We start from the raw sequence: 51,039 nt of genomic DNA, 5'->3' as shown, positions 1-51,039 counted from the left end.
TGCCCTGCAAGTTGGGTCACAGTTTGGTCTTTAATTTTAATTTGGGAGTTTACGTCACTGGGAAAAGTTCAGAAGAGAGTCAGGCACATCCCTTTTGTCTGTATTTATTTATTTGCAAAGGGGGAAGCAGAGACAGTTGTACCTGGATGATGCTTCTGCAATGGGTTCTGATTGCTTGTCACATACAGCACATACCAAATATTTTACCTGATCTATCCTATTGGTAATCTTCCTACCACTGAAGTCGATGGGAGTTTGCCTTCCAGTTTTTGGGCCCTGATTCAACAAGAACGTAAAAGTTCTTCAACCAGAAGTGCACCCACTTTGCAATAGGGTGACCAAATGTCCCGATTTTATAGGGACAGTCCCGATATGCGGGGCTTTGTCTTATAAAGGCACCTGTTAATTCCCGCCCCATCCCGATTTTTTCACACTTGCTATCTGGTCACCCTACTTTGCATACATGTAAATCCCTACAAAAGATACAAAAAAGTGAAGAATCAATCCTATTAATGACTTCAGCAGAGTCACTCTGTATTTACCCCCTGTGGAACTGAGATGAGAATTTGGCCCTTTTGTTTTCTGTGAATACAACTTCCTGCTTCTGATTCCTACCACACCTGAGTCACAGCTGATAGAAAATACAATAGTTCGTTTGTGTGATATACCCCCGCTGACATGTGGAGGTTACAGAAAGGTATTATCTGGTAAGTGATTGACTTCTTATCGACAGGGGACAGGAAAGAATTTCCCACACCTCCAAAATACTACATTCTATAATTAACTAGAGACATTTTGCCTTTAGCCTCTATCTGAAGCATGAAATTTGCAGCGCTGCAGCAGGGTGTGAAAACACACCCTCTCCAGCGCTGCAAATTGCGGCGCTGCAAAGCGCCAGTGTAGTCAAAGCCCCAGCGCTGGGAGCGCGGCTCCCAGCGCTGTCCGTTATTCCCCACAGGGAGGTGGAGTACGGACAGCGCTGGGAGAGCTCTCTCCCAGCGCTGGTGCTTTGACTACACTTAGCGCTTCAAAGCGCTGCCGCGGCAGCGCTGCCGCGGCAGCGCTTTGAAGTGTAAGTGTAGCCAAAGCCCGGCCACTGCTGGAAACAGGACTCCAGACTTGATTGACTAGAAGAAAACAGCCTCCATTTCTAGTGGTTTGGTCCAGTAAGCCGAGTGCTCTGAACCTGGTTCTCCACTTCTTTGTATCTGTGTGCAAAGTGAATGTAAGAGTGGATTAAAACTCTACAAAACTTTACACCTGCTTTGCCCTCATGTAACAACTATGCAGGGGTCAAATTCTCTCAGTTATGCCAGTTTAATTCAGAGTGGGCTTGATTTTTGTTTACACTAAGCACCCTTTACAGTGCTCTGAGAGTGTAAAGTGAGTGTGAATGTAACTGAAACACACTTTAAGGTCCTTCTACACTGCCTTATTGTGAATGAGAAGCTGACCCAATGAATCTATTAAGAATAATATCTAGCTGTTATATAGCACTTTTCATCAGTTGATCCTAAAGTACTTTACAAAGGAGGTCAGTATTATTGTCCCCATTACACAGATGGGAAAATTGAGGCACAAAGAGGAGAAATGACTTTTCCCAAGGCCATCCAGCAGGCTAATAGCAGAGCCAGGAACTAAAACCAAGGTTTCATGAGTCTCAATCTGGTGTTTTAGACCCAAGGCAGTAGAATTAACTCACATTTACTCTGATTTCCTGAGACTAAAATATGGCCCACAAGTATCCCTCCTGCTGTACTCTGACCTCTACACTATACTATTCATAAGCTCCGTGCATCTCTGATATGATAATAGGTTTTGGTGCTAGAAGCATGAGGCCTTCTGGAATGCCCCTGCCAGCCATACATGTACAAGCACTTGATCTGTGACTCTAACACTTCCTGTCCATCCATATGGGCTCTGTTGGAGAAATAGGTTTGGTAACATTATGATAGATTTAGAAAACACAAGGAAACATTAGTATTAAAGCTGGTTAAAACTTATATTGCCAAAAATGTTCCCATAGGAAAATAAGTTCTGTCAAAATTGAAATTTTCCATGAGAAAAATGTCTATTTCCTTTTTTGGTCAATGTTCCTACGGGGAGAACTGAAGTGGAAAATGTTGGTTTTGAAATGTTGAATCATTTTGTTTTGATTGAAAATGTCAACATCCAATTTGAATTGTTTGGAATTTTTTGATTGGTGAAAATTTTCAATATTTTGAATTTTTGTTCCAACTCACAATGGACAGTAACTTTAACAGAGTGAAATTTCCCACAAAAGGAAAATTCTATATTTCTAATTAATATTATTTTCCAGATGAGTGTATGGAACTCTTTGAGCCTATGATAAAATGCACACTAGTGCACAGGGCCAGTACCAAGATCTATGTACCACTTAAGCCCTATTTTGAGGTCTGTGGTGGGAGATACCTTATACTGGCCCTCTGTGACTTTTTTACCCCGCTGCAGACAGAGCTGCAGTTACTAATTCAGGCATGAGGAATATGAACTCATCACTCCTGGAATATGATGTCAAGGATCCCGAATACTGCACATTAAAGCTGCCTTGGATGGAACATTCTTCTGTTAGTCTGTTGCCCAGATCTGGTTCTGATTTCTAAGAAACTAACAAAACAGTTATGAAACAATTACCAGTCTCTCTAACTCACAAAGTAAATTATTTCTTTTCTAGCTATGCAATGGAAGCCTAGCAGAACGGTAGATAGTATATTCCAGTTTTGAAATCAAACTTCCATTAGTGGTTATTGCTTCTTTTAAAGCTACCTCAGTAGGAACACAGAAGGACCTTCTTGCAGAGAAATCTATGGGTATGTCTATACTACAGCCTTACACTGATTAGACCTGTCTCAATATAAGCTAACATGAGGTAAAGCTTCACACTTGGAACGTACACTCAAGTGTGGGCCATCTTCTCCTGTTGTTTCAGCAAGTAGCTCCCCTGAGATTAATGGAGTTACACAAATGCAAATCCAGTCTAAATGTCAAGAAACTGTCCCCATCGTGGTCATGGTACTTAAGTACAACTGCATTTATTTTTGCAGAAAATTTGCATTCCTAGTAGAGTTTCGCTATAACTGGAATTGAGTATTGCATCCTATCGGGCACTGTAGTACAAACGAAGAGTCACTGGTCCTGATTCACCATAGATCAGTTCCTGCAATCCTTATTTGGGCTAAACTCCCCTCAAATTCAGTAAGAGATGGAAGCAGGATTTGGCTCTGCTTTATAAGTAGGCCCTAGTTTATATTAAGTGAGAATCTATTATGATAAAGCAAATTTTCCAAGGAGTCTGAGCCTGGCTTCTATGACTGCACATTTTACAAGTATGTATTTGAATGTATATTTCTGCACACACTAGTATGCTGCAGATATAAATAACAAAATCTGCATATGCAAATGATGTGGGTAAAATTTCAAAAATACCCTAAATCACTAAGGAGCCTAAATATCATTTTCTAATGCACCTGAAGTCCCACTGAAAGTCAACGAGGCTAAGGACTTGTCTACACAGGGACGCTCAGGACTTATATTTTAAAGTGGATTAGTTAACTTGCATTAAACCCCTGTATAGGTGCTCTTATTGAGAATGTAGGTGGCCTTAAGTAAATTAAGCTAAACCAAACTAAAGCCACTTTAATTCTGAATAAGAGCATTCACAGAGGGTTTAATGAGGTTTAACTAATCCACTTGAAAGTCACACCTTTATTCAATTTGGATTCATTTTCCTGAGTTGTCCCTGTGTAGACAAGCTCTGAGCTCCTAAATGGCAGACTTGCTTTTGGAAATTTTACCCTGCAATTAGGTATAGAATTTGCACGTGTTTACAAAGGCAATCTTTTGGTGCATAAGGGAGAGTGCATGCAAAAGTGTGTATGAAAAATTAATGGCCCAGTTTGGAAAATTTGATTTAATTGACACAACAGTAGCAAAATATGCTGAAGAAAAGTTCTGCTGGTGGTAAGTCATTTATTTTTATATTAGTTTGCTCTCAAAGGGGTTTAAAAAATATTCTGCAAATAAATATATAGTAAGAGAAATTATCTTCAGAATGGTTAGTATATAAATCAAGCTATCATCCCTTTAGAGAGAAAGCAGTGTATTTTCATATTCTTGGAAATTCTCATTTCCAGAAAGCTGCACCTATTATGTCCCTGGACAAACTGTGAGATACCAGAATTTACAAAGACGTCACATTCTGTGAACAGCTGACTAGAAGCAAACTATAAAAGAAAATAATCCTTACAAGTTCAAAGGCTGCATAGTCCATTGTAGCATTCTCATGTAATCTTTCTTTTCACCTGATAATGACTCGGCATTAGCGTGTTTGAATAATAATAATAACTTTCCTACCATAGCATTCTTTGTAATATCACATAACATGTGACGTCTGCATGTTGTATAAAGGATGGGATTGCAGTTATGGCACTGGGTTAGGACCATGGAGATCTAAATTCTGTTCCTACCTCTGCCGCAGACTCCCTATGAGACCTTAGTACAGCCTGAAACACTCTGACCTAGCTATGGGCGGTGGGTAATGGAGGCTGGGTGAGGCTTAGCCTCCCAAACCTCTGCTAATTCTCCCTGCCGCAGGCCTGGGACTGAGCCGTGGCAGGGCTCAGAGCTCCTCTGGGCGGCCTGAGCTCAGCCCCTGCTGGCCAGGGCTCCTCCAGATTGAAGAGGCAGGGCAGGAGGCTAGCGTTCTTGAATGGGGGGTGCATGCATCACCCATGGACATAGATCCTCAAAGGTCTTTAGGTGCCTAACCCTCATTTGGAATCAGATGCTTAAATATCTTTGAGGATCTGGACCTCTGGGCCCCAGTTCCCCATTTTACAAATTTCCCATTGGCAGTGGAAGGGATTATAATCTTCCTGAGCTGTGAGTGGGGCTGTGAGGATAAATTCATTCATGTTTGTGAGTTGCTCAGCTCTCAGTGATAGGGACCATGTAAGGACATAGATAGACAGAACTTTTGCTTATCTGCAATGCTAACATTACCTTGTTCATTGTGGGCTAGGTTTTGTTTCACTCAGCTGAATGTAAATCTGGAGTAACTCCACTGCGCCCATAATACTTCGCATTTACACGGAGGTAACTGAGAACAGACTTTGGCTATGTAAAATTGATACAATCCTACACCTGAACTGAAAATACTCTCTTCAGTACCATAGAATTACTTGTATGGAAAACAGAGGGCTTTGGGGTTTGTTTGTTTTTTAATGGGGATGGCACATTCTATAACATTCCAAAGGTTTTAAAGGCCCGACTTGACAAAGCCCTGGCTGGGATGATTTAGTTGGTGTTGGTCCTGCTTTGAGCAGGGGATTGCATTAGATGACCTCCTGAGGTCCCTTCCAACCCTAATATTCTGTGATTCTATGATAACATTACAGAGTTTCTATATAGTTTTGCTAAAGGCTTTTAGGGTAAGTGAAACTGTGACCCATTCCTAGCAGTTAGACTCATGTAGTTTACTGATATGTCACCAGAGTCATCTAAAACCAGCATGATTTAGTGGAACCTGGAGTCAGGAGTTCTAGGTTCTGTCCTCAGTGCGGCTACTGACTCATTGTGTGAATTTGGGTGAATCATTTCCCTCTCTCTGTGCTTCAGTTTCACCAGCTGTAGAATAAGGATGATAATCTGTCTGCCAGCAAGGTGTCTTAAGGCTAAAATCATTAATGTTTGTGCAACACTGTGAAAGCCACTCGATAAACGCAAAGGCCTGGGTTCTCCACTCTAGCTGATCAGCTCAAGAAGGGGGAGGGGCACTGGGAGCCAGCTCTGGCCCCTGGATTGAGCACTGTCTGGCCCCTGCACATGTGAGGGCTGTCGAGAGGCAGCTCTAATTTACACCAATAAAGGATTGAGTAGAGTGGAGCCATGCCTGGCCCACCCGTGGAATGCCCCTGAGCTAGCCTCTCCTCCTCCCTGTGCTCAGCCTTGAGAGCGCATCTCTCATGAATTACACTAGTGGAGAGTTCCCTGCAGAAGATGAATCCTCCATTGGCCTCCTTCAGTTGTTGTAAGGGTGCTTTGTGCCCCCTCTGTGCAGTATAGTGGACCAGAAAATCTGACCCAAAGACTCTTATTTTATTTTAGTATCATGGAATGATTAAAATTGATTTCCCCATTATATTTTTGTTAGCTCTGCAATCATTTTAACTCAAAGCAAAACTGTCCACAAATATTGCTGCTAAGTGCTTTTTTTTCATCATTATGGTTGCAACATCCTGCTGCCATACTGTGGAATGCTTTCAGACATGATTCATCCAAAAAAATAGAAGGGGAGGTCGCAGCTCTCGAGACAAACACCTGTGGTTCACTCCACATAACCATGTCACAGAAGAGACAACAGGTGCATGGAAGCCATTGTGCCAGCCTGTCCACCCTCACTGTGTAAATGTTAGCTAACCTTAAATTATGCAGACCTGCATTCATTTTTCTTTTAGCCCTGGAATCTAGCCAACTTTTAATTGGTGTCATCCAGATGAAACTTATTTACCATCGTCCTGACTTCCTTCTGAGTGTTGGACACTTCATGTATTTTCATTGGGAGAAAAGCAAAAGCGGCTTTAAAATTACATTTGTATGGGAGAAGTTTTTGACCATCCTGTTTAAATAGTACATTTGCTGTATGCCAACGCAAACGTACGCAGGCCCTTTAAATAGAACAAGGTCCTTTAAAATTATTACCTGCAAAAAAGAAAATCAAGCAAACATAAACTTCCGAATATACCTAATGGTGAAATGTAATTGGAAGTTAGCCTGTTTTAAGAAACACAGTAGATTTATTAATTGACTATATTTTGGAAGGTTGCTTCACATTTTCCTGTTGTTGTTGTTGCTTTAAGCCTCATAAAACGTTTTTTTTTAAAGCACAGATCTTGCCAAAGAATTCATGAGAGTCAGGAGAAAATGGTGATGTGTGTAACAGATGATCCACACTGTATATGTAAAGAACTATATATATAAAATGATGGGGTCTAAATTAGCTGTTACCACTCAAGTGAGAGATTGTGTCGTCATTCTGGATAGTTCTCTGAAAACATCCACTCAATGTGCAGCGGCAGTCAAAAAAGCTAACAGTGTTGGGAGTCATTAAGAAAGGGATAGATAATACTGCTTCACCCCATCTCAACTGGAATTGGAAAAGGTTCAGAAAAGGGCAACAAAAATGATTAGGGGTATGGAACGGCTTCCGTATGAGGAGAGATTAATAAGACTGGGACTTTTCAGCTTGAAAAAAGACAACTAAGGGAAGATATGATGGAGGTCTATAAAATCATGACTGGTGTGGAGAAAGTAAATAAGGAAGTGTTATTTACTTCACAAGACTAGGGGTCACCAAATAAAATTAACAGGCAGCAGGTTTAAAACAAACAAAATGAAGTATTTCTTCACACAACACACAGTCAACCTGTGGAACTCTTTGCCAAAGGATGTTGTCAAGGCCAGGACTATAGTAGCATTCAAAAAGGAACTAGATAAGTTCATGGAGGACAGGTCTATCAATGGCTATTAGCCAGGATGAGCAGGGATGGTGTCCCTAGCCTCTGTTTGCCAGAAGCTGGGAGTGGGCAATGGGGGATGGATCACTTGATGATTACCTGCTTTGTTCATTGCCTCTGGGGCACCTGGCATTGGCCACTGTCAGAAGACAGGTTGCTGGGCTGGATGGATCTTTGGTCTGACCCAGTAGGGCCGTTCTTATGTTCTTACAACATATTGCATACACAACGGTTGTCAATGCTGACCAACAGTGACCATACAGTGATTCTGGCTTATGACAGCATTCCCTTGTAGCATGGCATCTTCTAGTTTGGCAAATGTTGACTTTCTAAAAGCAACCACTCTGCATAGTGTCTTTCACCTGAGGATCTTAGCACATAAGTGAAGACTCACAAGACCCTATTGACAGGCTGATTTGTCGTTACTCATTATGCAGATAGGTTTGTGTAGTGGCATGTAAAGGAAGAGACTTTCCAATACTATGCAACCACTCAGTGGTGAACCGCGAATAGAGCCCATGAGACTCCTGTTCTACTAGGCTAACTGCACCTGAGATCTTCTAAATTTGTGCCAGTGTCATGGAAACCAGCTGCTAGTCCTTTACCAGCAACCTGTGTATTATATATGTCTGTGTGTATCTTCAGGAGAGGAATTGTGTCTTCTAAAGTCTCTTACAACACTAAGTGGAATGGATCCCCAATCTTGGGTGGGGCCACTGTGCTACTGAAATATAAATTAATAACAATAAAAAATAAGACAAAGACAGTGTGTTCCTCTATCTTTGCATGGAGCCTAACACACTGTCAGTGAACAGTTAATGCCAATACTAATAATAACCTCATCCTACAGTCCATAAGTCTGAAGTCAATAGGGCTTTACCCTGTGTTAGGACAGTAAATTTGCTCCTTGATACTTTTTCACCTCTTTCATCAGATTAGTGGTCTTGCCTGGTCCATCCTTAGGGTGACATAGCAGAGAGAGCTTGCTACTCTCTGACAGAACAAGCAAAATTACACTCCTGATTTGACAAGCGATGTGTAAGCATATCCATCCATTGGTGCACATATCAGCTATTCCCTCATGAAAAGCCGCTGGAATATGTTTCTAAGCTTGTCATTTACTGGTTAAGTCTGAGCTCAGACTCACACTTCAAATGTTATTCCTGTTTGTGGGGTTTTTTTGGGTGGGGGGTGGTAAGATTTGAAATGAACTCAGGGCAAGTTTTTCAGGGCTCAGCACCCACAAATGGCTAGATTTTCAAAGCTCAGCCCCTATTCTGGCCCTTAAATGAGGATCAGCTTTTTCAAAGTTTTCACCATCCAGTGGCTCCCATTCTGACAGTTAGGGCCAGAATTTTGGAAGAGTTCACCACCCAACATGCTGAGCACTTTTGCAAATCTGGCCACTTCTTTTGGTGCCTAATTGGGAGTTGAGATCTTTTTAACTTCTAGCCCTGGTTGTGCTGAGTTCTTGAGCTTCCGGCCCTCACTCCTTTGCGTTTTGATTTTTCTAGCAGCCAGGTATTTGGGGGTGGGAGAGAGAGAGAGAGAGAGTGAGTGTGTGTGTGTGTGTGAGAGAGAGAGGGATTATGAAGTGTATAAGTAAATGAACCTCTCTAATTGCTGCATTTGTGTGTGTAGCAATTTCTCTAGTGAGTTTAGTTAGGCACTTTCAAGCTTACAGCTCTATTCTTAAAATAAGTCTGGTGGATATTTTTAAGCTCTGATCTGATTCGTAGGAAAATTAACATAAAATGTATATTTTTAAAATCATAAAAATGTGAGCAGGGCACACCAGCCCTGGAACCTTCTCTGGGACCTTAATCCAAAGCCAAACCTCTTTTGACGTTCATAAAACTTCAGGGAAAGATTTAAAACAAAAACAAAAACTTTTCATGCTATTCTGAACATCCTGCTTTTAGCCAGTTCTGGGCACAGAAGTGCCAGCACACTGCACAAATGTTGTTTTTGCAGTATTTCCAGATCAACAAATGCCATCGAGTAGTAGTGAGAAAGAAATCTTACATAATTTCCAGAATAAAAAGGTTTCGGATACGTTTGGATAAGTGTCCTACAGAACTAAATCCTTTTGAGGGACTTCTCTCACTAACAGAACAAAACATGGATCTAATTTAAAACAACTATGCTGAAGTAAAGGCCCCCTATTTTCAAAAGTTTCTAGGGTGGGAACAATGGGCATGTCAGTGAAACTTTAACACCAAATCATGTAGTAATGAAGTGCAATGGATAACTATATGCACTCCCTTAAATAAATGACTTTTATTGCCCTATTTAATCAGTATAATATTTATTTTAGTCATTGCTTAGCAATGCAGCAAACACATTAGCTGCTTTACTCAATGTTTTTTACTGTACATGATAAAACATGTAAGGAAACGTTGTTTTCACTACCTGGATTTAATTAGGTGCCCCTAGCAATCCATGAGAGTTTGTGATCAAGAGTGTGAAACCACTTGGCTTAATACCTGAGAGGGTATGAGCACCCACAATTCCTATTTTCTATTCTATTCAGGTTCTCATACCATGCCCATCACTATGGTATCTTAGCACCTTCTGCTCATTCACTACACAATTCAGAAACACACACAGTTTATATTTAAACGGGTACTTAATTCCCAGGGTCTTCAAGTTCACCTGATTTACCTTAGTTGTATATATTACATTGCATAATATGTTTGATCAAATATATAGGAAACGTGCCTTATTCGCCCATGTCTCTCTATTATTTACAATTCACGGATACACCTATCCCAAGCTCTATGCACTGTGCAGTGCATGGTTGAAAGCTGAGGTTTTCAAAACTACCTCTGAGATTTTGATGTCTGGCTCTCATTGGTTTTAATGAGAATTATGCATGCAATTCCCAGAGATAACTTTGAGAATCTCAACCTAAACACACAAATCATTTTCATGCAGCAAATCTTAAAATCAGAAAGAAAGACTCATAATTATTGTGCCGGGGGTTGACTGAATGTTCACCCTTGCTTTTGCTCTTACTAGTTATATAATGGGGTGTACAGGTCTATTGGCACCCTCTGGAGGGAACCCCCAGACCCTGCTCACTCTGCCCACAAGCCCCAGTACATGCTCAGGAGTTGCTACCAAGCCAGACAATGGGCTGAGGTTTCTGCGATATTTCCCAGCCAGGATTCAGAGGTAGCTTAGGGCAGCATTCCTAGCTGGGAGTGAATTTATATATAACTGCACCAAATTTGCCTCAACACCTTAAAGGAAGGGACACTTAGAGGAGGCAGGAAGGCATTGTGGTGACCAGAAGGCAGGGCAGAGAGTTCTGGGAAACACAGGAGTTACCCTGGTACCATTTATGGCTGGTATTTTCAAAGGAACCTAAGAAAGTTTGTTGCCCAACTCCCACTGACTTTCTATAGGAGTTGGGCACCTAATTCACTTTGGCTCCTTTGAAAATCCCAGCCTCTATTGTGGGGTGTATTTGAATTACTGCTTATAGAACCTGATGGAAGGAATGGGCCACTGGAGATGTTAACCATAGCCATGTCAATCTGGATTAAACCAAAACCCCTATAGAAAATTTTACCCAGAGAAGGAGGTTTCATGTTCAAACCTAAGCCTTCAGTAAACTTTTTTTCTTATTACAAGGCTCATAGACTTTAAGGCCAGACGGAACAATCATGATAATCTAGTCTGACCTCCTGCACATCGCGGGCCACAGAACCTCACCCACCCACCCACCCACCCACTTCTCCAGTAGGCCTGTAACCTCTAGCAGAGTTACTGACATCCTCAAATCTTTATTTAAAGACTCCTAGTTACAGAAAATCCACCATTTACTGTAGTTCAAACCAGCAAGTGACCCCTGCTGCAGAGGAAAGTGACCCCAAGGTCTCTGCCAATCTGACCTGGGGGAAAATTCCTTCCCAACCCCAGTTAGACCCTGAGCATGTGGGTGGGACCCGTCAGCCAGACATCTGGAAAAGAATTCTCTCTCGTAACTCAGAGCTCTCTCCATCTAGTGTCCTATCTCCGGCTGTTGAAAAGCTATTTGCTAATGGCCATTGAGATAGGCCGTATGACTTCGTAGGCAACCTCATTGTTCCAATCCTGGCCATGCAATAGTCTCAATTTACTCTCCAAAACTTGCTCAGGCCCACTCTTCATTGTTGTACCTGTAGCCTTATATAACTTAACTTTTATCTGTTGTCATTGACTAGTTTTGTCTAATCCCCTGCGCTGGCAAAGCCACCAATGCCACTAAAGGGACAGCCCTAATCCTAAAAGAATGGGCGCCATAATATACCATGTCAAATCCTAGCTGTGTCTAATATCTCTAACTAATAACCATTCAATGTGACATTTAAACAAAGGCTTTCCCATGGAATGTACTGGGAAATAACCCCTGGCCTGTGGTTATATTTGGGCAGAAACTGGATGGTGGCCTGTAGCAGAGAGAAATCGGATATCTATCATCTCTGAAGTTAGGTCCTCAATTCCTTGCTCTTTTTGTTTCGGCTTATAATGGAAAAATCACCTGAAGCTATTGTATTCCATGGACAAACACTCTTGGCCCAACAAACAGCCTTTGATGGCAGGAAGAAGTCAACAGTCAGTGCATTAAGAAAACTGCCAACTTAAAATCTAATTCAACATGTCTATTTATTCTGCGATTTAGTCAACTAATTGGCCAGTCAGAATGAAACTTGATGGAAAACCAGATATGAGACAATCTGTATGATATTCGTGCACACAAATGCAACATATCTTGTTACCAAGGCTAAGATTTTGTCATGGATATTTTTAGTAAAAGTCAGGGACAGGTCACAGGCTTCCATGAATTTTTCTTTATTGCCCGTGACCTGTCCCTGACTTTTACTAAAAGTATCCATGATAAAATGGGAAGGGACTGGGCAGCTGTCGGGAGACTGGGAGCTCTGGGGTCCCCACCACCGGTGGGAGCTCAGGGCTCCAGGGTCCCCCTGCCACCAGCAGTGGAGGTAAGCTGCAGGGTCCCCCTGTCCCCTCCCCAGTGGCGGGGAGCTGGGAATCCCCCTGCCACCGCCGCAGTGGGGAACTGTGGGGGTCTGCCTGCCCCAAGTGGCAGGCCAGGGGCTGCAGGGGTCACCCTGCTCCGCTGTGATGGTGGAGAGCTGCAGGGATCCCCTTGTCTCCTGTAGCAGCCGGAGCTGCGAGGTACACCCCTCCCCCTGGCCTGCAGCAGCATCTGGGAGCTGCAGCGTACCCCCCTGCCCATGGCAGCTGAGAGGTTGGGGGCCGGGTGCTCCCTCGCTGGTACCTCATAGCTCCCTACTGCTGCAGGAGGCGGCAGGACCCTGAAGCTCCCAGCAGCCAGGGCTGAAGTCACAGAGGTCTTTGGAAGTCACAGATTCCGTGACTTCTGCAACCTCTGTGACAAAACCGTAGTAGCCTTACTTATTTCTAAAATAAGAGCAAAAGCAATTTAGAAAATCAATAATCTCAAATTTGAAATCTGCCTTGCAGATGGCAGAATATTATTTATGCCGTTGAATGCCCAAAAAGTCAATTTCCATAACATTGGAATTAGACATATAGGCTTTATGGAAAAGTTGTATAGTATTTAATAGAGAATGAGATCCTTCTATAGGTTTTTTTCTAACCTTCCTTTTAGATCTTAAGAGGGAATGATATTTCTGAATTAGAACTCAATTGGATAATTCTATCGATAAATACTGATTAGATCGAGAGTAATTTATATAAAAGCCTGTTATGGCCCTACACCAGCAAAGCATGTAAGCACCTACTTAACTTTAAGTGCATTGAATAGTTCCATTAGGTCCAGTGGGTCTGAGCACGTGCTTAAAGTTATGGAAATACTTGAGTGGTTTGCCTACATGGCATATGTGAGGACCGGATTCAGATTAGGAGTAACACTAGAGTAAGAACTCATGCAATCTGTGCAGTGAAGACAGACTCCACCTCTGTGGAAACCTAATGGTAACATCTCTATTAAATTTACCTACGACTTTTCCATAAGTTGGCAAAATGAGATGTTTAATGACTTGCCAAAGGTCACATTGTCAATCAATGGCTGAGCCAGGATAAGAACCCAGGCGTCCCAAACAGCAATTCTCAGCTCTAACCAATAAAAATATTGCCTTCTAAGGTACTTTGTTCCTAAGCTTTTTTTTTTAAACAAGTCTAGATTGCTATAGGCAAAGCATGCATATGCATACACACACTGGCCCACATATTTGGGGAACATTAGACCATTTATAAAGATATGGGTAGGTTGAGGCAGGGAGAACTGGATAACAATTTTCAAGTCTGGAGCTGTTTGGATCTAGGGTTTTGTGTGGGACTCCTCTCTAGCTGCAATCAAGCTCACCCATAGGAATAGCATTTTTAAAAGCATACCTGCTGACTTTGTATTTGTTTCTTAATTCAAAAGCTTTAGGAAACAAGGAGGAAACAGATTTTATGAGGGACATAATACTAAGCTTCTGCTTTACCTCCTATCTTTATAGCCTGTTTTAATAGACTGAGTCACACTGCTGTCCTGGTGATATTTTGAAGTGAAGAGGTCTGAATCGTATGTTTTTATCCTATGGTCACAACACTACCCAGAGAAGGAGCTTTGCATTTCAAAAATCCACTTCTAGCTGGGATGCTGTTTACCCTGGCCTGAATATGTGATTTAACAAACACCAGCAAAAGGAAATCTAGAGGCCACAGTGGAGGGAAACACTACCAGTGCAGACTAAAGAGGACTTAGTATAAATGAGAATCAGACCCATATGGCTACACAGACACACACACACATGTGTGTCCATCCAGAGAGAGAGAGAGAATGTTCTTCATTTGTGAGTTAAGAAAGCTCTAAATTCTTCTGTAAAATGACTAATAGGGTGATTTTTTTTCTTTTATTTATAAAGAGCTGAAAAAGAGTTACTACCACGACATCTAACAGGGGTGGCCCAAACTGTGGCTTGCGAGCTACATGTAGCTCTGTTACCTTTAAAGTGTGTCTCGCTGAGCCCTCCACACCACCCCCCATTCTCCACCTACTAGAGAGCATGGGGCACGGGAGTTTGGGACCTCTGCCTTGCAGTGGGATGGTGGGGTAGGTAGGGGCTTCTTCCCAATGTGTGTGTGGGGGGGTGTGTCTCGGGGCTTCAGCCCCATGAGATGCACCTGCCGGGGCTCAGGGCTTCAACAAGAGCGGGGCTGAAGCCCCAAATCCTGGCAGGCATACTCCTGGCTCTCAGACTTCTGAAGATTGTCATAGGTGGCTCAGAGGGTCAGTAAGTTTGGCCACCTCTGACATATAATGAAACCTTACAGTGGTACAGCTGTTCTGTAAGCTCTTTAGAACTGATTAATGAGATCAGAGCCTCAGCTGGTGTCACTCAGTGGTGCCTGACTCTAAAGAGGAGGACCTACCTCAATATTTTAATTGTAACAATGTCTCCACTTCTCTGTCTTCAGTCTCTTTTACCACTTTTAAAAACATGCTCTCCTATATTTATTTGGTTTCTTTTCTCTCTTTGAGATTTACTGATGAAAAGCGCTATATCATTCTTGTTATCATCATTATTTTACTATGAATATGCCCAAGCTGCGCTCCCTGAGACAATGGTGCAGTAAATACAAATCTGAGACCAACCAGCTGAGGGTTTCAAAGCACTTTACAAAGGTGAAGTGTGATGGGGTATACAGAAGCCACGCTGAAAAAGAAAGGGTTAATCAGAGCTGGTGGGCACAATCAGCCCCACCTGTTACACCTGTGTGAGTTATCAAGCCTTAGCCTGCAGGGGTCAGTTAAAAGGGGAAATCCTAGCCCACTCCCTAGTTGCTGGGGAGAGAGAGTGGGCTTTTTGAATTAGTTCTGTGCTAGAAGGCTTGGCTGTGGCCTAACCAAAGGCTTTTTAGGGTAGGTAGCTCTGGTGTGGGTTCTTTTGCCCCCTATAACTCATTTGGGGGCCCTGTTTTGGGAGTGGCAGAGGTGTCAGCACAAGAAGAGACTGAGAGAAAGGCCTTGTTATGGGCCCTGGTAGGAAACAGCCTGGGGCATAGCAAAGGGGATGAACAAACTGACTTTAACTGCTTGGCACAGGGTCCCTGTGCTGGCACCTAGAGGGGAGGCTGGGCCTGAGTTCCCTTACTGACCCACCTAGGATGGTGGTGTGAAGACCCCCAGAGTCAAAGGCTGCAGGGCCCCCAAAGCCAGAAAGGTGGGCTGAAGCTCTGGCATGATGCTGTCAGGTTATTGGTGTGTGTTGGACTCCATTTACCCTGAATGGAGAAGGACTAACAGTGAGCTGGACAGATAGCTAAGTCACAGAAAGAAGCAGCCCATGGTAATAAAGGAGCGAGGGTTGGCAGGCCCTACCAAAGGAGAAGCTGCTGCTGTGCCATGCCCAGCCGTGAGGGGATGCATGTGTCTGTGGTGAGTAGACTCTTTTTCACAGGGCAAATGTTGTTGTTGTTATTATTATATTTATTTTTATTTATTATTCTAATGTTACGAGATGGAAACCTGAGGCAGCATGAAGTGACTTGCCCCAGGTTGTACAGAGAGCAAGGGTCAGGAATAGAATCTGGTCTTTTGTCTCCCTGTCACCTGACCACAGCTTTCAGGCTAGATTTTTACAAAGGTGTGCGTGGGAAGCTGGGGCACAACTGCCATTGAATTGCAATGGGATTTGGATAACTGAGGCACTTATGAAAACTTGGTCATTACAGCTGTCATTTTCAAAAGTGACTTAGGAGCTGGTCTCATTTTTAGCAGTAACTTAAAAGCCAGTGGGACTCTGGCTCCTAAGTCACTTGGGTGTTTAAGAAAATTTTACTCTTAGCCTGTCTCATTGAGACTTAAGCTTTTCAGTGCCTAAATCACTTGAGACTAAGAATTTGGGTTGTAACTCACTTAAAGCTCTTGGAAAAATGTATCCCAGACTACAACTGTCCCGGGGGAGAGGGGGGAATCTTTGATAAGGGATGTTTTAAGTCTAGTGTAACAGTTATAAAAGCAATGGTGAAAAGAGAGCTGAACTACGGCTCCATTGTCTAGGTAAACTTCTTGAAAAAAATACTTACAATAAGATTGTAAAATTGCAAGGTCTCTGGGCACTGTACTTTCCTTCTGACAGCTCTTGCATCACTGACCAATACCACACAGCTATTGCTAGGCAAATGATTCTGCACTTACATCATCCAAACACCCACTCTAAGGAAGTGCTACTCACTGCAATGCAACAAAGCTGACAAATAAAGAACTGAGAAATGTCCTTTGCTGAAAATAAAAGAAAGGGTGTGCAGGAGGGAGTCTCTTAGCTGTTCCCAAGGTTTTTGGGAACTATGCCTTCTAAACAAGCTGAGCAAATTAAAAAGCTTAGTAGCCCAGGGACATTTCCTGTCCCTATTTTAAATCAATAGCACCCCTCCCTTTTACCCCAGTGAGAGCCATTTTTGGGCTTTGAGTGGAATTTGTGCCATGGCTTTTAGAGGCAAGAGAACCAGTTCTGATAAGATTAGAAGTAACTTGAACGGTCACCCCAAAACTCCACACTAAGTGACTTGAGGTTTGAAACCGGTCAGCTGCTGTGGGAGACCACCATTTTCAGCTTCCTGCCATGGTTCTGGGTCTCACATGGGAGAGGAAGGAGCAAAACACGTCAGCGTTCAGTTCCCCTAAAGATCTCCAACTCCAGTGGAGAAATGAATTTTTGTTGCATACTACTTTATGCACTTTGGCCCTGATCCAGCAGAGCACTTGAGAAGGTGCTTAACATCAAAGGCATGAGCCGTCCCACTGACCCTGCTAAGGATCACCCAAGTGCACAAAGTTGAGCCTATGCTTAAAAGTGCATTACTGGATCAGGGCTAAGGAGCCACATTTTCACTCCATTATCCAGTCTGCGCAGTTATATGGGTACTGGAGAGAGGTACACAGGGAGTGAGGAGAGGGCACCCTTATCCAAACCCACAAAGTGACTATGTAGCTGCTCCAATGGCTAATGCATCACTAATACAGAGCTGCTATGGGGAGGGGGAAGGCTAGGGAGGTTCAAAGCAACTGTTACTCATCCCTGTTCCAGGATGGCCCAGTGGTTCTGGCACTGGTCTAGAATTTGGGAGCATGTGTTCAAGTCCCTGCTCTGGACCTCCTGTGTGATCTTGAGCAAGTCATGTGTATCTCAGTTCCCCTTCTGTAAAATCAGGATGGTAATAGTTCACTGCCTCTGAGGTGGTCCAGGATTGCTTTAAAAGATTGACGTGCCTTGAGATCTACCGATGAAAAGCACCGTTCAGAAATAGGCTTTTTCTTGTTATCCATGCCCCTGAACCCTCCCAAATCTGACTGCGCACCTGTGTTCCTCCCCATATTCCATTACCAGGGTGCCAAAAGAGCAAGATTTTTTTTTTCCTTTTAAAGTGGACTGTAAGTGTGTTTACATTTATCATGGTATCTTGCAACAATTAAAGGGACTGATTCTGCACTCAAGCCAAAATTCACATGGACTCCAGTTCAGCATTGATATGTAAGGTGGGTCCCTTAACACTAACTTGCTAGCTAACAGACTCCTCTACTGCTGTCTCAGAGTCTAATTTGGTGTAAACACTGACGAATGGGAGTTTGGTTTGAGTTTGTGTACGATCAAGTTGGAGATTGAGGACAAAACTGGCCTTTATAAAAGGAGCATGCTTGTTGTCAGTTGTATGTTTTAGAGTTTGAAATCCATGATTTGAACTGAGGTAAATGTCCCAAAGGTCTGACTCGTAAGAATAGAGTCCATTTGCAAATATGGGTTCTGATTTTGAACAGCTGGACAGATGAGCGTTGTCTGGATTTGGGTTATCACTGATAGCTTCCTGATGACCCAAATTGAGGAAGTGGCAAATAATGAAGAGGGCAGGTCACTGATTCAGAGTCTACTTGCCACAAGCAAGCCATGCATTTTGATATGGCTAAATGGGAATGAAGAATGTAGACCATACTTAGTCTGGGAGTCCCTAGCCTGGGAAGCAGTGACTCTGGGAAAAGATTTGGGGTTTGTAGTGAATAAACAGCTGCAAATGAGCTCCCAGTGAGATTCTGTGAATCTAGTCATCCTCATAAACATTTGTTAATTATATGCAAATGATTTCAGAAACAACAAGTAAGCCAAGTCTGATTATGTTGTTTGGGCCTTAGAAATATTTTGCAAGTTTCTGCATGCCCTAGTTTGGGATGGGACTGGAAGCAGAAGTAGTGAAATACCACAAAGAGGCTGATTTAGTGGTATTTCCTTTGAAAGTGTAATCAGGAAGTTGTGAAAACTTCAGTGACCAACTTTAAGATTTTGAAACCAGTTGTCAAAACAGACCTTCTGATCAGTATCTGGCCACTGGTAGGTGTAACCATGCTATTGAGGATATCTTGTCACCTTCTAGTGGCCGAACCTCCATTAAGGGTCTGAGCCAGCTCACTGATTCTAGTTCATAGCATTACTCATTTGATAACCCATAGTGGGAGGTTGTTTTGCACACAAACCTACATTTCTGAGGTCCAACAATCGCTAGAAATTACACTGCAAGTGACATTGGCCATCCCAAAATTACTTGGCAATAGAATGACTAATAAAATTCATTCAGTGAAAACAAAGGAACATCCCTCGTATAGAACTCTGAAATGACTGAGGATGCTTCATGCTGAACTGAATCCATGTTAAGAAAACTCCTTCAGAGTAAATGGAATTACATCAGCTGAGGATCTGACACTACATGTGGAGTTAGTGCTGAGTGGGTACCCCTACACGGTGAAAAATCACCCCGTGCGTCAGGTCTGCATATCCTGAGCTCTATTTTTGAGCAACGCTTAAATGGTGTATATGCTGAACCTCTGTACTGCGTGAATTCACCTTAAATTGACAGTCATACTCCTGATAATTTTTCAGTGCTTTAATTCAAGCAGCTCCCTGGTGACCTGGTATAACAGAGTTTATCCTCACTGGAGAGCTTATTAATTCATGTACCTGTTTTGTACTATCGTGTCTGTGACCAATGCTAGCTAGAAAGTTAGAGATCGCATATAACTCAGTGTTATGCAAGGCTTAAAACGTACATGCCTGAGAATGTATCTGTAAAATAACTTACTCTTGAAATCGCACCCAATTTGTTGTACAGCATTTGACACTTAAAATTGTACTGAGCTGCACAAGCTGTATTTACCTTTTTTAAAAAAATTAGGTGCTGTTTTATGTTCCGGTTTGCTCTGGCACCTTGGCACAGCTATGACTCCCATTGACTCCAGTAGGCTTTGGATCAGGGCCCATTCTCCTTATACAGTACACACTGTATCAAAACCACTCCACTTCAGTGAAGTTTAAAAGAGCTTGAAGTAAAAATCTCTGCAATCAACATGTCTGTTTGCAGTTCTTGAACATGATGACAAGCGGTGGACGTGCAGGCATGTAATTTGAAGTCTTATTTCTGCGCATTAGCATTTAGTATGACTGTGGGTTAATCAAACAGTTGTAAAACCATGTTTGAAAAGAGGCAGCTGAATGGACTCTTAAAGATTATTTATTACTCACGTTTGGCTCGGCAGCTCTGGGAAAAGGAGGGTAATAAACGAGGCTCACTTCTGTTCACTTAGATACAGTTATATTGCAATCGCTGTAAACTCTTAAATTGTAGTTTTGTCTGCAAGTGTAGCACATACTTTGTGTTCCACCTCTTGTTTTGTTCTTCATGTCAGTATGGCAAAATAGTTTGACTTTAGCATAAACTCGAAACACTAGACTTGTCAAAACCAGTAGGCTGTGTGTTTACTTGGCTATCAAACTATTTTTTATTATTAGTTACAACAGCCTATAGTTCTCCTAGGCCTGGTCTATACACCGTTTTTGTATCAGTATAACTGTTAGCTACATGAGTAACTCTCTAACAATACTCTTATACCAGTCCCACCATTATTGTGGCTGCAGACTTAATGGTATAAAGATGTCTTATACCAGTATGGCTTATTTCCCTTCCCATATGGAAATATCTGTACTGGTATAAAATAGTCTTATAGCAGTGTAAGTAGGGGAGGGAGGTTGTGCTGCTTTAATTATGCTGGTATAGTTAGCGGTACAACCGTCTAGTACAGACAAGGCCTCTTATACTCCATAGTCCTGAATCACCATTGCCTTGTGCCATCACTTACCCCAGTGAAACAGGTGTACAAAGTGGGTGTAAAACTACCAGATCAGACCCATAACCATCTACGTGCACATTGCACTAATATAAATGACTGCACAAGGTGCAGAGCCCTCAGTGAATTATGCCTCAGGTAAGCCCTATAATAGCTTTTAGGAAGACCAAATTAATCCCTAGCCTAAGCAGCACAACACTCGTTGCCTTCACTTTTGTTACCTCTTGTCTTTTGGATTGTAAGATCTTTGGGCTGGTGACTGTCATTTATTTTTGTACAGTGCCTAGAATAATTGAGCCAAAACTGGTTGAATACTACTAACTGGCAGTGTAACCCATATGCTTGTACAGCGTTTGATTTGTATTTAAGTTCAATGAGATCTTCATCGTTTTAAGGCCCAAAGGGACCTTTAAGTTCATCTAGCCTGACCTCCAGTCCATGGTACAGTCCACGTTTTAGAACAAATAAGTCACAGGCCAGATAGCATTCACCCAAGAGTTCTGAAGGAACTCAAATATGAAATTGCAAAACTAATAATTGTCATAGATAAACTATCATTAAATTGACTCCAGTATCGGAGGACCAGAGGACAGCTAATGTGACTCCTACTTTTTTTTTTAAGGCTCAGAGGTGATCCTGGCAATTACAGGCCAGTTAGCTTAACTTCAGTACCAGCCAAGTTGGTTGAAACTATAGTGAACAGAATTATCAGACAGATCAACATGATTTGTTGGAGAAAAGTCAATATGGCTTTTGTAAAGGGAAATCATGCCTCACCAATTTATTGGAATTCTCTGAGAGTCAACAAACGTGTGGACAATGATAATTCAGTGGATATAATGTACTTGGACTTTCAGAAAGCCTTTGGCTCTTAAGCAAAGTAACCAGTCATGGGATAAGAGGAAAGATCCTCTTCATGGATCTGGTTAAAAGATGGAAAACAAAAGTTAGGAATAAATGGTCCATTTTCAGAATGGAGAGGTAAAGAGTGGTGTATCCCAGGGATCTGTACTGGGACCAGTGCTGTTCAACATTCATAAATGATCTGGAAAAAGGGGTAAACTGAGGTGACTAAGTTTGCGGACAATACAAAGTTACTCAAGATAGGCAAGTCCAAATCTGACTGCAAAGAGTTAGAGGGATTTCTCTAAACTGGGTCATTGGGCAACAAAATGACATGAAATTCAGTGTTGATAAATGCGAAATAATGCACATTGGAAACTTAGATCCCATCATTTTGTGTGTATGGGTGGGATTGTATTAGCTGTTACCATTCAAGAAAGATCTTGGAATCATTGTGGATAGTTCTCTTAAAAACATCTGCTCAATGTGCAGGGCAGTCAAAAAAAGCTAACACAATGTTAGACCCATAAGGAAAAGGATAGGTAATAAGATGGGAAAATACCATAATGCCACCATATAAATCCATGATATGCCCATATCTTAAATACTGTATGCAGTCCTGGTCACCCCATCTCAAAAAAGATATTGGATTTGGGGGGCGGGGGGAGTACAGAGAAGAGTCCAAGAAATGATTAGGGTATGGAGCAACTTCTGTATGAAGTGAGATTAAAAAAAACTGGGACTTTTCAGCTTGGTAAAGAGAATATGGGGGATATGATATAGGTTCATAACACCATGAATGGTGTGAAGAAAGTGAATAAGGAAGTGTGGTGTTTAGTTCTTGTGTTATGAGAAGGAGTAGAGTTCACCCAGAGAAACTAATAGGCAGCAGGCTTAAAATAAACATGAGTACTTCTCACACAAAGCACAGTCAACTTGTAGAACTCATTGCCAGGGGATATTGTGAAGGCCAAAACTAAAGGGGTTCAAAAAATGAATTAGGTAAGATCATGGAAGATAGGTCCATCAATGGCTATTAGCAAGAAGGGTCAGGGATGCAATCCCATGCTCTGGGTGTCCCTGGCCTCTGATTGCCAGACACGTGAGTTAAACTGCCAGGTGGTGGTGGTGGTAGTAGTAGTAAACTATTAGAGTAGCACCTGAAGTATCCAACCAGTTTTGGCCCAATTGTTCTAGGCACTATACAAACATAACTTTAATACCTGCTGTCATTTATTAAGCTGACTGGTACCAGAGTCCTTTCTGTTCCCCTTTTCAAAGATATTATATTTGGTATATAGGTACTATGTTTGCCCTTCATCAGCCCTCTGGGACTTCACCCATCCTCGATGAATTCTGAAAGATAATGGCTAATGATTTTGAGATTACTTAAGGAACTAGCTGAAGCACCCTATGATGAATTTCATTAAGTCCTGCCAACTTGATTATATTTAACTTACTAACTATTCTTTAACCTGTTCTTTCCCTATTTTGGTTTGTGTTCCTTCCCCTTTTTGTTAATATTAACTGTATTGTGCATCTGGTCACCATAGTGAGGACTGAAGCAAAAGAGACATTAAACACTGCACCTTCTTGATGTCATCAGTTATTCACTCTCCTTCCCTGCTAAGTAGAGGTCCTGTACTTCCCTTCATATTTCTCTTGATCCTAATGTATTTAAAGAACCTCTTCTTATTGCCTTATGTCCCTTGCTATGTGTAATTCATTTTTATGCCTTAGCCATTCTTATTTTTGTCCCTACGTGCTTGTGCTATTTATTTTTTCTTCTCCTTAGCAATTTGTCCTCATTTCCACTTTTTGTAAGATTCCTCTTATCTTTCCTTTGCATCAGGATAGTTTGCAGTTGTGCCTTTTTAATATTGACTTCTTGGAAAACTACCAGTTTTCCTGAACTCCTTTTTCCATTAGGTCCCATGAGAAGAAAAACTTACTTTTCTGAGTTTAATGTCTGCTCTTTTGAGGACCATGTTCTTACTCCTTCCTTTCCTTAGAGTCATTAAATCATTTCGTGATCACCCAAATTGCCATCCACCTTCAGATTTGCTACCACTTCCTCCCTGTTGGTCAGAAGCAAATCTAATGGTCTAGAAAAAAGTTGTCCTTTGAATGTATTGGGGTTTTATTGGAAAATGTGTGGTTTTTTGCTTTATTCAAGCAAACGTCTATTGGAAAAGGGACTTGTCTTTGTTTGTTCTAGAAATGTCTCATTTACCTCCTTCCTGAGTTGATCTATAATAGACACCCCCTCCATGACCTCTCCCCTATCTTTATACCCTTTTCATCTTTACAAAGATTTTCAACTGGTCTGCTTCACTTCTTCTTCTCCTGGACCTCAGAACAAGTGCATTATACATCAAGAATATATACAACACCTCCCTTTTTTTTTCCCCCTTGCCTTTCCTTCCTGAACAAGCTGTATTCTTCTAGACCAATATTCCAGTCATGAGATTTATCCAACCAGGTCTCCGTGATGCCACAGAGATTAAAAGGCAAGATCAGAATTAGACGAGGGGCTATAAAATGCTTTTTACACACATATACAATAATCCAATGCTCCTAGGCCACCGGCCTAACCTAGGCTCAAGTTCAAGGACACTAATAAGAGGGACTTGAAAACGACTGCAAGCTGGGAAGATGCAGCTAGCTAGGGCTGACCTGCACCAGGGAGTCAGGTGGCTGAGCGAGGAGAACACAGAACAAAGTGCAGCAGGCCTCAAGCACTAGTAGTGCACTGTCTTCATCTTCTGGCCCTGCAAGTTATGCCTGCCCTATGTAGGGGAAAGAACTGTTGCTCAAGAGTTAGATGTCTTTGCCATTTGCGATGTTGTAGGCAGGACACATGGTAACTCAACAGCCTTGGCACTTACACCATTGTCTTTTGAGACACAGTTGCCATTCACAATAATCCAATACAGCATAATGGGTCAGATATTGTGTTTCAAAACAAGCCAGGGGACCGGACAGCTCAGGGGATTGGTAGTACAGTTTAGGGCTTCTTCCACTGTGGTGCTAATGCAGTCCATGCCAACAGGTAGCATCTAAAAATGGTTACCATAGCAGCTGCTTGAGGGCCTGTGTGAAATTACTTTGGTGGGCCTCAGTCAGTTCCCAGTGGCTGGTGTCCATATCATAACCACCACTAATTGCACCCACTGGTGACTCTTTCAGAAGAGAGGCCAGGGACCCAACTTAAACTCCACTAGAGAGAGCCTCCAGAGGTCAGATGGAGAGCATTTGTGGGGTGGGGTGTAGGAGAAGCTTGCCCTGCTGCCACACTCACTGTATCTGTTCTCTTGACAAACAGAGGAGTAGACTTTTCAGGAACGCAGTCCAGTACTGAATCCACAATAAAAACAAATTCAGTGCCAATAAGACAATACCAGAAGCGCTTTTTTGGGGGGGTAGGGCACTACCTGTTCAGATACAGGTATTAACAATTAGATCTCATTCCAGAGAAAACACTTTACCCATTGTTAATTTCAACCTCTTCCTGTTTTTTGGCTTTGGTTCATTATTTGCCTGCAGGTTATTAGCCAAGTCTAAGTTTGAGAGAGGAACTGTGAAGAAAACCCAAGCAATAAGATCTCATCCCAGGGTCAGATCAAACCATGATTCATACTACCCCCATGAGTAACGAACCTGCTGGTCCAGGTCCTCAGCTGATGTAAATCAGTGTAGCTCTACTGAATCCAGTGGAGCTATCCCAACTTACCCCAACTAGAGATCTGGCCCAATGATATTTACTAATATCTTGCTAAATAGAGGATTCTCCGATTGGAGCCAAGCTGACTTACACAGTGACATCAATGGATCTAAATAGATCTACACCAAATGAAGATTGAGCCTAACCTATTATTCATGTTTGTTACTAGAAAATACTTGACACTGTGTATTAGTATACAGAACTGCTCATCTTAAGGTGCTTGTTTCACAAGAATCAGTAGGTCACAGGGAATCCAGACTGCCAGCTTTTATTCCTGGCTGTGTCCCAGACTAACCGGGTGACCTTCAGCAACTTGTACAAACTTCTTGCTAGATTCTGTATGGCCATGCACCCAGCCTAGTCACTGAGACCTGTGCAAAGTGGGTGTAAAAGACTGCTAGCTGCATTCGTTATTCCCCTGCATCTTATGTGGCCCCAAGAGTGCATGGTGAGAGCAAACCACTGCTAAAGAAAAATGGTGTCATTTTACGTCACCCAAGGCAGGGAAGAGCTAGGCCCTTCATACACTTCTTTGGATTTTTTTGTTATGAATTACAAATATTAATGGGGGAACATGACACCAAATGACACGGTGATGGGCATGGATCCTAAGCTGCTGTAAATCTACACTGCTCCACTCATGTCAAGCAGAGGTTCTGCCCCCCATGGTGTCAAGGGAGCTGCACCAATTTACACCCCTGAGGATCTAACCCAACTTAGTGTTTTGCTGCCATCCAGTGATCACTACTGTGAGGTGCACGCAAAGAATGCGCTCTGCTTGTTAAAGCTGGAAGAGAAATATCAGCATAAATCCAGAAGCTAGTCCAAAACCACTGTACTTCCCACTTTAAGAATTGGAAGCTGTTATGCTAGTGATTTAGGGCCAGTCTCTAACTCTATATCCCAATGAAATGGAGGTAAATCCAATTACAATGGGTTAAATGAGAAGAGAATCTGGCCTTCTGTCTTTACAAGGTTTTGTAGGAAGTACATTCCCAGGGTCAAAATGATTAGAAGGAGAGCATAGAAATGTTACATGTAAACGCTTTAATAGGTCTCTGTATTCTGTCTGGGCCGCCTTCTCCCTCATGCATCTGAGCTGGAAAGGTCACCCGAACTAGCCTTCAATGCTGAGCCAGCAAAGCGGGCTGTTAAACTCCAGCTGGGAGAAGTACAATGCAAATCCTGCCTGGGGTGATCCTCTGCTACTGGCTGTTTTGAGCAGAGATGCTAAAACAGAAGGCGTGAAGTAATCCACTATAGAGCGTGACACAGTGGGAGCCTCATCTCATGGGTTCTGATGTAACAGTGGGGTTTGTAGAGGCTTTTTTTTTTGGTAATGGAACAATAATTAGTAACTAACGTTTTGCATTCTCCAGCACATTCCGTTAGAGGATCTCCAAGCATTTTTTAAACCAAGTTTAATTCTTTAAATCTTGCTCGCATACACTTAGCAGACAAATTTAGCCTCAGTGCCACTGCGAGGAAGATATTCTCCCCCCCCCCATTTTACAGAAGGAGAGACTGAGGCACAGAAGTGAAATGATGCACATGAGGCCACATAGTGGCAGAATCAGGAACATATCCCAAGTCCCTGGGGCCTTATTTTTCAGAAGCACTAAGTGCACTTGGATTTTATTGACTTAAGGGGAGCTGCAGGTGTTCAGCTTCTCTGAACAATCATGTCCTAGCTGATGTTTAGTCTCTTGGAACTGCCTATCAGCCCCCTTCCCCCCCCCCCCAAGAAATAGCAGTTGGCTAATGCAGTGGAGCCAGTTCAGACTCCAATTCAGATACATGGGGTTTCACTGTATGTGCAGCCCTGCCCCTGCCCCCCTGCTTAATTGCTAGTCTGTGAAGAAGCCTGGCTTCCCTTCCCTACCCGTGGGGCAGTTTCACCAGCCTCCCTCACTGAAGCTCAAGGAGAGCAGGTCTGACAATGACCTTGACTTGCATGTCTTCCGCTGTGGAGAAGGCAGCGCTAGCGCATGCTGCTGGATTTCAGTCACTGGGGATCACATTCAGCCATACACCTCAGAGTATTGGTCTGACCCCAAGCACAGGATCTAGATACACCTGAGCTTGTTTTGGCCAGAAGGGGACACTGAAGTGTTGCCCCTACAATGGCTCTCTTCCATTGGGGGATCCCACTATGCTGAGGAACCTACAAGTAGCTGGAACCAAGCTGACTTTGCAGCTGCTCTATGTTGACAGACGAGCCAGCCTGACCCAGACTCTTACAACAGCACTGTTATTCAGAGAGACCCTATTCCACAATCCTAGAGAGACTTGGATTCCTACTGGTATAAAATCTGCTCTGTTCTTTATCTATACTCTCTATGTAGCCTGACTATATACTTCAGCTGTGCTGGAAAGTGACATATGTTCTAAACCACCACACTCGCCAAGCTTTGTAAGGCGGTTGGAACAGGGCAAACCACACTAAGCGTAAACCCCTTGAGGCTGACTTTTTTAATGACTTCACAGGGCTGTGTTACAGGACAGATGTGGGCATTCACCATGCCCACAAGAAGTGAGTCAACAATGATATAACAATAAGTCTACTTTTAAAAACAGACTAGGGTTTCTCTCTTCTGGGCATCCTAAGGTGTCTGTCCTATGCTCTGGGCCTCTTTCTGATCTCATTCTTGAATACATGATGTCAAAGAAAACCTTTCCATTTATTTCCTCAGCAGCTGGACCAAACCCTTGCACACCAGTAACTCGGCTAAAGTCCTCTTATTTAGACTCAAAAGTGGTCAGCAAAACAGGAGAAACACTTTTTCCCCAGTTCCCCCTAATATCAAGTTTGTGGTGTTTTTTGTTTCAGTGGCTTTTGGTCTCTTACTTAAAGCTATTTTGGAAACTTTTTTATCACGCTCTTTGAAAATGTTGACCAGCCCTCCTCCTATTGTGTCTTGTACAGCCCCATGCACCTTTTCAACAGGTAAACAAACACTTAAGGGTACACAGCCTGACATATATATACACAGATATGAATGAATTTGTTTATTAATTGGTACTAATGAGACAGGGCCTGCAGCTATCTTTGTACATTATCAGGCATGCAGCGATCCTGGTTCAGCTCGTGTGGGAGTATAAATCAGGAATAACTCTACTATGCGGACTTCCACCTACTGAATATCTGGCCCAGTGAGAAGGAATAGGCCCATAGAATTTCTTCATGTGAGCATAAAATGCATGAGTTATGAAAAAAGCATGAGTAAATGGAAAAGTCTCCTGTAACTAATGACGGCAGTTCATGTGTGGATCTGTTTATGCATAGTGGTGGGAGAGTGAATGGGGAGAGATGGAAGTTTGCAGATATAAAAGTGCGTAAGCTGATTAGCTGCCTAACTCCCATTGACCTTCAATAGGAGTTAGGTGCCTAAGTTGCTTAGGTGCTGTTCAAAATCCCCCTCTTAGGGCATTGCTTGCGGAATGTTGATGCTTAAGAAGTCACAGGGCCACTGATTTAAAAAAAAATCAATCAGATGGCAAGTGATATTAGCTACATTCCCAGTTCTTTATTGAATCCTCTGCATTTACGTGTATTTTCCTTTATTTTCTTTAGAGGCTGAGAATTGGGAGGGCATTATGCACACACTGGGCACAATTCTCCCACTGTACCTGTATTGAGTAGTGCTTTATTCTGCAAAGCAGTCCCATGGGGCTAATCCTGGAATAAGGTACTGTTGAAGGGGTGAAATGTACCCCTGTGCAGAGATCCACTACAAGGACTTTAGTTATGTAAAGTCCCACTTAAAGCCTATTTTCAGAGTTTACAGGGTAAATTGGATTTTTTTTTGTACTGACCCACTGGCTAATTTCACCCTAGGTTTCTGCATATTAGCAGTGGAGGAGTTAACTGGTTTTTCATTTTATTTTAATAACTAGACCTGATCCATATCAAATATACACAGGGCCCTATTTGGAAGGCCTTATCCTGCTTGCTTCCAAGAGAGCTCTGCTTGAGTGAGTAGTAAGGAGCAAGAAATGACTTTAGGATTTGGACTTAATTGGGAGGGAGAGGCAGAATTAAAACCCTGGGAGTTACTGTTAAGGAATTCTGCTGAGAATCATTAGAGCAGCAGGTTTCTGCTGCATCACACTAAACTTCTAACTGCAGTGTATCACCTTTAACCACTTCCATGGCATTGTTAGTAACTTTTTAGAGCAGGGAGGATCTTGTTGGCTAGCACTGAATGTAGGATGCTGCTGTAATGGAAGCTCTGGTAGACCTCAGCTGTGGTACTGGCTGGCATGAGTCATCTTGTGTAAATCGGAGGTGGTTGGGGGGGTTAACAACTTTGGTCTCCACAGGAGGGAGCCAGATACATTGCTCTGAGACTTGCATATCACATGGTTCCTTAAAAGGGGTGTGGAGCAAAGGGAAGCTCCAGAGATGGTGTGGGATCTTTCCAGGGAAAGCTGAACTACACTTTCTACAGTAGAAAACATCCAATTAAATAAACATTGTGTATAGGCAAAAGCCACACTCCAGTGCCTGGCCTCAGTAGCTGGGCTGCAGGGATCCCCCTAGAAAGGGAAGGAGTCTTTCCCTTGGAATGAGAGTGGAGCTGCTGCTGGGCAGCAGCTCTCGCCTGAAGGCTGCTGAAACCTTTTGTAGGCTCTATCCGTGGGGTGAGGAGGACTGAAAGATCCATGCACATGGCTGCTTGTGTCCCTCAATATAGCGCCAGGGCACAGCTATGTGCTGAAGCCACCTCATGACTTGTCTTCGCACCACACTGGGGATGCCTGCCCCTTGTATGGGCTCTAATCCTGCCCCTTGTGCTGCAGGATGGCACTGATATTACTCCTGAGTGGCCACGTGCAGTTAGAGATGGGATTAAGATTCATTCCTAAATGCAAAAGATTTGGAAAGATGTCTCTGCTGAGACAACCATCATCTTCGTTCATTGTGATTTGTTACTTGAAACTTAGAGGCAAACCAAACACACAGGTGCCCTTGTAGAGAAATCAGTATGGAGTATCACCTGAGTGAAATGCATCTCCTTGCATAGGGTCAGCACAGGCCTATCCACCAAGTCAGAATTAAGCCCTCAGGATAGGACTTCAGTGGGACTGGAGCATTGCCTGGGCTGGGCCTCTGCAGAGGGCTGAATTTCACCCTGACTTGACACACAAGATCATGAATGGCACAGTTATTTAAGTGTGTTTGGATGTGCTGGGTTTCTTAAGAGATACTTAGGTTCTGAAGAGAACCTAAATTTTTGATCAAGTCCTCAGCTGCTATAAATTAACATAACTCCATTGAAGTCAATGGCAATATGCTAGTTTATACCTGGCAAGGATTTGATCCTTTGTATATCTGTGGTACTCATCTAGCCCCATTACCATAGCATCTGAGCACCTCACAACTTTTACACCTCACAGCACCTCTGGTAATATAAGGAAATGCTTTTTTTCCTCCCCATTTTACATCTACCCATATAGAGACTGAATGACTTGCCCAAGGGCAAATAGGAAGTCAGTAGCAGAGCAAGGAATTAAACCCATGTCTTCTAAGGGTAAGGCGGATGCCCCAACTATTGGGATGTGTCCTCTGTGTTCATGGTGTTCTCCACTTTTTCACTATTTATTTTATCCCTGATGATTCTTGGTGTGGAAGAGTTAGGTGGAGTGATAGTTTTCCCTCCAACCCCACAATGCTGACTAAAATCAGTGAGTTTCTTCCAGATCTTTCTCTGAACAAGACGTGAGCTTTGGTCTCTTGCCTGCTGCAAAATGAGTCAAACATAAAGCAAAGGAAACTTGCAACTGAGTAAAAGTAAACAACGCTTTTATTACAGTCATAAATTTCAAGATGCATGGGGTTTCTTCATCTCAGACTTTATTTGAGACACTGGGGGTAACTTTTCCATATTAAAAGGAGCTTGGTATTTGTGAGATTCTTTGGTTTATTGTTGTTGGGCTGTTTGCTGACAGCTGAACAAAGGAAACATTTTTGTTTGGGGGAATGTACTAGAGTTGTGATAGCATTTCCATTTGCCTTCATTTTGGTACAATTTCATCTCTAAATGAAAAATGGGCCAAAACCAGAATTTTTTTTGTAATCTGCATCTTCCTGAAGAGTTACTATTAACATTAGCCCACACTGCCTGCCAGTTCAGTGTGGCCCATTGTTATATAAGGAATTATATATTCCATTAGATGGGTTCACTACACACGTAAGACAATGTGGTTTAGTGGTTAGAATTGGGGAAGTGAAAGTCAATATATTTTATTCCTCAACTTATTCCCTGTATGACCCATTATCTCACTCTTGCATCCATTTCTTTAAGATAAGGAATTAGTTATTCCCCATCTTGTAAAATACTCTATGCTGCTTGGGTGGAAAATGCATCATTGCTTAATGCGGCTCAGAGATGTATCAATAGAGGACCATGGTATTAAAACAAGATTGTTTCATCTTCGCAGAATATATTTCACACAATTATTTGATCAACAATAAGAATTAGAACAGCGGAAGTACTCATGATCAAAAAAGCACCAGCAACAACTAATCATCTGACTATAATTCATAACAGCTACCGGACTGAAAGGGAAATAGACATTTCATGCAGAATGTTGCAATGTTTTTCTCGTATGTTAAAGGAACACATTCCTTTCCCCTGCCCTGTAGCTATGAATTTGTCTGGGTTTACATTTTTCCTCTTATTTCTCATAGTTAAAGGTCATTGGGATTTAAAAATATGGACAGCTAGAGTCTTTTCTGTAATCCGGATAACAAATTGTGTCCAAAGAACAAAGCCAGATGAATCTTTCACCTACCCACCACTCCACTTGTAAGATTTTTCTTAGCTACCAGAGATGGATGTCAGGTAAAGTCCTGGTGAATAAGGGTAGAAAGTTCACTAAGGCTTTATGCTTCCCATAATGGTTGGGTTTTTTGTGGTTTTTTTGAGGGATTGAGAAGGCCTTTAATAGTGGCCATCATACCACTAGAAAGCCTAAACACCAACTTGGCTGACACACTGGATATTGAACCAGGGATCTCTAGAACTAAAAACATGAGCTGCTACAGAGTCAAATGCCTCTAGCTCCTCCTCTATGGCTTGGGCCCAGATGGGGGACCTGTAGTGCATGTGCACACATACCCACCATCACCCCCTGCACAGGTGTGAATTTCTCCAAGGATATTAACTGAAATGTCTGATCCTTGTGCTCTATAGACTTATTACCATGGGAATGGCATCAACAATTGGACATAACTTCTCTGTAGTTCGCCCCTTCAAATTCATCCCAAAGGATAGTAACCCAAACTTGTTGCCATCTATTGTACTTTGACCTATGTAAAAGGACTCTCGGCTCCAATTCTCAGTACCCAACTCTTAGTGGCACAGGTGTCAACCCAGAAAGCCATTGCTGCAATTGGTGGATGTTGGGAGCCTCAATAGAGAGGCCAAGAATGGAATGAATCAAAGACACTGTCTCACTCTCACCCATAGAGGTAGCTGCCTGACCAGCCAGCAGGGGCAGCTCTAGGAATCCCGCCGCCCCAAGCAGGGCGGCACGCCGCGGGGCGCGCTTTGGCGGTCGCCGGTCCCGCGGCTCCGGGGGACCTCTTGCAGATATGCCTGCGGAGGGTCCGCTGGTCCCACAGCTCCGGTGGAGCATCTGCTGGCATGCCTGCGGGAGGTCCACCCGAGCCGCGGGACCAGCGAACCCTCCGCAGTCATGACTGCAGAAGGTCCGCCGGAGCTGGCTGCCGCCCTGCCAGCAAAATGCCGCCCCAAGCGCGCGCTTGGCGTGCTGGGGTCTGGAGCCGGCCCTGCCAGCCAGGTACACGTTGGTGGGGTGGGAGAAGCTTCTGCTGTCCATGTGGCACCTGTGTTGTGGATAACTGAAGGAATTCAGTCTCCAGGGCTGCTAGCTTTTCACAAGCACCAGAATGTTAGAGCTAGGCACAGTCAGGGCTTGCTGAGTAAAACTATATTATTGTGGTGTGTTCCTGGAAATGGGGGGCCTGGCTTTCCCCCACTGAATTATTCCCCAATAGAACATTGGTGCAGTTCCATTGACTTCAACGGTGTTAAACTGAGACACAACTGGAGAAATACCCTGGAGAGTCAGGCCAGATTTTTCAGAAGCGCTCAGCTCCCATTTAGACACCTAAACAAGGACCAGATTTTTTTTCAGTGCCTAACTCCCAGCAGCTCCCATTGTGATATCTATGGCCAGATTTTCTGTGGTGTATTGAAAACTGTCAAAATTCAGTGGTCTCCTTAAATCGTAGGGGACTGCTTGAAGGCTCAAGGCTCTGTAGGGAAGGATGTGATCTGGGTCTTCTGCAGTCAGTCTGCAAAAGAATCCGTGTAGAGCAAGGTGGGCAGGAGCAGATTTACTATGAAACTGTGCAGTGAGGCCCCAAAAATGCAGGACAAATGTCTGACAACCTGTCCCTGAGTCCCAGCCAGAGGCGCAGCAGGGCTCAGACAGGCTGCCTGTATGCCATGGCTGGTGCATGCAGAGACCTGCCAGCCCCTGGCAGTGGGGAGGAGACTCTGTGCACCGCCCACCCCACCCCCAAGGGGCACACAGATGTGCCAGCAGCAAGGCTAAGGCAGCTCCCTGCCTGCTCTGCCTCCCTTTGTCCATGCTGCTTTGCTCCTGGAAGCAGCTGGGATGTCCCTGTGGCCCCTAAGGGGGGCTGTCTGCGTGCTGCCACCACCCTGAGCACCGACTCTGCAGCTCCCATTGGCTGGGAATTGCCCCCCACCTTCCTTCCAACTTGAGGCCGCCGCCAGAGGGATGTGTGCGCCAGTTGCTTTGAAAGCCGTGCTGCCTGAGGTAAATACTGCACCCCAGCCCAGAGCCTGCATCCCTCACCCAAACTTTCTCCCAGAGCCCACCCCCTCCTGCACCCCAATCAAGGTACCTCACTTTATTTTCATTTGCTTCCCATTATTTATAGGAGAATCAAGGGGAAAAAAGAATGAAAAACAGGGTGAGGGGGCACAAGTGTTTTTTCGTGGCTGGGTCCCAAGGAGGGGCGGGGGCCAAAAATGAAGCTGCACACAGGGCCCCACTAACTCTAAATCCTCCACTGACAGTGGGTGAAGGTATGGCTCTCTGCCTTAGCATGCCTGTGTGCACGTTCTCTCTCTGGTTGTTGTGTTTCGAGGTCTGGATTCTTAGAAATAAAGTAGTGTTGTGTTCCAGTCTTCCAGGAAGCATGTTTGCTTTGTTTCTAACCACCTGTGCGTATGCCATGAGCATAACATTTTCAAAAGAGCCCGGTATCCAATGTGCTGAACTCTGTTTGGAAATCTGGCCCAACAGGGGAAACATTTGGGCCTAACTCCTCCCTGTCCTAGCTCCAGTGAAGTCAACTGAGTTACCTCGAGGAATAATCTGTCTGGTCCTCGCTCCAGAACCTTGGCTGGATTTGAACTGGCAACCCATTGTGCAACACTCTTCAATATTGAAGAAAATGGAACTATGCCAGTCTACACCAGCTGAGGCTCTGTCCCTCATTATCTTGTTAGCAACAGCAATATTGTAGTAGTGCCTAGAGGTCAAGTCCCCATTGTGCTAATCCATTGTGCAAAGAAGACAGCTCTGCCCAGAAGCTCTTACAAACTAACCAGTCTACTGACCCTTACCATCTCCAACCCCAGGTGAAGGCCAGTTCAATAATTTTATTCTACCATCTGAGGGCAAAAGCAGGTGTACAAGTTTGTGTGTGGTTTGTTGTGGTCTCTTCTTTTTAGTTCCTTGTAAACAGTTTCCTTTGGCTGCAAGGAGTTTCCTTTTGTTGCAAATGTTTGTACTTCATGGTCTGCACTCCAAGGACCAAAGAGTACTGCCAGAAATTCAACAACAATTTACTTGTAGAAGGGCCTTAGTCAACTTCTCACATGGACCAAGGGGCAACTCAGAGTGCAATTCTCATCACAAACCAACAGACACCAGGAAATGTTCAACAGTTCAGTGCAACCCCATCTTTTTAGGATTTACATTCTTATGTACCAGGAAACTCTTTACACCCTTTGAGAGGGAGATATGCTCATACAAATAGAGGGATTTTTTTTTTTGTTTGAAGCTGACAGCAGAGTACAGTTACTATTGGAAAAAGAAGCAAATGCTTGAGTGACTCCATATGAAAACAAGAACTTTGTATTCCACAAGGGAACCAGTAATAACCTACTAAGAGAAGGAAGTGTTCTAATTCTGCAGAACTGCACAGTTACAAGAGGCGTATTCAGTTGTCTCAGCTGAAGAAGTCAGGAAGACTCAGGCAGTGACTCTGTCACAGACTATACAGCATTGGCCTTGGTTGATGATTAGAGGAGAAATCTACAGGGGAAAAAGCAAATAGTTGCAGGAAATAGCATGGCTCCACAGTGCAACTCTGGATCCTTTTAAAAGCCCACATGTCTGGTAGGGGAAGGGCCTGATTCTTAGATGCACAAAAGATCAGTATGCCACTCTGGCAGTGAAAAGGGGCCTTGAAAAGGATGGAACCAGCCTTATCCCCTCCCCACCCCACCCCAAATCTTACCTGTGCTGACAGCCTCTGCAGCCAGTGTAGAACTGGCATAAGGGCTGTGCGCCACACTACTTGCCTACCCACAACATAGTGGGAGGGAAGGGGTGTCGATGGAGTTCATTGTGTTTACAGCTATTTGCTTCCCATAGGGGAAGCGGTCTGTAAAAGAAGGCTATTTCCTGCTCAAGCCAGAGACGGGGAACTCAGAATCAAGCTCGGTGTCTCTCTATTCCATGCTGGACTCTGGTAGTAATTCCCCCACACACACACACCCCGCAGGAAAGGTGTAAATGTAAGGGTCCAGGAGTATACAGTGGCAACTTAAAAAAAAAAAAAAAAAAAAAAAAAAAGCTACCAAATCAATTCTTCATATAGTGGCATGGGCTGGACTTGAGTCAGTGACATGGAGGTGAAAAGCTGCCTTCCATTTCTGAAGTGGCCTCTATTGCCTTTAAGCTAACAGTCCCCCAGAAACAGCCCTGACACACACGTCAGGCCACCTGCCAATTCTTTACTTTACACCCCTGTTGTGGGCAGCAGGGATGGTGAAGAATCGTGAAGCCAAATCCTGATCAATGGCAAAACTAATAGTGACTTCAATAGATGGGGATTTGGCTCTTGGCTAGTTGTAGTTAAATGAGCATTTTGGAGCCCTAGTTCCCCAGGGACAATTAACTGGATCTTAAAAGAAGTCATCAGTGGCAGTGAAGGATCTTTTTAAAAATAAAATAACAAAACAAAAACCTGCTGCTTACTCTTTGCTCCATTAAATGACCCTTTCAGAAAAGATAAGTAAGACCCTCCTATATGCTAATAACAAATGTATTGTGAGTTCTTATGTGAAAATGTGATTTCAGCTTCAGATGGCTGAACAGTTACTGGGAGTAAGTATAACAGGAAATTAATTTCCCAGCATATCAGTACAACTACAAGAAAGTAACTACCATTAGCAGCTTAGCAACCTACCTTACAGAGAGAGAATTAGTAAGTGCAGTTCATTTCATAGGTTTATGTGGTGTCCTAAACTTGTTTTGATTTTTTTTCCTATATACTATGACCATACACTGACTTGCATAAGGGTTTGGCCCTGAGACGATAGCTAGAAATGTCACAATTTGAGACTGATGCAAGATTTGTTTACTGCTGTGATCAGGGCAGAAGTGCATCAAGAACAGTCTCTCTCTTATGGTACTTTGACCAGTTTCTAGTCCTGTCAAAACCTTGAAATATAGATGAAGCCTTGTGTAACCAACGATGTAAATAGCCTCTTCTATCTGAGGCTCTTCACCAATATTAGTAAATTTAGTCTCATGTTATCCTTGTGACATCGATAAGCATTCCCATTTTACACGTGGAGAAACTGAAGCACAGGGAAGGTAAGTAACTTGCCAAAGGTAACCCACCAAGTCAGTGGTGAGGGCCAGGAATAGAACTCTGAGCTCCCAACTCCTCCTAGTATATCCTCCTTCCCTGGAAATGTAGACTTTAAAAGTTAATAGAGCCCTTCAAAAGGTCTTATTCTGAATCAGATTTTTGAAATGGGGGAATGAGAATATGAATACCTAATACTAATAAATGAGGAAAGGGATGATCTTATTTTCTCATCTACAACGAGGGCAGCTAATGATGCTCAACTCCTCTATAAAGTACTTTTTGAGGTCTGTGGATGATGACTAAAAATTAGGAATTTGGGCAGAATAACAAATTTAGAACCTATTGGAAAACCATGGGCCTGATTCTTGTAGACACTAAGGTCATTCTACATTACTCTGGCAGTGTAAAGGGACCTTAAAGTGGGCATGCATGTATTACCAGAGTGGTGTACAATGGCCTTCATGTACATGACAATCAGGCCCTGTGAGTTCTAGATGAATTCTGACAACTGCCAGTTGTGTTCTCCAGTCCCCTTACAAAGGTGTTGGGGGTGGCTCCATCATTAAGGTTGGGTTGAGTTTTCCACTTCAATACAAGTCTGACAAAATGTGAGTTCTAGACTGTGATGCTTTTCTAACTTCCTCCCTCCTGGAGGCCAGGCAAAAATGACTTTCACACAAGAATCTGTTTGCATAGCCCAGGCTTTCTAGTCTAGAGGAATGTTTTGTTACATTTCCTTTAGGGGTTAGGGAGGACCAAAACCCAACAACATACTAGCTGGTTTAAATCGGGTGGGAGAATTGGTTTTTTGTGAAAAAGGTTCATGAAACCCCAGACTGTTTTCAAATTCTACTGCTATCCTGCCACCCAGCATACCATCAACTTCTCTGGTTTGGGGACATGCTGGGTGTGATTCTCCTGCCACTTATCTTAGGACTCCACTAAAATCAATGGAGTGACATAGCTGTGAACCTATAGTAAGGCTCTGTCTATGCTGCAATTGGCAGGGTGACTGAGGCAGGTGTACACCTACTCGAGCTAGCTTTAATAACAATAGCAGTGAAGCCAGGCCAGCATGGGATGCAGCGCAGGCTGTACAAATCCTCTTGGGCCCCTGGGTAGGCACTCAAGTGGCCGGCTTATGCTGCTGCTGCTTCGTTGCTATTGTTTGATGTAGCTAAATCAAATCTAGCTCAGGTGTCGCTACAGGTGCTGCATTCACATCTGATTGCAGTGTAGAACTATCCTAAGTGAGAAGAGTATAAAGTCTATAGCTATCTATGGATAGTTGAAAGGTGTAAAAAACCAAGCAGGGGAGAGGACTTTTTCAGGGATGTACCTGGCCATATAAACTAGAAATACAGACCTGAAGCACTTCTCTGCATCTTCACGTTGCACTGTAGTATATGGGCTTAATTTTCCATTGCCTTATACTTTATGTAGCCATATGCACCACTGAAAAAGGAGCAAAAGTGAGTGCTAAACACTACTGTTCACATTACACTAGTGTAAATGAGTACCCAAGGTGGGGGATCTGGCCTGTTGACACTACAAGGAGCAAAAAAATGGAGATTTGCATCCAAAGTTTGTGAAACTTAAATTTGTGTGAATCCACTTCCAGCCCTGACCTTGGGGTCCACTCTGCCATCAATACACATGCACTTCCCATTGCTGCTAATGGGCGTTAAATGAACTCCGCCACCTCTCTGAATGAACTGAAAACTCCTCTGCAGCATGCTGGGAAAAGTTGCTCATAAAAGGGGGAAAAACACTCTTATCTAGGGTTACAATCTACTAACTGAATGTGAAAAAAGAGCTGTTAATGTTAAATATTGGTGCTGCTGATCACTCTGGGGCAATGTTCCAGTGACCTTCATTAGGGGTTCATTATGCAAGCAGCAAAAACACCAGGCTCTGACATTAGGGCTACAGCAGCTAAAGATCAGTTACCCGTGTATGTCTAATTGCTGGGGCTGTCGTCAAAGTTGCGCTTTAATTTTCCACCAAGGTGTTTATTTTTTTAGTTGTGACATTTGCATTCCTCTTTAGCAAAATACCAAAGAGATTCTAAAAATAATCCTGTCAATCAGTTTTAGATTAGGACTAGGGAAGGCAAAGATTTACTGTGTGTGTGTGAAATGACTGCTGCCAGGAAATTGGCATAGCCAGACATCTGAAGTATTAGAGTTATACAGTTTTTACGTAATCTGAGGTTCTTTCAGATTACCAACCAGTAGTTTCCATAATGTATTTGCGTGGAACCATTTTTCTTTCTCTCACAAGTAATGAGGATATATGAAAATAATAATCTTCTTGCCTCTCTAGTAGAGGATGTTTTGAAATGTCTACAATCTTAGCAATAGGCAGTCTTGCAATAGTGTGTTGCTGTTTTATCTCCCATATTGTGCCTGTGGCTCACAATAGTTTAGTCTTTTAAGGGTTGTAATACTTGGATCTAATTTTGGTGGTTGGGTTTTGTGTGAGGCTGGATGGATGGTGATAGTGGCCTCTGATATACAGAAAGTCAGACTGGATGATCTGGTGGTGTCTTATGGTCTCACACTCTGTGTCTAGTATGAAAACTACCTTAACCCAACTCATGGTAAAATCCTTGTGAAGACAACTCAACTGAAGAACACCCCTCTTCTTCATAGTGAAGACACAGCCTTGCGCATGTACGTAAAGGTAAAAACACACCTATATGTTTGCTGGATTAAGGTCTTAAATTGGAAGAAGAGGCACCATGCCACTTGGGTGCAACATGGACCCTGATCTTTGCGTCTTGGGAAAGAGAAAATAAGGTGGTAAAATGTTCTAGTACACTATCTAACAAAAGCAACCTAAAAATGCACAATACATGATTACAGCAAGCTATAATTATGAAGCCAACATCCTTTTCTGGGCCCTGATCCACAGCTTGCTGAATACAATGGGATTCTTTTCATTGCTTTAGTAGGCTTTGTATAAGGCCCTACAGATCTTGGCCAGGTTCATCACACCGGGACTATTTTTTACTGTGAGATTTTTTAGGGGTATGTCCACACAGCAAAAGTTATGCATGGGCTATCCTACCGTAGCAAGCTTGAATCCAGCTAGGTCATGTAATAATAGCAGTGAAGACAGCACAGCTGTTGTGCAGAAATACCTTTTGTGTTCCCCAAAATTGGGATATAATCTGTGTAAATGGGAATTGAAGAAAAGGCAAGGCCAGTCCACCAAATACATCACAGCACTTTGACTTATTCACTGTGTCTAATGTTGCCCAGTTAACTTTTTTATATTTGTGGGCAAAGATTCATGTTAATAATATGAGCCTGATGCAATGGCAGATATTGGAAAGGTGATTGCATCTCAGGATCTTAATTCTTTCACATCTGATGTTTATTTTATGCAGTCAATTTGCATGAGCTAACAACTTCACTCCTACGGGAGCTAGAATTAAATGATGATGCCACTGAAAGTGCTCCCTTATCCAAAGTGGTGTTTATGGCAAACCAATGCAAAGATTCAAACCAACAGAGCTGTTGGTTTCTTTTGGTCTAGTGTCTTATGTTGGTTTTTTAACCGAAGTTGGCTCTTCCTCTAGTTTTCCTAAAGCTGAGTCCGCTGCTGAATAATAAGCCTCAATGTAAATGTGAATCAGGTTCATAATAGTTAATGCACTGTGGACTTTAAAAGAAAACTTGTGCAAAGTTCTCATCCACAACTATCCATACCTGACACTCTGTGAAGACTAAATAACTGTCTCTGCTTTTGTATAATTGATACCTGTTAACTGTGTTTTGTCTCTTCCGTCTGGTGTAAGGAGCATCTACCCTTGCTTAAGAAAGCGCGGATGCTGTCTGTAATCCCAGTAAGACCTGATCCACACAACTAAACTGTACCTTTCAATACTGCTCCTTTCTGTACGGTGCTTCTAGCCAGCACTTTAAGAAACTTACCATACAATTCATAGGGGCAAATTGAGAAAGGAGCATTATAAGGGAATCTAAAGACCATATTTTCCAAAGACCTGTATGTTGCCCTTTAAACACTAATAGAACATTATGGCTAAAGGGAAACCACTTTCCTTCTACCATATATAGAAATCTTAACCCATCTTGAAATGTTTTCATCATTAGGAGCCAGGTTCCCCACGTCATAGGTTTTTATGAGAAGATTTTGTTTTTCTAAGGAAGGCTTTAGTAACCGGAGTTAATATATTTAAAGACTTTTTTTTTCTGTTTCCCAAGAGTTAGGTGACACATCACAGCTGTCAGTGGTCCAGTCCCCCATTCTAGAGCAAATAAAATAGAATCATAGATTATTAGGGTTGGAAGGGACCTCAGGAGATCATGTAGTCCAACCCCCTGCTCAAAGCAGGACCAATCCCCAAATGGCCCCCTCAAGGATTGAACTCTCAACCCTGGGTTTAGCAGGCCAATGCTCAAACTACTGAGCTATCCCTCATGGAAGACTTGCACAGAACCTAGCTGAGAGAAATTGAGGACAAAAGACAGCTGAGGCTTGGATACAATAGAAGGAAGGCTTACCAAAGCTGTAGTTTTAGGGGAAAGTGATCTTTGCCAGCTACAGCCAAACATCTAAATCCAGAAGATCCAGCAGGCTTAATGAGCGTTGCTGCTCAAATGTGTTTATTTTTCAGCCCTTTAGGACCCAGTCCTGCCCCCCATTGCAATAAATGGCTGTTTTAACTATTGATTTCAATGAGGAGCATGTTTTAAACACTGCTGGCACCATATGGCTTATTTTGGCTGACTGTGTATCATGTATACCCTTACTCATACGAGTAGTCCCAGTAAAGGTGGTGAACAAGAACCGCTCACATCTACTATCAACCTATTATGGTACATACATCATACACCCCATAACTGGTAGTATTTGAGTACCACAATCTTTAATGTATTTATCCTCATAACATCCATGTGAGTGCTGTTACTTCCCCTTTTCCCCCAGTGACCAGCATTAAGGAGGATATTCTTTATTCAAATCTTGGTCCTACTTTGTCATAAAATTCCATTTATGGACAGTTTAGAAAGCATTAAGAAAATATTCATAAGTGGTTAGTCGATTGTTATATAGGATAATGTTGCTTATAACACCTTTTAACTGATGTGCTTGTAAGTATCTATTACTCATCTATCACATGTTTATAACATCAATTCATCTGTTAATCCTTTCCATTTAAAAAAAAAGAATTTGTAACCTTAATATAAAATGTGACTGAAATCTAATGCAGCCACAGTGACCTCTTGGAATGTGTCATAAGATAAGCTGAAACATTCTGCTCTGTCAAAACGGTGCTCTTAAAGATTTCCCCATTTATTTTGGCTAGAAGGAAAGGAAGCTGTAAATATGATTTTCAACTTGTTCAGCTCTGGAACTTTTAAAATATTTGTTTTAAGGTGTGTGGGGGGGGGGGTTAAAAAGTGTAGCACTACTGGGATGGTTTTTGCATACCCTTGAAAAATGCTTTTTCTATATAGGGATAAGGAGAGGTGCTGATATAGTCATTAAACTAAGTTATATTGGGCAAAGGTTTTGCAAATATCATAGACGCAAATAATTTTAAGGAAAAAAAGTCAAAAAGAAGCATCGCCAGGGAAAAAGCACACTTTCTTTCCATCCATTCATGATTCAACATTTGTGGGTTTTTTGTTTTTTTTCCCAATCATTGGCCCTCCCCGCCAGGCTTACATCCTAGCAAATTATCCTGTGACGTTTAATTGAAGCCTAAAGATAGCTCAGAAATGCTAAAAATAACTGCAACCAGCAGTGAAAATGCCACTTGTTAGCAATGAATGCTGAGTAGCTGAGAGTCTCCTAACCTGATACTGTTGGTAGCAGTGGGAATTTGGGGATTGTTGAGGTGGCAAATATTTCTATACCATTGTGCCAGAATCAGTTCTTGTTACAGCATTAGGATTTGACCTCGTAAAATGCTGAGCACTCAGGACAGCACTTGAACACATGATTGCGACCTAATATTGTAATTTTTTTCCCCCTGAACTATCTGTGTGGTTCTGGTGAACAGGTGAGACCTTTGTTGCATTAAATTGGTTTGAAGCTTGCGGGGTTGTGCAGAAAACATCAGGACAGAGTTGGGCACATTAGTACCATAATAAGATGAGCTCTCAGAGGGTATTAAAGGCAAAGCTATAGTATTAAAAACTTCTCAAAAAGGGAGAATTTATTTAGACTGTTTCATTAGAAGAAAATGATCTATCCCAGGGTTGGTGAGGCCCTAAGGAATCTTTCCCAAAGTGCCTCAAAGAATCCTGGGGCTGTTCCAAAATAAGGGGGGAGGGTTGTTTCATTGACTTTGGATAAAGTTCTCCATAGACTCCTGAGCTGGCAAATGTTTGAGTGATCACTCACTTTCTGAGCTGCCCATAGCTGTTATAATCTTTTATCAACTGTAAATAGAAAAGTATTTATTTCCCAATTTCTTGGTAGTATGAGTGGTTAAATGTTGTACTTGTTATCCAAAGGTAAACAAAATGGTCTAGTCATCACCTTTGTAAGAGTCACTGAGCAGTAGGCAGATACTTTACCACTACAGAATAACTTCTTAAAGTGTGCTCTTAGTCAGAGGAGTGACTACGCAAAAATGGCACCTTCTTAAGGTACATATCTGCTTCCTGTCAGTCTCTTCAGATAATACCTTCATATATTCAGCATTGATTTCTCAAACACTTAAGCATGCGAGTAAAACTTTACTCAAGTGAGTAGTTCTATAGACTTGTATGGCGGTGGTGATAGTATTTATTATTTTACAGTATAGTATTGCCTAGGAGCCTCAGTGATGGACCAGGATTCCATTGTGCTAGGCACTGTACAAACTCATAATTAAAATGGTCCCTGACAGCTTACAACCCAAGTATACAGATAGACAGACAGATGGGACCACATGGAAACAATGAGATGTCTAACATAGTGAATGCTAGTGAAAATGAGGTAGAATCAGAGTCTAAAATAGGTAAAGAACAAGCCAAAAATTACTTGGACAAGTTAGATGTCTCCAAATCACCAGGCCCTGATCCTAGAATACTCAAGGGGCTGACTGAGGAGATATCTGAGCCATTAGCAATTATCTTTGAAAAGTAATGGAAGACAGGAGACTTTCCAGAAGACTGGAAAAGGGCAAATATAGTGCCCACCTGTTAAAAGGGAAATGAGGACAACCCGGGGAATTACAGACCAGTCAGCTTAACTTCTGTACCTGGCAAGATAATGGAGCAAATAACTAAGCAATCAATTTGCAAACACCTAGAAGATAAGGGGATAAAGAACAATCAGCATGGATTTGTCAAGAACAAATCGTGTCAAACCAGCCTGATAGCTTTCTTTGATGGGGTAACAAGCCTTGGGGATAAGGGGATGCAGTAGAAGTGGTAATCTCGACTTTAATAAGGCTTTTGATACCGTCTCGCATGACCTTCTCATAAACTGGGGAAATACAACCTAGATGGAGCTACTACAAGGTGGGAGCATAGCTGGTTGGAAAACTATTCCCAGAGAGTAGTTGTGGTTCACAGTCATGCTGGAAGGGCATAACAAGTGGGGTCCCGCAAGGATCGGTTCTGGGTCTGGTTCTGTTCAATATCTTCAACAATGATTTAGATAACGGCATAGAGTGTACACTTATAAAGTTTGCGGACGATACCAAGCTGGGAAGGGTTGCATGTGCTTTGGAGGATAGGATTAAAATTCAAAATGATCTGGAGAAATGGTCTGAAGTAAGAAGGATGAAATTCAATAAGGACAAATGCAAAGTACTCCACTTAAGAAGGAACAACCAGTTGCACACGTACAAAATGGGAAATGACCACCTAGGAAGGAGTACTGCAGAAAGGGATCTGGGGGTCATAGTGGATCACAAGCTAAATGAGTCAACAGTGTAACGCTGTTGCAAAAAAAGCAAACATTTATTCTGGGATGTATTATCATGCATATTGTAAGCAAGATACGAGATGTAATCCTTCGCTCTACTCCATGCTGATTTAAGCTTCAACTGGAGCATTGTCCAATTCTGGGTGCCCTATTTCAGGAAAGATGTGGACAAATTGGAGAAAGTCCAGAGAAGAGCAACAAAAATGAGTAAAGGTCTAGAAAACCATGACCTATGAGGGAAGAGTGAAAAAATTGGGTTTGTTTAGTCTGGAGAAGAGAAGACTGAGAGGGGACATAATGCCGGTTTTCAAATACATAAAAGGCTGTTACAATGAGGAGGGAGAAAAATTGTTCTCCTTGACCTCGGAGGATAGAACAAGAAGCAAGGGGCTTAAATTGCAGCAAGGGTGGCTTAGGTTGGACAATAGGAAAAACTTCCTAACTGTCAGAGTGGTTAAGCACTGGAATAATTTGCCTAGGGAGGTTGTGGCATCTCCATTGGCGATTTTTAAGAGCCGGTTGGACAAACACTTACCAGGGATGGTCTAGATAATACTGAGTCCTGCCTTGAGTGCAAGGGACTGGATTAGATTACTTCTCCAGGTCCCTTCCAGTTCTATGATTCTGTGAATATTCAGCATGGTAGACTGTGGCCTCAGGACATCTGCTGCATAATCATTATGTGAGTAAAGCTACCAACATGCTGCTTTGTTGGCAGAATTGGGGCCTTATAGCCCCAAACAAATTTTTACTTCTGCTAATCCTGAAAAGCCAACAGAATCTCTCCCTTAAGTTCTACCTGATGCATCATCAAACTGTTAGTTAAGATTTGATCACAGATTCTCTCTCATTTTCTGGTGAGGTGGAAGGAACATTGTTCTGTTTTGAGATTTCAGGTTGAACTTGCAGTTGGCTTGTAAACTAAGTAAACTGATCTGGAATCCTTGAGCGAGAATAAGTATGGACCTTAACAAATTTTATTTTGTTTTAAGTCACACTGCTAATTATAACCAGACTTTCAGCTGCTTCTGCTGTGGGAGTTCTTTGTTTCAGACACACCATTACAATGGTCACACACATTTCACCAGTTTCAATTGCTTCCAGAGATGGAATGGTTAAGTGAGGTCATTGAACTGGCCTTCAGGAGATCTGGGTTCAATTCTTCCTTCTGCTGAAGCCTCCCTGTATGATCTAGGGCAAGTCACTTACAGCCAGTGTATGAAGTACTCACTTGAGTCTTCCCGTTGAACTCCCTGGAGTGACTTGCCCAAGTGATGGGAGTGAGGAGTTGACAAATTTAGCCCTGTGTCTGTTTCTGATCTATAAAATGAGTCATAATACTTCTCCTGTGCTTTGTCTGCTCAGACTGCAAGCTATCTGGGTCAGATCTGTCTCTTACTATATTCAAAAGTTTAGAAGCCCTAATTCTGTAGCACCTTCGTTGTGCCTGCCATTCAGAGGGCACCCAAAATCACTAGTGACTTTTGCAAATGTAGGCCTATGTGTATATCTTCAGAGGCTAGCACAATGGAGGACCAATTTCAGTTGGGGTTTCTAGGGACTCATTTAATAAAAATAATATACTTTAAATTCCATTAACACTAGTGGAGTGGTGAATTCCATTAGAGCCAGTAGAATCTTTGAAAACCAATGGAAGCACCCTGGCTTGCAGTTTTTGGTTGTTTTTTTTAAACTCCGAAAGGAAGCAGTATTGCTGCATGGTGTCCTGGCACTTGTAACCACTCAACTCATGCTTGAAGGCAAGTCGCCGACCTTGCTTACAGACATAGATGAGGCTACCATTCCAATCAATAGGCTTAAAAAGCAGACCACTGGAATGGAATTCTGTCTCCTGCTGAACTCTATTGACCTCAATTACCTTTATTTATCATTATGGTGTCTGGTGATCATTGCAATGATGGTGGAATAGGTGCTCTTAGTATTATGTGCTGAGCTCCTACCCACTTAAAAATGAGGGCCCTTTCAGGTATCTCAACCTCAAAAACACTAATCACTTCAGAAAATCTTGGCCAATAGGATTCCACAGATGTATGCTAGTGGATCCAATTGCAAGTTTGAGGACCTGAAGCTGTGCAAATCAAAGGGCCTGGCCTATTCCTGTGGAAGGTAAAAATCACATTGACTTTACTGGATGCAGATGCCCTGCTTGACTTAGGGGATGTAAAAGTACCTAGCATCTAAATGCCTCCCAAACTTCAAATGTGTTTAGCCTCCTGACTCCCTTGGGAGACAGGGCAGTTGTATTATCCCCCTTTACAGATGGAGAACTCTGGCACAGGATCAGCAGCTTGCCTGGAGTCACCCAGGCAGACTGTAGTGGAGCAGGGACTTGAGCCAAGGTCTCCAAGGCCTAGAGTACTGCCTTAACTGCTCGCCCATCCTTCCACTGTCATTCGGCCCCATGCTTGGGTTTTGCAATGGAGGTTTGACGACAAGAGACAACATGCTTGTTGCTTTAGTCTCTGAAGCAACCCTGGTCACGCCCTATGAAAAAAATGGATAGGTGAACGTCTTAGCTAAGGCAATAGGGGAACTTCACACCACTAGGCACCACATGTATCATCCATGTGTGGGGATGCCAAGTGTCTGTCTCTCCCTGTTGCAAATAGCAGTTTACAGGGAATGATAAAGGGGTGACAGCAAATATTATGGCTGCACATTTCTCTATTGCGTGTGGAAACTATATAAGGAGCAAAATTGCTTTCAGGAGGAGGATAAAATAAAAATGTCCTTGTAGCATTAGCCTCAAAAGGATTTTTATTAGCTGAGTGCCAATGAAAGTACATATTTTCCGATTTGATTTTATAGTCGTTAGAATCCATGCCATTGTAGAAAGCTTTCATCAGCCTGGTGGTAAACCCAATAGCAGACACTTGATTCTCCTCCTGTTACTAGCAGTTTTCCACCAGCTTGGCCCATTTACTCCAGAGGAGTTCCTTCTCCTTTGTACCAGTGACAGAAGAGTCGAGCTTCAAATATTTAATTTGGTGAAGTAAAGGGTAAAGCCCATATTAAAATAGTTATATGAAAATGGCTTTTGTATCCTCTATAGCTCATTACTCTCATTAGTCAAAGATCCAAACTGTGATTGAACATTAAAAGGCTTTTTAAAAAATTGCTGTGGGAAGGCTCAGTTTTAAATACCTCCAGCCACCTGGACTGAGGATCAGAAGTATTTCCTACTTTCTCAGTGCTGGTTTTGAGTTTATGAAGAGTAACATTTTCCTTGTAGATAGGATGTCCACTGGGCCGATTAAACTCATCCAGTTTTACAAAGCGCCACTAATTTTATGGTCTGCTCTGAAAACAATTTGTTTTTGAATTGGGTCCATGAGGCAGTTAACAAGCTATGTGCATGCAACCCAAACAGCCCTGAATATCAAAACCAGGCAGTAATGAATGGAAGGGAAACACAAGTCTAATGGAAAGGTATTGGGCTTTCTAGGTAAGGGGTCGACTTGTCCCCTTCTAGAATATACATGCACATTTTGTGGGGGGGGGGAGGTCCCTTCCAGAATCAGGGCTTGTCTACATGGGGCTTTTACCTCAGCTCCATCTGATTTAATCTAGTTTGAAAACAATTGTGTACACATGATGCGACCCATCACTGGACACTAACTGCAGAATTCCTGATAAATGTGCAGTCCTCTGGCAAAGTGAACTAGGTTTGCATCGCCTTGAAATAGTTTCTGTTCATGTCATGTGCAATGGCTGCACGCCACTGTTTTGCATGCTTCTAACTGCTATCCCACAGTGCTTTACAGGTTAACTGTTAACTACATGTCTGTTCTCTTGTGTGCCTTCCCTGCTCTGATGTCAAGTTTGCAGGATGACCTTCCTCCACATCCACCCCCACAAAAGGTGCAGATTTTGTTCATTTCTTCTGGATTCCAGAGTCTCGTTAATCTGACAGTACAACCACAACAGCAGTCCAGAGCCCCACAATACACCTCGAGCAAAATACAGTACACAATACACCTTGAGCAGCTGCTTGGAGCTGTCCTGAGACCATGGTTCTCTTCACAATGCAGGGAGAAGTATTGGTTCAGGACATGTGTGGCTAGTCACACAAATAAGGAACTTTTTTTTTGTGGAGATGGCAAAGCAGATGTCCATGAGGGGGTCATGACCATGATGCCAACCAATGCTGGGTAAAGAGCAATCAGCTCAAGAGAAATGAGAGCTAAAAGGAGACAATTCAGCAGGGGCTATGTGATCTGTTCATTTGTTTTTTATGAACTGGACAGATTCTACAGAATTCTAGTATGACCCTTCTCAGGCACCAGTCAGAGCATGCTGCCAACACACACTCTTCCACAGAGGATAACTGGCTACACCCATTGGGGGAAGGAGCAGGAGAGGAGCTGTCCCCTGAAAGCCAGGATCTTTTTATGACTCAGGACCCTGATAGCCATTTGGAAAGCTAGCCCCAGTCCTGCCCTGCTACAACGGGCTCTGAGGTACAGCCGATGCAGGACAGAAATAAGTCTCGGCCACAAACCGAGAACGGACCAAGGAGTCAGATTCCCAACTGGAGGGAACTTTGGTATGTAAGTAACTATCTTTACAATTTGGTGGATGTGAGTTAAAAGCATGGCATAATCGCAGTCTATCGTTCACTTCCCCTCACCCCAACCCCACACACAGCAGATTCGACTAACAAAAGCATTAATTCATGCAAAATTCCTTAGTTTGAGGCAGTGCTGACAGGAAAAGAAATTTGGTTTAGTCTTCGTAGCTTGTGAGGTATGAGTGAACGCTACATGCCTGGTTATGGCACAAACAGTGCTCCCCACAGAGGTTCAAATTCCCTATAACATGCATTGTAGTTGACAATCGTAGGACCCCATCTATTTTTTTCTGCAATCCCTCCATGTCCGTAGGGGGGAGAGAGCAGAACTTAAAAATTGAGCTACTTCTCAGCATTGTTTCACACATTATAGGGGATAGCCATATGCCCAGGTCACCTGCTATAGCTTGTAAGCACCTTCCATTCCTGCAGTGCTTCTGGTGGTACCATTGTGGTGGATATTGTCCATGCACCCTGCTGGTCTGTTCTTTGCCTTTCTGAATAAGGCCATTCTCTACGTCCTAATTACCTGTCTCAGCCTAACATAAGAGTCCAAGACAGCTTAAGGCGGATAGTGAGAAGATTACTGGCCAACTTGCCCCCCATAACCTTCTTAAAAAACAAACACAGCTCCAACCATCCCCCTTGGACAGCATCAAAGCAGATAAAGTAGACTGAAATCCAAATGCACCCAGCACCCTCCATACATGCAGACCACAAATTCTGAGGTTGCCCTGTAAGAATGGGATTGAGTCCCAAGGAGGAAAGGTTGCAAATATATGTGGGGGTGGGGGGAACAGACGAGAAAGCTATCATGACTTGTCTGATATGAACAATAAGCAACTTCCCCCCCTATTTCCACAGCCACGGCGAATGCATCAGCCAGGCTGTCCAGGACAGGACTGCTATTACTGATGACAGGCTGACCAACTTGAGATGTGGTGGGGGAGACTCGGGATAAGATGTTTGCTGAAGTTATGGCAGAGTCACAGAAGATAGCCAGGCTTGTTGAGGGGCGGAGGATGTCCGTATGGTCCCAGACTGAGAAAGAAAGCTGTCTCAGGTGATTGTTGCAGTGGCCAAGGAAAGCATGGCTGTGGCTGAGGTCAGCATCACCATGGTGAAGGAGTGGGGGGTAGGAAGGAGAGATGCAGAGGCAACCTATGGATGCTATCCTGAGCCAGAATGCAAAACATGCTCCTGCTAGGGCAGCAGTCCCGGCAGCCCTGTAATTTTGGGACCCAGCCACATCCTTCAGCTTCTGGACAGTGCTGGCTACTGGTTCCAGCAGCAACTCCTAACCTCTGCATTCCCACAGCAGCACTCCCAGAAGTTCCCATTCACCTCTCAGAACCAGCCTCCGGGCACTGTGAACACTTGCATCTGGGAACCTAGCTCTTTTGAGCT

At 42.9% G+C, this 51,039-nt stretch overlaps 1 long non-coding RNA gene across 1 annotated transcript; it reads left to right on the top strand.

The window, feature by feature from the left end:
- Positions 1-15,350: 15,350 nt before the first annotated feature.
- LOC123365105 lies at positions 15,351-50,792 on the top strand. The gene is made up of 2 exons (XR_006577431.1): positions 15,351-15,957; positions 50,497-50,792. It is a non-coding gene; the product is annotated as an uncharacterized LOC123365105 (long non-coding RNA).
- Positions 50,793-51,039: the final 247 nt, after the last annotated feature.

This window comes from Mauremys mutica, chromosome 2, assembly GCF_020497125.1.
Source record: "Mauremys mutica isolate MM-2020 ecotype Southern chromosome 2, ASM2049712v1, whole genome shotgun sequence".
Taxonomy (NCBI): domain Eukaryota; kingdom Metazoa; phylum Chordata; order Testudines; family Geoemydidae; genus Mauremys; species Mauremys mutica.
The sequence above is the reverse complement of the archived record's forward strand: the minus strand, read 5'-3'. Positions and strand labels throughout refer to the sequence as shown.